Below are 72,089 nucleotides of genomic sequence, written 5' to 3' on the forward strand. Positions count from 1 at the left end.
TGGGTTTCCAGGCCAGTGCTACCAAAGATGTGGCTAAAACAGCTGGAAGGTGGACAGAAAAGCAGATTGTCTCACAGACCCAGAAATGATCACCACAAAGGACAGGATCTCTGAACCAAGGAAGATCTGCTAAATTTGTTAGAATCGATGAAGAATGACCTTCCATCTCATGACAGCTGCAAGTACAAAACTACAGAATCACATATGAACTGGGCAGAGGGTAGTTCAGGAGGTGGGAAATGAGGTCTTTGTCTTTCTACCCTGTAAAACAAGGTAGGCAGAGCCTGATTTTGCCCTGGATGCTGTCTCAAAGAGCTCTCTGTCATGGACTAGTCAATGGGTCTTGGTCCTGTTGTTAAAAAGGATTTATCCCAAGGTGTGGGGATGGTAACTAAATCGATTAAGGTGGAGTCTGTCACATTTCCTCAGTCAGAGAATAACAAAGTGCCACACACAAAATAGAGAGCCACAAGGGGGTGTTCAAGGGTACCCAGCAGATTCCTCCACTTGGACAAAGGAGAAAATGAAGACAGGATGGCAGCTGTGAGCCCTGTCAGGGTTCCAAGTCTGCTCTAACCTTCCCAGAAATTAAGACCAGAGAAACATCGTCCACTATACCATGCTGTGGAACATCTTCGAAGCACTTCGGGGCTACTACTCTCCAGCATATCCACTGTAGCAGGGTTCCAGGTTCAATTTAGTCATCTCCCTCCACATATTCTTAAGAAAAACCTAAAAACCAAGGCACACAGACACAAATCTGGCAGACAAGCCACTGACACAGAAACAATGGTTCATCTTAACAACCGGCCTTTCAGTCCTTTAGTTGGGAGTCCTGAGGATCTTGGGGTTCCAGTCAATGCATTAAGATGTTATGTCCAAGTCATAGAGACCTGAATGACCAACAAGGAGCCTATTGCAATGCAAACACATGGAGGTCTTTATTATGAGCTCTGTAATAAGGATTCTCTCCAGTCAGCCTCACATGAGATCGAAACTGAGAGACTAAGTCTAGGGGTACTGGGTATTTATTTCAGTTACAGAAAGATTGAGACATTAACACGCAGGTCAGCAACTTAATATTTTAAAAGCTGCATGACTGGCATAATCTGCAGGAACCATCCAAGGGGGTAAAATCATCTGACAACCATGATGAGTAGACTAACTTTTTCTCTGTAAGGTGTGTTAGTTATCAATATGTAGCTTAACCCTGCAGTTGTACCTTGACTGGCTGTTGACAAGCAAGGTTTGTCATAGGATGTTTGCTCAAATGGACTTTGTGCACTCTGAGAAACAGAACTGATTGGGCTTTACAAACTCATCTTTGTGCCTGAGTTCCTGATTATTGAAAGATGCTCCTGTTCAACCACAAGCCATGCATGGCAGTAGAAAGGGTACTTGATCCAAAGACCTGCCTCACTATCTGTTACTGCACTGTCTGAAACTGTTTTCTGGAGCAGGTACCCCACAGCTCTGGAATCTCAAAATATTATGGTTTCAAAGGTAACTTCAATATTACAGCTTCTTGTTCCAGTATTTGGGATCCACACATGATCCTCTGTGCTCCTCAAAAGAGATTGGGTCACTTCACCAGCTCTTCCATCTATTCCACTCTAGGTTCTGCTTGACTCCACTTTACTGCTGCTGCTGTTCTCTCTGCTCATCCCATGGGAATGACATCTTCAATATGCTGGGTTCTTCCCCTGAGACTAGGATTCACTTTTTTCCTCTCATACATTCCCTTCACTGGGCTAAGCCTTAGCTGCTGTGCATGACAGGTTCATTTATGCCTTTGAAACCAATACGACCTGGGTGATTCTCACAAATGATTGACTCCAGGTGCACAACAAGGAACAACCTTGGCAACCTCTGGTGTATAACTTCTTTGTCCTCTCAGAAAACACTTCCAAGAAGATGTCACCTCAGTGGTGCTGGTTTCTTCTTCATCATCATCACTAATTTTTTAACTACAGCCAACCAGCATCAATTGTCTCAGTCGTCCCTTCTATTCTTCCCTCTAAAGCAGAGCCACATGGACAAAGCTGCTGAGTTCCTCTGCTTGCTGGGGATGGAACATGACTCCTTCTATTACTTCATCACCAGCTTTCTATTTTTCAACAACTTCACAGGCTAAGCTCAGCTGTCCTTGAACTTACTCTGTAGATGAACCTTCAACTCAGATCTACATGGCTCTGTCTCCTGAATGCTAGGTAATACGTGTCTAACACTTTGTGTGTATCTAAGCTTTTCTTTACATAAAACTTGTTCTGTACCAGGATGATTGATTCAGAGATCTGCTTGATGTTCATCTCCTGGGATTTAAGGCATGTACTACCATGCCTGGACCTAAGTATTTTATTTTAGATCTTAAAATGAAAGCCCAGAATAGTAATCACAGTCCATCGATGGTCAGTTTCACACCCACTGGTGACCCTTTTGTCCTCATGAAAACAATGACCAGGTGACAATTGAAAGATATAAAAATTTATAAAACGTATGAAAAGTTTTTTATGACCGTCTAGAGCTGAGCCAAGAATGTAGGCCAACTGGTTCACTAGCTCCAGGTTCCAGGGACTGGCTGACCACAAAGAAAGGGGAACTAAAAATACAGGTCAGGATCAGCTGGGTCGATCTGGGAACTGGCTGACCACAAAGTAGATGGTTGAGCAAGATTCAATTCCTGAGAAAAAAAAGGAGAAGATGTTTCCCACATGACCGACTGAATGATGGGCTGGGACTGTCCACTATTTTTATGATATTTTTCCTTGGTTTCCCCCTAACACCCCTGGTTTGTGGTTTTTCCTTTAAATACCCTTCTCCCCGTGGCCTCAAGTTCGACACTCCTTGCTCTGAGTCTCGACCTCAGCTGAATGATTCCCGAAATAAAGCCTCTTGCTGTCTTGCCAGTTATTGGAGACTAGAGTGAGGGTCTCCCTTCCTGGGGTGATTTTCAATAACAATGCCCAACATGATACAGTTCTCCTTCCTACAAGTCTGGGGGCGTGTCCATAGGCCCGCCTGACACGGTACCTGGAAGCTCTGGTCATCTCCCTGGTCTGCAGCGGCCCAGGGGCAGGCAATCGGATTGCCTTGCACGGTCTGTGACGTAAGAAGGAGGCTGCCACTACCACCTGGACAGAGGTGATTTTCCGGGACTGTGATGGCAGCAGCAGTGGTCTCCTGGTGCAGTCACTCTGCTCCAATCGGGATTTCCATACATCGTGCTTGTGCTCCGGGCCAGAGCCTTCATGGGAAATGTAGTCTCCGACCGGCCGCCATCTTTCTTTTTCCTCACGGTATCATAGGATATGTAGTTCGAAGAGCAGCCACCATATTGGATTGAGTTTGCTGGGCATGAGCATTTAGTTCTCGAACCACCATCTTGGCACGAGTCCTTATGGGAAATGTAGTCTCCGGCTGCTATCTCTGAGTAGCCCTGGCACTCTCTGAACTCATTCTGTAGCCCAGGCTGGCCTTGAACTCAGCAATCTGCCTGCCTCTACCTCCTAAGTGCTGGGATTAAAGACGTGTGCCATCAATTATTGATCATTATTGGCTATTGATTGGTATTGATTAGCATTGTCTGCTGATTATCAATTATTGATTATCACAATTAATGATCACTTTTGGTTATTGACTAGTATTGATTATTGGCCATTGATTAGTATTGATTAACATGATTATTGATCATTATTCCATCACTGTCATCTCCCTGCCACTGCCTCCCGAGGGCTGGGATTAAAAGTATGTGCCACCACTGCCCGGCTATACCTGTCTTCTTTGTTTGGTTTGTTTGTTTGTTTGTTTGTTTGTTTTAAGACAGAATTTCTATGTGTAGCCCTGGCTGTCCTGGAACTCACTCTGTAGACCAGGCTGGCCTTGAACTCAGAAATCTCCCTGCCTCTGCCTCCCAAGTGCTGGGATTGTTTAGAAAACAAGAGTCTAGGTTTGTGGCTTCATGCTGGGCTCAGGGAAACTGCAGCTTCCTTCCACCAGATGACAGGTATCAACCAACCCTGAAGAAAAGCCAGATACATAAGGGAAACAAAGTTGAGCACTATTGTTTGCCAGTACACCTTCATTAGTAGAAAATTGGAGAAAAACAACATTTGTATTAGTACAGGTTCTGTAGATAAACATATCTCAAATCATAGAGAGAATGAATCTCTCTATTTACATAGAAAGGGGATTTAATAGAATGCCACAATAAAGCCTGTTGGGCAAGGGATGTTAGAAAACCCAAGGGCTGGTTGATTTCATGTTGCAGGATATTACAGCAAGAAGCCAAGTTTATGATATTCACAGAGCCCAGCAGATAATCAAAGGATAATCAACAGATAATAACTTGCCAAGAGCCACAGAGCCTGCTGCCAGCAAAGAACATTTATGCTACCCTATGCTGGGTCTCACTGTCACCTATTACTGCACCTAATTTTCCTCTGAGACAAAATGCCCTCAGTATTTTTCTGCTCTAGACATGTCTGGTTTACTTATTTCCGAACCTAAAAATATGCTTACTAAAGATTCTATGTAAAGTTTTTACTTGACAAAGAAAATTCTGAAACAGGAATCCCAGACAAGTAGTAGACACAAATTCATGGCTTACTAAAATTTGCCCTTTTATTACTTATGTATAGACTATGCACATGAGATCATTGTTTGTGATTAATATCATGTATGAAATTGCAAATGGATTACAAGCAAAGTAAATTGGATATGCTGGCCTAAGTTTATTTTATTCATAATTAATTAAACTTAAAAATTAACACAAAAAGACAAGAGTATATTTAATCCATGTACCCAGTCAGAGAAAAGTAATATAAAATAATAATACTAGTCTGAATCTTTCTTTAAAATAGGTAACATGAACATATATATTTAAATATTATTGTCTATTTTTAAGGACATGATATATGTAATCATACAATTCTGGTCACAACGGTATCTAATTGAACCCTATCCCAATTCTAGTACACAACATGGTCTTTATCCCATAAGGTTCTAAATTATTTTTAAAGGGTTGACTGCTCCTAGACTAGCAGATGCTATTCATAATGGACATTGTCCTCAGTCATATTAGAACAACATATCTGTCCTTTTAAATATAAAAAACACATATTTGAATTTTTATACAGACATAAACATGTTAATGATTTGAGAGATATTTATATCCAGTAAAGCCTATTTAAAAACAAATAAATATAAAATGATTGAAAGATCTACCTCAGGGCTTGTGTTTTATTTTCTAAATGAAACAACTAACATTTTCATATTTTCAGCTCTGTTGAATTAAAATAATCACAGCAGTGTTTTTTTAAATATTGCTAACCCTCTAAGAGAAAAAGAGAGAGAAAGAGAGAGAGAGAGAGAGAGAGAGAGAGAGAGAGAGAGAACATGGCTGGTCAGTATTTGTAAAGTATGGAAATGGAATGACTATTTAGGTAATGTGAATTTGTCTCCTGACAAACTGAGTAAAATATTTTTGATATGACTGAGTGCAGGATATCTACAGTCTCATAAGGAACAATTTGTCAGTTTTCTGCAAGTAAAACGAATAATTTCACTGCTATCCTAGGCTGGACTATGATAATTTTGAATTGTGGAGCCATTGAGAACTTAGAAAGAGGGGATATAAATTGCTTATTCCCCTCTCCTAAAGAAATATTCTCACAAAAGATTGTAAATTTATTTGTTTAACCTATTGTATCCTATGGTATTAACATATATAAAATGATAGAATGATCTAAAGATCGGAATGGCTTTAATAAAGAAGGAAGTATATATAGATTAGGATGAAATGTCCAAAGTGAGAAGAAAAAATACAAAGCATTTGGAAATTCTGAAGGAATAAGTTAGGTACTGAAGGCACTTAGATTATGAGATTTATGGGAAATACATATGGGATTAAAGTCTCTGTCTTCAGAACCACTTTTATGAGAAACTGGCTGTGATCTAAGTCTAATTATATCCTGTGTGCAGTCTACACTGAGGAGAGTCAAAATACAGGGATTATTCCCTCAGCGCTTCCAAGGGAAGTCACACTCAGTCCAAGCAAAGCTATCAAGTAATGTTCACTAAAAAAAAAGGACAAAGGAAAGCTTGAAGATACAGACCTTCTGAAGGTCAAGTGATAACCTAGATATGAAATTTTGATAAGCCTTAACAGAAGGTAAACAGAAGTTGATTTTGCTAAATGTGGAATTTTAAGCAGGCATATATAACTATGATCACTTTCAAAATGCAGTGTGTCTTTTTAGCAAGTGAAGGAACAAGAGTCCTCAAAATTTTTGTTTGAAAAATTTTGTTTGAATTTAGAAAATAAATTCTCAATCTTGATTCTCTTTGTCATATATAGATGTATCTCAATATAACAGATGAAGGAAAACCCCTTTGGTTACTTCAGCATGCCAGGGTCTACATACAGCTGAGAAAAACTGAACAGCCTTATTAAACACTGAGGAAAAATCTAAAAGCTATATTTACCATATATAGAACACCATCTCACTATCAAAGAGAACTTCTCATTAATAGACTATGTCCTTCATTACAGTAACCATGCATGCTCCCTGATTTAAATGTGATGTAGGAGTAGCAGGTACCTGCTCTTCATGCAGGGTTAGAATGAAGCAAACAGCTGGCTCAAGTTATATCCTTTTGTGAAGGGCTATGAAATATTATCCAACTCATAATAGATGCACATTTCAACTTACAAAACATAACCCATGTAAAAAATGAAACTAGGAGTATTTCCTCAAAAATTAATTCTTCATATATTACACAAGATTCTAATAGAAGAGAATCAGTGGTTGAATCTAAACTTATAATGGATTATCCAAAATTCCTCAATATTTTTTCACCAAACTACTGACCTTAAAAGAAGGTCAAAAATATCAGTCTTCTAACACCCAATACAAAGCATGACATTGGTTTTTAGGTGGTACTTTTGCCTATTTTCTTCCTATAATAAGCATAATACTGCCCTAATTATGTTCTTAACTACATTCTGAATAGAAATTATAATGGTCCTAACAGTCTGGCTTTTGTGTATTTTGGATGTTACCCGAATCGAATAACAGAATCCTTCCCTGTGTGCTGCCTTCCATGAATGTCTTATTTGGAGAATCTTTGTCATCTCTATTGTTTTATTTTGTTCCTTTAGAAGGACTCTTCTCTGAGGCACCATAACTGCTGCTCTTTCTATATCACCCCTTTGGTCAGTTTAACAATGTAGAAGGATCCATTGCATAAACACCAAAAAGTATAGATATCCTCTCAAAGGTGACTGCAGTGCCAGCCCACTCATATTCATCTTGTCACAGCCTCACCAGTGATGGATTCATGGAAAGACAGGAGAATTTGTGAGAAACCTGAAGAATGGGAAAGGCTAAACACAGGAATATAAGACACATTGACATTTTTCCTACTGGGCCACTAAGGTTGGGAGCTTTGGTGTGGGTCTTCTTTATTCTTGGGTGGTTGTTAGCCACCAAACGGTAAGGACAAAGGGAACAGCCACAGCAATCTGGCTTGAGATGGCTGTATTATAAAATTAACTCCGGAGACCAGCACAGTGAGTCAATTCTACTTTATAGTCCCAGAAATAAGGTATATGAGGGCCTTTATGGGTACAGGTGGAAAGGATTAATTGGTCATAATAGTATATCTAAGTATCATGTGGGCAGGGAAGCCAGAATGGAACCTGTGTGCTGAGTTTAAGTAGCTCCACACAGGGACAGTCTTTTGATAAGGACAGCCACCTGTGTTCAGGGATATTGTCTAGATAAATTGAGGCAGAGAAATTGAAGCCCTTCTGATAAAGGGAGTCCTCCATTTTGAGCTGAGTTCCACTCAGATTTGGGGGACTGCAACCTTCACACAGGTTTGCAACAACCTTGATTCCTGAAACCATGGATCTTGGCTCTGAGAGAAACTGTACCAAATACTGGAAGCTGATTCAAAATACATACAGCCTAGGACCCTGCCCAGCTCTCCAGGTGGCTGCCCCATAATTGGCTGTGTCAAGGTGCCTTCTAAAGTTCATTCTATTTTTCTATCAGTTCAGCACCTTCAGGGTAATAAGGAATATGGTAATTAATACCATTATAATTTATGATTATTGGTCCACTGTCTCACTTCTCTGATGTGAAATGAGCTTCTTGATCAGAATCAATACTGTGTGGAATGTGATTATGGTGAATGAGGCACTCAGCATGTCCATGGATTGTGGATTTGGCAGAAGCAATGTGTGCATGAAAGTCAAAATCATAAGCAGAAAACCTGTGTATTCCAGGAAAAAGAAAGCTTTGTCCTATGCCCAAGAGAAATAAGCCAATGAGAGAGGACACTCTCCTGTTGTAGTGGTCCTATATTGCAAATTACAATTGAATGTTAACTAGTCCTATATTGAAATTTACAACTTAATGTTGACTAGTCCTAGATTGTAATTTTCAATTTAATGTTAACTAGGCCTAGATTGAAATCTACAATTCCAAGTTGATTAACCCTATGTTCAATTTACAATTCCCTGTTGACAAATCCTAGATTGCAATTTCCAATTCTTTGTTAACTAGTCCTATATTAAAATTTACAATTTCATGTTAACTAGTCCTACATTGTACCTTACAATTTAATGTTAACTAATCATATATTTAAATTTACAATTCAATATTAACTAGTCCTAGATTCCAATTTCTAATTCCATGATAATTAGTCCTAGATTGCAATTTTCATTTTTATGTTAACTAGTTCTATATTGAAAATTTCATTTATTATTAAGTAGTCCTATATTGAAATCTGCATTTTAATATTAACTATTCCGGTATTGAAATTTCAAATTTAATATTAATTAGTCTTATATTGAAATTTTCAATTTAACATTAAGACAGAGAGAGAGAGAAAAAGAGATAAAGAGAGAGACAGAGATAAAGAGAGAGAGAGAGAGAGAGAGAGAGAGAGAGAGAGAGAGAGAGAGACATTGATGTGCAGGGGGCTAGCATTATTAAGCAAATCATTCCATGAGGCCCTAATGTACAGAGTCCTTCTCAAACCCAGTAACTTACTTGGCAGACCCAATAACAGTCTGGGACCTGGGCCTGAGGAGCTCATCCTGAGGCCCCAATGGATTGAAGATAAAATAGAGCTCCTTTTCTAAAGGCAGGAATATCCTTGGGAGAGCTGCTGATGTGTTGGGAGCTGCAGTGATTCGCCATTCCAAGATGGTGCGGACATCCTGTCCTCCCACTTGTAAACAACTGACTGCACAGGTGCAAAAGGCAAAAGGTGCGCCAAAGTCACTGCCCATCCCGGGGCATAATATGGGGTGATGAGTGAACAGCCAATCAGAAGTGAACACGCCACTCTAGGGTATATATAGCAGTGCCTTTCCCGGGCTTGGGGTCTTTTCCGCTTCTGCTGTTACAAGAAGTAAAGCCTTGTCTGTAGTGATACCCCATTACTGCCTCCATGTCCTTTTTCGCGGGTGAAGGGGACACAAAAGAGGTGCGCGAAACACTGATGGTCTGGGGCAGGGCCTTCATGACATTTTATGTCCCCAGAACCCAACCCTTTCTACCATATGGGGCTGTGGTTATCAGTCCTAAGGCCCCATAGGCTTGGGCAGGAATGTTCTTGAGATAAGGTGCATTCTCCTTCTGCAGCATTGTTTATGAGACTCCTCCCAAGTTTGTCCTGTTGTATGAGAGTTTCTGCTGGGTTCTTAGAGGTCTCCCATTTCTTTCCATTTTCCTCTGTAAGTAGTATACAAAATGCTATTCTTTTTCTTTGGTTTTTCAGGACAGGGCTTCTCTGTGTAGCCCTGACTGTCCTGGGACTCACTCTGTAGACCAGACTGGCCTTGAGTTACAGAGAGCATGCTTAAGACACAGAAGTTGTGTCTGGGGTCACAGGGAGTGTGTCCTGAGTCACAGGGAGTGAGCTTATATGCTAGCACATATTCTTTCATGATAATGTAGAGTAGAGAATTGTGAAAAAGCTTGGCTGTATTAAATACACTCACAGGGTGTCTGTCTTCGTGTTTCCATTGCTATGAAGAGAAATCATGTACAAGTCAACTCCTATAAAAGCAGCAGTTTTTATTGGGATGGGCTTACCGTTTCAGAGATTTAGACCTTTTTCAACATAGCAGGAAGCAAGGCAGGCATGAAAGGAAACATGATGCTGGCGAAGAAGCTGAGAGTTCTGCTTCTTGATCCAAAGGCAGCCAGGAAGAGACTGTCTGCCAGGGAGCTAGTAGGAGGGTCCATTTTGCACTGGGAGGAACTTCAAAGCCTTCAGTGATGCACTTCCTCCAAGGTCACATCTCATAATAACTTCCTCCCACTCCCTGAGCCAAGCATATTTATACTACCACATTCCACTGCCTGGCCCCCATATGATTGTGCAAACACATGAGTGTGTGGGGACCATATTTAAAAATAGCATAATACAAAATATGTGAGGTTCAAATTAAACAGTGCCATCATTTATAGAAGTATTATAAATGTTAAAAGTCCAAAGTTCAAAGTCTCTTCTGAGATCATTCTAATCATGTAACTATAATCCCCTGTACTTTGAAAATATAGCACATAATACCCATTCAAATTCACAGAACATAGGTCACATTTTTTAATCACCATTGTGAGGAAATACTGGGCCAAAAAAGACCAAAAGCCAGCAAGGAAATTTCCAAACTCTGCATCTCCATGTCTGATGTCAAAGTATTCTTCAGATCTCCAACTCCTTCCTGCCCTGCTCATTGCAGCACAATTCTTTCTCTTTGGCTGATTATATTTCCTGAAAGTTGTTTTCTTGAGAAGGCATTCCATAGCTCCGGAATCTAAAACTCTTGGGGTCTCCAAAGTAACTTCAAAATTAGAGTTTCTTGTTCCAATATCTGGGATCCACACATGATCATCTGCACTCCTCAAAAGAAGCTGGGTCTCTCTCCAGGTCTTCCCTTATAGGACATTAGGTTCTGCTTGACTCCACTCAACTGCTGCTCTGTTCTGTCTGCTCATCCCATGGGACTGACAACTTCAATATGCTCAGTTCTTCTGTGACCAACAGTCTTCACTGTGTTCCTCTCATGATCCCTTCATGGTGCCAAGCCTCAGCTGCACAGCATGAAACATCGATGCCTTAAAACCAGTACCACCTGGGTGAGTCTTACACAGGACTGAGTCAAGCTGAAAGTTTGAAACTATAACTTAAGAAATTAGTGAAGTTTTCTATAGACAAACCCAGGCAATGTTTTCCCTTCTGTCCTGGTACCTATAATACAGCATTAATTCCCTTTTAGTGACCATTGGTTAATTGTTTTACTTCTTGGAATGTGCTCTGAGCCAGAGAAATTCTGGTTACTATCTCTCTTGGGGCAATTAACTGATAACACTTGGGAGACTGACAGAGTTCTCATTGCAGTTTTGACCATGCCTGAGGGACTTAGTAGCACTCCTGTTATAAAAGAGCTTAATAGTCATTGATATAATTTTAGGAATTCTTATAGAATCATCATTAAGACTTAAGAAGTCATCTATTTGTCTATATAGTATCACTACAAGAGAGTACATCTTCGTAGATCTGCAGAAATCTGCTCCAAAGGGGTGTGCTATTGCTTAGTGATTGTTACATATGTTTAGTAATAATAGGAGAAGCATATTAATAACAGGAATCTTTCCTAAAATTATGTCCGCCACAGCCTTGCTAATGGGGCACACTCATCACAGATTATATAATAATCTGAGGCAATCATTTCAGGACGATCATCTGCTAATTATTAGCTTGTCCCATTATGGCTTCTGACATTGTACCAGGATGACTTTAACCAGAAACCTGCTTGACTATCATCTCCTGAGATTTAAGGCATGTACCACCATGTCTGGACCTAAGTATATCCTTTTAGATCTTTTTTTTTTTTTTTTTTTGGTTTTTCAAGACAGGGTTTCTCTGTGTAGCCCTGGCTGTCCTGGAACACACTCTGTAGACCAGGCTGGCCTTGAACTCAGAAATCCTCCTGCATCTGCCTCCAAAGTGCTTGGATTAAAGGTGTGCACCACCACCGCCTGGCCCTTTTAGATCTTAAATTGAAAACCTAGTATAGTAATCACAATCTGTCCATTGTCAATTTGACACATACTTGTATCTCCTTTTGGCCACATAAAAACAATAACCAGTTAATAATAATACCTAACATTATACAGTTCTTATCCATACAACTTCACATCCACATGTTTAGGTGGATGGAATCTTGACATAATATCACCATTTCTTTAACAACATTGTGTATCTTTGATCACAGGATTTAGCTTCATTCAACTTCCTGGTGAGATTTTCTCTTTCAAGCTAACATTTCATATTTTTCCTTTCTAAGATTACTAAGCATGATCAAAACATTCACCATGAGAGTAAACACAGGGCAAAGGCTATGCTTGGCTTTCCTGAGACTTCCTTTGTCAATGCAATTAATGAAATAAACCTTTTTACCTTCAGATGAGAGCAAAAGACAGCAACATTCTTCAGCAAACATTACAAAAACTATATACAAAATTCAAACCACCCTTAGTACATATGTGTTCTACTAGCATGGCCCATGAAGTTCCACTTAATGCATGTACAAATCCAAAGTTTAAAAACCCACATTGCTTCCAACAAAAGCATGGTCAGGCCTACCAAGAAGAATACGTAAGCCTTGGGTACCAACTTCTGTCTCAGATAGAATTTCCATTGCTAAGAAGATACACTGTGACCAAGGCAACTGTTTTAAAGGCAAAGAGTTAATTCGGTCTGTCTTACAATTTCAAATGTTTAGTTTATGACCAATATAGCAGGAAGAATGCCAGCATGCAGGCAGCCATAATGCTGGAGAAGAAGCTGAGGGTTTTGCATTGTCATGAGAAGGCATCCAGGAATAGACTGTCTTCCAGCTGAGTGGTAGAAGAGTCTGTTTTTTACTGGATGGAGCTCCAAAGACCACCACCCTAGGAGTTTACTTCCTTCAAAACAGTAATATCTACTCCCACAAGGCCAAACATACTAAAATTGTCACTTCTTAGTGACAACCATATTCAAATTACCACAGTTTATTCCTACTATAAATGCTTTCATGCAGTTAAGTGTTTTGACACTCTGTCTTTACAACTGGCAGAAGTGGGTTCAAGCCTAAATAATAATAATAATCAATGCTAATCAATAATCGATAGTAATCGATAATCAACACCAATCAATAATCAATAATTGATACTGATCAATAATTAATGCTAACCAATAATAGATACCAATTGATAATGAACACCAATTGATGCTGATCAATAATCAATGGTAATCAATAAACAATGGCAATTGATAATCAACACCAATCAATAATCAATAATTGATGCTGATCAATAATCATTGGTAATAAATAATCAAGGCTAATCAATAATCAATAAGAAACTCCAGTCAGAGAAATGTTTAATAAGAATTTGTATTCCAACTTGAGTACATTCACAAGATTTCTGTCCAATTTGTGGGCTTTTATGTCTTTGGAGACTACGGTGATAAGCACAGGCTTCTCCACGTTTGTTACACTCATAAGGTTTCTCTAAAAATTGTGTCACTTGAGGTATTTGGAGAGAACATTGTCATGCAAAGACTTTACCTCATTCATGGCATTCATTCAGTTTCTCTACAGTATGTGTTCTTTTATGGATCAGGCGATGCCTGTGACATGCAAGGGCTTAGTACCTTGATGACACTGAGTCACTCTCTTGAATGTGCTCTATTATGTAGTCACAGATAAAAGGGAACTGTCAGTTTTTCCACAGTGATTACATTAATGAGGCTTCTCTCCAGTGTGATTTCTTTGTGTATGTCTGAAGAACTATGACATGCAAAGGCTTTACCACATTGTGAATATTCAAGCAGGTTTCTCTCTGGTATGTGATCTCTCCTGTCACTGCAGATGACTGTGACTTGCAAATGCTTTACAACACTGATTACATTCAAGAGGTTTCTCTCCTGTACCTGTTCTTTTATAGTAATGAAGATGATAAAGTTGTGAAAAGTCTTTACCACATTGATCACATTCATGAGATGTCTTCCAGTATGGGATCTTTTATGTTTTCGAGACTAGTACGACATGCAAAGGCTTTGGCACAATGATTACATTCATAGTTCTGTCCAATATGGGTTCTTTTATGTTTTGGGGAAAAATCCTTATGGAAAGGCTTTTACCACAATGATGGCATTCATAGGTTTCTTTCAAATACGGGTTCTTTTATGGTTTTGGGAACAAAAACTTTGTGAAAAGGCTTTTACTATATGAATTATATTCATAAAGTTTCTCTCCAGTATGTGATCATTTATGTCTTTGGAACCTTTTCACTTATAAATGTTTTTTTTTTCCACATTGATTACATAACTAAGGTTTCTCTCTGGTATGAATTCTTTTATGATATTGGAGATGACCTTGTTGTGTAAAGCCTTTACCACATTGATTACATTGATAAGGTTTCTCTCCAGTATGTGTTCTTTTATGTCTTTGGAGATGACTGTGACTTGTAAAGGATTTATCACATTGATTACATTCATGAGATCTCTCTCCAGTATGTGTTCTCATATGACAATTGAGACTACTGTGACATGAAAAGGCTTTACCACATCGATCACATTCATAAGGTTTCTCTCCAGTATGTGTTCTTTTATGTCTTTGGAGACTACTGTGCCATGAAAAGGCTTTACCACATTGATTACATTCATAAGGTTTCTCTCCTGTATGTGTTCTTTTATGCATTTGGAGATTGCTGTGACTTGAAAAGGCTTTACCACATTGATTACATTCATAAGGTTTCTCTCCTGTATGTGTTCTTTTATGCATTTGGAGATTACTGTGACTTGAAAAGGCTTTACCACAGAGATTACATTCATGGGGTTTCTCTCCAGTATGTGTTCTTTCATGGATTTGGAGATGACTTTGCTGTGTAAAGGCTTTACCACATTGATTACATTCATAAGGTTTCTCTCCTGTATGTGTTCTTTTATGTATTTGGAGATTACTGTGACATGAAAAGGCTTTAACACATTGATTACATTCATAAGGTTTCTCTCCTGTATGTGTTCTCTTATGACATTGGAGACCACTGTGACAGGAAAAGGCTTTACCACATTGATTACATTCATGGGGTTTCTCTCCAGTATGTGTTCTTTCATGGATTTGGAGATGACTTTGTTGTGTAAAGGCTTTACCACATTGATTGCATTCATAAGGTTTCTCTCCAGTATGTGTTCTTTTATGTGTTTGGAGACTACTGTGAAATGAAAAGGCTTTAGCACATTGATTACATTCATAAGGTTTCTCTCCTGTATGTGTTCTCTTAGGATATTGGAGATTACTGTGACTTGAAAAGGCTTTACCATATTGATTACATTCATGTGGTTTCTGTCCAGTATGTGTTCTTTTATGTCTTTGTAGATTAGTGTACCATGAAAAGGCTTTACCACATTGGATACATTCACAAGGTTTCTGTCCAGTATGACTTTTTTCAAGCCTGCAACAATAATGGGCACATGTGAAAGATTTACCACATTCATTAGCCTGATCAATCTTTTTACCAATATGAATACATTTTATAGTTGGTATAATAATAAAGAACACTCAAATCTTATGGTTTTATCACTTTGATGTTCATGGTTGTACTTGCTCACTGTGGGTTGGTTTACCTCTCTGAAAATACCTGTGATGGTAAGAGCATTTATTACATGGTTCACATTTATAGCCTCCTTTTTCTATATGAGATTTCTATATGATGTTTTTAACATGTCATAAGAAATATGGAATAACTCAGAGCACTAAAACACTGATTGCATTCTTAGTTTTTCCTGTAGTGTACATCACACATCAGCAGCACTGTGAACCAGGATGAACAAAAGAATTTACAACCTTCTAGTACCCATAGAGGTTTTCTGCAGTGTGACTTTGGGGATGTTCCCAGTAAAGTCAGAAAACCAATTAACTGCAAACACCTATCATATTCAGAAAGTCTACCAAAGGCAGAATACTACGTATCTTCTCATTGTTCTGAAGTAGATGGAGTTACCTTGTTCCTTTTAGTATCTCTATGCTCACATGGTTTCATCCATTCTGACAACTGATACACCCATTAAAAAAGAAGAACAAATGAAAGGTTTCCACATTGAATTCACATTGACTTTTGTTCATTGTAGACATGATTAATGTTTCTCCAGGACAACATTCTTGACTCTCATAAAATGACCTCACAATAAACTTAAAAGTTTCACTACAAGAATATGAGTATCACCAACTTTATCATAGACTACTTGCTTATTAGAAGGTTATGGGTACATGTTCATCACTATTCAATGTGCAACATCTAAATATTATGAGACTATACAAATTCATAGTTCCACAACATAGTTCTAATGGATATACAAATCAAATAAAGGAATCCCTTAAGGCATTTTTTCCTCCTCTTCTTCCTTACAGAAATGCCTTGCAAACACAAATCAGATAACTGACAATGAGGGACATAGTTTTGGGAGAATATTATAATCATAGCTACAATAATAGGACTGATATTTTACACACTTGCTTTCCTTTAGAGCTTCCTGATCATATTAAAATTTTCTCAGAGGCATATTTGTATTAACTTAAACATTAAAATTACCTTTCATGACTTCTAGAAGTTTGATGTTGTTCTTCAGGATGATGGACTTCCAAATTATAGCCTGAAACCAAGGTACCAAAAAACGAATGATATGGTATTGGAAATAGGCAAAATTCAGATTACTCTGAATTTTCACAGCAATGAACCTGATTTATTCATCCAATATTACTTGTTCTCTATTGAAATAAGAGATGATCGTCAGTAACCAAGAAACATTTTTCCCTTATATTGAGAAGCAAAAGAAAATTCACAGTCTTACCTAAAGCAGTGAGGTTCCAGTAGGTCTCAAGCATCACATCTTTGTAGAGATTTTTCTGGGAAGGATCCAGCAAATTCCACTCTTCCTCAGTGAAGTCCACATGCACATCATCGAAACTCACTGCTTGCTAAAATATCCCATACATGTGTACAACAGAAAGCATGATACTGACATCACTACAAAGTAAATGTATGCTTCCTAGACAATATATTCTTATAATTCATGTGATTCCTCCACTTATTTTCTGACACACAAATTATAATATAATCACCATGTCAGTTTAGAAGAAACTTGAAAGATTGACACTTGGACCCTTGACACAGGGTTCAGCTGTGTCACTCGTTAACTCTTACAATAGGATATAGCCTTGCAACACAAATGGCAACTGAGAGGGATATGCAGGGGGAAACAGATCAACTGTACTGAGCACACATCTGAAAAAGCTGTATGAACAATTACTAACTACAAAGGTGATGAGCAAGCTGCATATATTTGCTCATGTCTTTAATCGCAGAGATACAGGCAGGTGTATGTCGTTGAGCTGGATGCCAGCTAGGTCTATGCAATCAGTTTCAGGACAGCAAGAGTTACATGTTAAGAACCTCACTCTGCCACAAAAATAAACCAGGAAACAAAAATGATAGAATGAACTCACAGTTTTTTACTGAAGTTCCTACAAAGAATTATACATTCACTGCAGTTCTGTATTCATCTTGCATAAACATAAAATGAACCAGTTTAAACAGCAACATTAATTAAATTTTAATAAAAGGGAATGCATGTTTAAAGAGTTAAAAATTGATAGATGAAAATATTAATAAAGTATATGTTTTCTTTTGTTTTTTTTCGAGACAGGGTTTCTCTGTGTTGCCCTGGCTGTCCTGGAGCTCACTCTGTAGACCAGGCTAGCCTCAAACTCAGAAATCTACTTGCCTCTGCCTCCCAAGTGCTGGGATTAAATGTGTGCACCACCACCGCCTGGCAGTATGTCGACCAAAAATAAAGAATGTAGTTCAGGAGATATAGCTCAGGAGTTGAAAGATCTTGCTGGTCTTCCACATAATGGTGGTCAATTTCTAGTATACACATGTGGACCAATACCTCTCCATTTCCTCATGATTAGGAGTTCTGAGGCCATCTGACAACAGTAAAGGTGAGGCACAGATGATATCCATATTCATGCACACAAACATAATACACTTATTTATTCAAAAATTTCACAAGGAATATAAGAGTTAGGCAGAAAATCATACACCTGCAATTCAATGAATCTGAAGTATATGGTAATATTGATGACAGGAGCATAAGCCATCTGGAGAAACAGAATATAATCTATATATTAGGCTGAATTTCAAAATTAAATATGTGGATGAAGATCAGCACAAAATCATGTGCTTATTGAACAAAAACATGTCAGGGGGCTTCTGTGGTTTCTATATCTACAATCAAGACAGAAAGGGCTACACTGAAAAATTTTGGTCTAGAAAAACAAAAACAGAATGAATAAAGTTAAAAATATAAAACCACAAGGTTTGCAAAATAGCATAGCATTGAACAGCAAATGTGTGCACAGTATCTTATATTATTGAGGAACAGAGTCCAAATGGGGAATGTATGGGAGCATGAGAAGAAAGCTGAAAGATCAGATTCAACCACAACACTGGAGACACCCAGAACAAAATTTATCCTGTCTAAAAGAAATGCTGGAGCAGAGACTGAAGGAGTGCACAATGAAAACCCATTCAATTGGAGACAAACATGGACAAGCTTGAATCCATGACATTATTAAGGATACTCTATGATGCTCCCACACAGGAGCCTTGCATAATTGTCCATTGAGATGCTCCACCCAGCAGCTGACTGCAGCAGAAGCAGAGATCCACAGTTAAACATTGCATAGACCTTGGTAACTCTGATGGAAGAGATGGGGAAAGGATTGAGGGTCCTGAAGAGGATAGGAACTCCACAGGAAGAACAACAAACGCAACTAACCTTGATCCTTGGGGACATTCAGAGACTGAGCCACACACAATAACACACACAGGCTGGACAAAGGACCCTGGCCCATGAGTAGCAAATGTGCAGCTCAGTCTTCATGATGGTCCTCCAACAACTGTAGCAGGAGCTGTCCCTAAAGCTGCTGTCTATCATTGTAATCTGTTCCCTTAACTTGGCTGCCACATCTGGCCTCAGCGGAGAAAATCCACCTAACCCAATAGAGACTTGATACACCATCATGGATACCCAGGGGCCCACACCCTCTCAAAGGACAAACAGAAGATACAGGAGGGACTCTGTAGAGGCAGGTGACCTAGAGCAGTGTCTCCACTAAGTTCATAGCCATTTTAATCATAACAACTTGAAACTGAAAAGAATCCAGATGCCCCTTAACTAAAATATGAATATAGAAAATGTGGTTCACTTACAAAATGAAACATTATTCAGCTATAAAATACAAGGACATCAAGAATTTTCAGGCAAATGGATACAGCTAGAAACTACCATCTGGATTCGGGTAACCCAGACCTAAAAGCATATGCATGCATGTACTCACTTACAAGTGAATAGTAATCATAAAATATAGGAAACCTACACTATACTCCATAGACACAAAGAAACTAAACAAGAAAGAAGGCCCAAATGAGCACAGTTGAATATCACTCAGAAGGGGGAGTATAACATCATAGGAGGCAGATGGAAGAGAGATAACTGGATGGGAGAGCAGATAAGAAGGGGAAATCGGGTAGAACCAGCAACAGGTGTGGTGAGAGACAAGAGAGGGCCAGAGGAAGAAAATGAATCAAAATCTGCAGCTGGCTGGGAGAAGGGGGTATATTTATTATGTGCCAGAGACCATGAAATGGATGGTGACAAGGAGACTATGGAGTTGACCTTAGCTGAGATGCATGGCAGTAAGATATGGATGCTGAAGAGGCCACATCTGCAGTCAGGCAGGACCCCCCAGTGGAGAGTTAAAGACACCAACCAATCCAAAAACCTTTATACCCAAAATTTGTTCTTTTCCACAAGAATACAATCTACAACATAGATTCTGTCCAGCAGCAAAATAACCATTTGATGCCATGTTGTTGTTCTAACTTGCTACTCTGCTGCTGTGATTGAATCCTCTAAGCAAAAGCCTCTCAGGTAATAAGTGGTTGTTGTACATGATTCTGTCAGATCACAGCACATCATTTTGAAAGCTTAGATTAGAAACTGAAGGCAAAATGCATGGACAAACACTATCTCCTGGCTTGTTCTCTTGCTTGGTCACTGACTCAAGCTCAGCCTGCTCTCTCATCCAGCCCAGGACCACTTGCTTAGGGATATTGCCACCCTTAGTGGAAGAGTCTTCCTTTTTTTGTTTTTTTTTTAGACAGGGTTTCTCTATGTAGCCCTGGCTATCCTGGAACTCACTCTGTAGACCAGGCTGGCCACAAACTCAGAAATCCACCTGCCTCTGCCTCCCAAGTGCTGGGATTAAAGGTGTGCGCCATCACTGCCTGGCATAGAAGAGTCTTCCTAATCAATCATCAACAATATCTCTCACAGACATAGCAACCAGCCATCCTGATGAGGACTCGCCCTCAATTGAGGTTCCTTCAGATGACTGTAGATCTGAAATGCTGAGAACTGTAAACAAGTATGACACAGATACAATAATAAATGAGGAAGTTGTTACATTCAAAAACAATGAGCTAACCATATCAATACAAAAGCTCCTGCCACCACACGAGGGACCTGGAGTTTTGGCTGAGCAAGGACAAAATAGGGAGGGCACCTGGCTCAGAGCAGGGAAGAATACACTGGAATGGGGACCTCAGAGGATGTGCTGACCTGGAGTGAGGCATCTTTAACTCTGGGTTTCCAGGCCATTGCTACCAAAGACGAGGCTAAAACAGCTGGAAGGTGGACAGAAAAGCAGATTGTCTCACAGGCCCAGAAATGATCACCACAAAAGGACAGGATCTCTGACCCAAGGAAGATCTGCTAAATTTGTTAGAATCGATGAAGAATGACCTTCCATCTCATGACAACTCCAAGTTCAAAACTACAGAGTCACATATGAACTCGGCAGAGAGTAGTTCAGGGGGTGGGAAATGAGGTCTTTGTCTTTCTATCCTGCAAAACAAGGTAGGCAGAGCCTGATTTTGCCCTGGATGCTGTCTCAAAGAGCTCTCTGTCATGGACTAGTCAATGGGTCTAGGTCCTGTTGTTAAGAAGGATTTAACCCAAGGTGTGGGATGAGTAACTAAATCAATTAGGATGGAGTCTGTCTGATTTCCTCAGTGAGAGAATATCAAAGTGCCACACACAAAATAGCCACAATGGGGTGGTAAAGGCTACCCAGCAGATTCCTTCACTTGTAGAGAGGAGAAAATGAAGATAGGAAGGTAGCTGTGAGCCCTGCAGCAGGGTTCCAAGTCTGCTCTAACCTTCCCAGAAATTAAGACCATAGGCACACCATCCCCTACACCAGGTTCTGAAACTTCTTCCAAGCCCTTTGTGGCTTCAACTCTCCAGGGCACCCACTACACTGTGCTTCCACATTCACTTTAGTCATCTCTCTCTACAAATAATCAAGAAAAATCCATAAACCAAGGCAGACAGACACAAAGCTGACAGATAATCCACTGACACAAAGAACAACAATGACACATCAGCCTTCAGTTGGGATTCCTGAGGGTTTCTGTGGTGGCTAGCCCTAGCCTCTTGTTGTCATGGTAACTCCACTCCTGGGAGGGGCTGCGAAGGAGTGAATCTTGTAAACCTTCTGTCCAATCAAATTTGTTAAATAAAGGCTACAGCCAGTGATTGGGCAGTAGAAGAGGAGTGGGAGGAGCCAGAGGAGGAAAAGAAGAGACCAGGGGCCGTTGGAGGAGAAGCGAGGGAGTTGGGAGTTGGCCGAAGCAGAGTGCAGTTGGTGGAGAGAAGACAAAGAAGACCTAGGAAACCGCAAGTTGTTAAGAGCTCTCATAGCCGGGGAATAGTGTAGTTTAATGGTAAATCTGCCCAATCTAGGCATGCAGCATTCATTTGGAAAAAAATCTAGGCATGCAGTATTCATTTGATACTTATTGACTTGTGTCTTTTCTTCTATGGACTACCAATGGGTGAGAGATTTACCGCAACAAATTGGCGCCTAACGTATTATTTAGAACTCAACTAACTTGAGATGAAAGAACAAAAGAAAGGTTACAAAGTACAAAAACTTCCCCAACGGCCAAGGTCAGAAGCAGCACTCAGCTTACAGCTGGGCTTGCTCGCTGCCCTGTGAAAACTGAAAGAAGGGTCTTCCGAAAATTCAACAGTGAAACAAAAGTTATTATAGCCAGACCAGTAGGCCATTTAAATTAAATTAAAAAAAGGTGAATAGACACAGATAAATAGATGTAAAAGGTTTTAAGGTTGCGAGGAGTAAATTGCAGGCTGCTCTGAGTCAAGAGAGCCAAACAGATAAATAAGAAAGGTTATAGTAACAAATTTTAAGGAGGGACTGGTGATCCTAGAACACAACTGCCTGCGAGGTAGTTTTCAGGTAGAAACAGTGAATTGAGGGCTCCAAACCAGATAATTTTTTAATATAAAAAACCATATTTTGATACCTAAAGATGCCAAAAACAATGGATATCTTTTGGGCTTTATATGATGATATTTCAAATGGTTTGACAGAAATCAACTTAGGGAACACTTTATTATTTATCAGTATTGCTATATTTATTTTTTTGATATACTATGTCTTCTCAAAAGACAAAGCTCTAGATAAAAAATTCTTTGCCTTGAAAAAGAGATTACAAAAAACAATAGAACTTTTGGTACAGGATAGAGATGTACCTGTATTTGTAAACAGATAGAAAATAATGAGGAATGGAAGCAGGACTTAGAACAGAAGTTACAGGAGCTAGAAAAGATGATCATCGAACAGAGCATACAACAGCTCACAAATCAGATGGAGAAACAGATAGAAAATAATGAGGAATGGAAGCAGGGCTTAGAACAGAAGTTACAGGAACAAAAAGATGAAAATGAAAGTGGGAGACAGGATATTAAAGGGATAATTGAACAGAAGATAGAGCAGTTAATAGATCAGATGGAGAAACATAGAAAATAATGAATTGAAGACACAAGAAATTATAGATGAGAATAAGAGACAGAAAGATGAAAATGAAACTGGGAGACAGGAGCTAGAAAAGATGATCAAACAGAGAGCATACAACAGCTCACAGATCAGATGGAGAAACAGATAGAAAATAATGAGGAATGGAAACAATTACAATATAAAAAAAACATATGAAGCATGTATACAAACCTTAAGGGAGGAATTTAAATTTTCAGCTGAGAAAAATACTGAGGTTAAGACAGAAGTAAATAGAGAAAGTCAGCCAAGAGTTATTAGAAAACACACCTTGGTCTATCCGGTTACGGAACAACAAAGACCTCCAAACATTGTTTACCCACAGGGTTATGAGAAATTTGAATGGCAACCTGTGGATGTGTTAGATCTGTGAAAATTTAAGGAGAGTGTCACTAATTTTGGTATGCACTCACCATTTGTTAAACAAATTCTGACTTCTTGGGCTATTAAAAATAGAATAATCCCCCAAGACTGGAAAGATATGGCAAGAGCTATGTTAGAACCTGCTTCAAATTTACAATGGGTTGCATGGTGGAGAGATGAGGCAAGGGAGATAGCACGACAAAATAGAGCCAGAGGAAGAGAGATTTCCATAGACCAACTGCTTGGTGAAGGTCGTTTTGCTGAAATAGAGGTGCAGGCTGTATATGATGAAGAAACTCTGGCATTGTGTAGATTGTCAGCCTTAAATGCCTGGGACAAAGTTGCAGAATCCGGGAAGAGACTTGAACCATTTACTCCAGTCATACAAGGGCCAAAAGAAACCTTCCCTGACTTTTTACAAAGGCTAACCTCAGCTGTCGAAAGGAGTATATCAGATTCAGTAGCAAGAAAGGCTATAATTGAGTCTTTAGCCTTTGAAAATGCAACTGCTGAGTGCAAGGAAGTAATCAGACCACTGAGGGCAAGGTCAGCATCAATAGATGAATGGATTAGATACACAGCTGATGCTGGATCTCACTCAGCTGATATGTCAGTAATAGGAAAAACTGCAACTAGAAACCTAGAGATGACCCAAGATTTCACATGTTTTAATTGTGGTAAATGGGGTCATCTCAGAAATGACTATAGGACAAATCAAAATAATACGAAATGGGGGCCTAAGCTTTCTGGAATTTGTCAAAGATGTGGCAAAGGCCGACATCTGACCAGAGAATGTAGAGCAACAACAGACAAATGGGGCAATACCCTGCCAAAAAACATCCAGGGGGGGCTCTTGCAGGCCCCAATGCCAGACAAAAAGAGTTTTCTTTCCCAGGAAAATTAAATGTCACTGCTTCAAAAACAAATTTTGTAAGACCAGATAAGGCTGAGGAAGGTTTTATAGACAATTCAGAAGGCCTCACAGGGAGTCAAAAGCAAATATTTTGGCAAACTTCTATAGAAGATAAAAGACCAAAACTAAGAATACTAGTGAATAATATTGAGATTGAGGGGATGGTTGACACTGCAGCAGATGTCACTGTTATTTCTCCAAATTCTTGTCCTGAAAGTTGGCTACTTCATGAAGTAGACATCCAGTTTCAAGGACTTGGAACTTTATGCAAAATAAAACAAAGCACCAGATGGCTTAAATGCATAGGACCAGAAGGTCAGCTAGGAAAATTGAGGCCATACGTGGCTGATATAGCCATTTACTTATGAGGAAGAGATCTATTACAACAGTGGAAAACCCAGATTAATATCCCCTCAGTGTCAATGTTTAATCGTGAAATTCATCAGGCTCCTAATAAAAATTTAAAATTTGTTAAGAAACGTTATTTAAGGCAGTCTCACACTGTCCAAGCTGTTCATAAACAACATATGGTAGAGGCCGACAATTTAGCTCTACCCCAAAGAGCCATTGCTACCAAGACACCAACAACATTATCACTAAAGTAGTTGTCTAATCAACCCATTTGGATTGAGCAGTGGTCTATGACAAAAGAAAAATTACAGGTATTAGAACGGCTGGTCCAGGAACAACTGGAGGCTCAGCATATTGAAGAGTCTATCAGTCCTTGGAATTCTCCAGTATTTGTCATTAAAAAGAAATCTGGCAAATGGAGGATGTTGACAGATCTCAGAGCAATTAATAAGATTATTCAGCCTATGGGTTCTTTGAAGCCTGGTATCCCATTGCCTTCCTTGTTGCCTAAGGATTGGCCCATTATAGTGATTGATCTGAAAGATTGTTTCTTCACAATTCCTCTACATGAATGTGATAGGGAAAGGTTTGCTTTCTCAGTACCTACCTTTAATAAAGGTTGCCCAGTAAAGAGATATCATTGGAAAGTCTTACCACAAAGAATGGTAAATAGTCCTACCTTGTGTCAATACTTTGTACAAAAGCCATGGGAGATAATTCGCAAAAGGTTTCCCAAATCAATTATTTATCATTATATGGATGATATTTTGTTGGCTGATTCAGATATTAATATCTTGGAAAAAATGTTTGATGAAGTAAAGAAAATTTTGCCTTGCTGGGGATTGCAAATAGCCCCTAAAAATACAAAGAGGAGATTCTATTAATTATCTAGGGTATAAGATAAGTCTACAAACGGTTAAGCCACAAAAGGTACAAATTAGAAGAAACAAATTAAGAACCCTAAATGATTTTCAGAAGCTACTTGGAGATATAAACTGGCTGCGACCAGCAATTGGCTTGACCACTCAAGAACTAAGTAATTTATTTCAAACCTTACAAGGTGATAAAGATTTACATAGTCCTAGGAAATTGACTCCTGATGTTGAGAAGGAGTTAGCCTTGGTAGAAAGAAAACTGCAGGATACACATCTAGATCGTATTGATCCAAAAATGGCCTGCATCTTAGTTATTTTACCTTCTACTCACTCTCCTACTGGAATTCTTATGCAGAGAGAAGATTATATCCTAGAGTGGATATTTTTAGCTCATAAACAGAGTAAAAAGTTAAAAACCTACGTTGAGAAGGTTTCTGAATTAATACTGAAAGGAAAAATGAGACTTAGACAATTAGTTGGAATGGACCTGGCTGAAATTGTACCTTTTACTAATGCAGAAATTACCTCGTTATGGGCACAAGATGAACATTGGCAAAGAGCATGTAGTAACTTTTTGGGAGAGATTACCAACAAATATCCTAAAAGCAAGCGGCTTCAGTTCATAAAAAGAACTAATTGGATTATCCGTCGTATTTTAAAAGGAACTCTGATATCTGGAGCCCCTACATTTTACACTGATGCTAGTAAATCAAGAAAGGCAGGATATAAATCAGAAGACATAAGTAAGGTGGCTGAGAGTCCCTATAAGTCAGTTCAAAAATCTGAATTATACGCAATAATCATGGTATTGTCAGATTTTTAAGAATCCATTAATATAGTAACTGACTCTCAATATGCCAAAAGGGTTGTTTTACACATAGAGACTGCTGAACTTATTCAAGATAATTCTGAATTGACCTCATTATTTTTTCAACTACAACAAATTATTAGAAATAGAAGCAACCCCATATATATAACACACATAAGATCCCATACAGGTCTGCCAGGTCCTCTAGCACAAGGTAATAATGATATCGACCAGCTATTGATAGGAAGCGTGCTAGAGGCTTCAGAATTTCATAAAAAACATCATGTTAATAGCAAAGGTTTAAAGAAAGGGTTCTCTATTACTTGGCAACAAGCCAAGGAAATTGTGAGGCAATGCCCTACTTGCTCATTATATAACCAAACTCCATTGCCTACAGGAACTAACCCTAAGCGTACTCAAAGAAATGACATTTGGCAAATGGATGTCTTTCATTTTACAGAGTTTGGTAAACTGAAATATGTGCACCATACTATAGACACATATTCAGGATTTCAATGGGCAACTGCATTAGCATCAGAAAAGACTGATTCTGTAATTACACATTTGTTAGAAGTCATGGCCATTATGGGAATACCCATACAAATTAAAACAGACAATGGTCCAGCATATACCTCTAATAAGATGGAGAAGTTTTTTACATATTATAATATAAAACATGTTACAGGCATATCACATAACCCTACGGGACCAGCAGTTGTGGAGAGATCCAATCGAACTCTAAAGGAGATGCTTAGTAGGCAAAAGGGATCAATAAGAACCCCCAACGATAGATTACATAGTGCTTTATTAACTCTAAATTTTTAAAATGCTAATGAACAAAACTCCACAGCTGCTGAGAGACATTGGATTGTGGAAAAAACTTCTGAACTACATCAACCTGTTTATATTAGGGATATTATGACGTCAGAATGGAAAGTGGGAAATGTATTATGCTGAGGAAGAGGTTATGTTTATGTTTCCACAGGAAAAGAAAAGCTGTGGGTTCCTTCCAAAATGATAAATATCAGAAATGACAGAGGGAGACCCCCTGAAGCACTAGTCGACACAGAAGAAAAGGGAGACTAACTCAACCAACCAAATCGGTGATGTATATATGGTGTTATGTCTCTTATATGGACTTAACTGGCTGGGACTAAAATGTCAATACAAAGCCAAGAACATTTAATTGGGTAATAATTTCTCATGACTTAATACATGCCATCCTTTATGAGGGCATGTATATAAGTTATATATAGTTTGATTAAGTAACCAAACTAACCTGAAGAGGGCAGTGGCCTTTCTTTATTGATCTTCATTGACAAAGCTGTGTGCCCTACATGTTCCACGTGAATGTTTTTATAAAACTACCTGTTGCTTTTAAGTTTTATATGTTACAGGATGAAAGAAGAGAAACTCAGCCCTAGCATGATTTATTCTCAGGGATTCTGAGTCTCTAGGACCTCCTATTCCAGCTTCGTGCTTGATTCTACTGCAACTGCATCGAAGCCGCTTCCTTTAAGGACTTGCTTCCAGAACTTTTCCAGAACAGCTGGCTTGCCTGTCCAGCCTTTCTGACTGTAACAGTTATGATGTCAGCTTTGCTATGAACTTTCTCAGTACACAGTGACTTCAAGGCAAATGATGCCAGGTAGCTCTCCTTTGACTAAGCCAATTTTCCTGTTTCCCTTTGGGCCCCCAGATGGGAATTCTTCACCCCAATTCAGCTGGAAGCAGACAAAAGGAGATCATCGCCCCAGTTCCTTATGTTGGGGTGGATGGTTCTGGTTACTTTGTAAATTATACATGTGTTGTAATTTAAGGAATACTTTACAAATGTAGCTTCAGACAGGAAGGGAATTAGAGAGCTAAATCTCAGAAATTAAGTGGGATTAATACTTTTATATAGGCATTGTGCCTGTATAACTCATTTAGAAATACAAAAGTTAGACCCAGTTTAAAAAAATAGGTATATCTTACATTGGTAAGAAATCTTTATGATAGTTACAAGGTTGAAATTATAATCTCTTACATTGATATGGAATTTATTTTATACAATTTTAGGGTTTTCACTGGCATCAGTTTCTTATTAATACAAAAGTGGGATTAATATATTACGCTCATGTAGGCATTGTACTTATATATCTTATTTAGAAATACAAGGCTTAGACCCAGTCCTTTTTAATAAAAAAAAATTACTGGAAATTACAGACAACTGTTCAGATTGCCTTACATAGTTGATTTTCAAAAACATCAGAAATCCATAGAATTGACATTACAAACATTCTGATATAAACATTTATTTTATTGGAGACCTATCTGATCCTGACAGCTTCCCAGTCTTGGATTCTAAGAAGAAATTGAGCATCTTTGGAGTTACACCAGTTGTGGTATGACAGCCACTAGGCAAGAATTGCCTCTTTTAATCTACAGACGAAATAGTGTGCAAAAAAGAAACACTTGCAGAATAGTCGACTGATTATATCTGCTAAGACAGAGTAATCAGCCCTTAGTAATTCTGCATTACTAGGTCTGTCAGATGATTTCTGGGCCAGAAGGCTGAAGACCAGATGCTCCAACGTTTTGAAATAAGGAACTGTCTAGATGTTCAGTAGTCTATTTAAATTGGCTGAGTTTTAGAAGCCATGCTTTGTGCTTCCCATATCTTTAATTAACTAGTCATCCTGGATTTCTGATGGGGGTTGAAGATTTATAATCTCACAGCCAACCCAGGCTATTTACTTTGAGAAGATCATTTTCAGATGCTATTCATTTTGAAGACAGGACATAAGCCAGGTTCAGAACTAAGTTTTTTAATTGAGAGAGATGGCAAAGGTTCTATTTAGTTAACAAAAATGATGGACTGGGTGTTAGCTTTATCTTGTACTTTAACAATCACAACATGGTAATATAGTTAGTGTTCAATTAATATGTGAAAAGAAAAAAAAATTATTATTGGACAAAAAGGGGGAAATGTGGTAGATAGCCCTAGCCTCTTGTTGTCATGGTAACTCCACTCCTGGGAGGGGCTGCGAAGGAGGAGTGAATCTTGTAAATCTTCTGTCCAATCAAATTTGTTAAATAAAAGCTACAGCCAGTGATTGGGCAGTAGAAGAGGAGTGGGAGGAGCCAGAGGAGGAAAAGAAGAGACCAGGGGCTGTTGGAGGAGAAGTGAGGAAGTTGGGAGTTGGTCGAAGCAGAAGGCAGTTGGTGGAGAGAGAGAAGAGGAAGAAGACCTAGGAAACCGCAAGTTGTTAAGAGCTCTCATAGCCGGGGAATAGTGTAGTTTAATGGTAAATCTGCCCAATCTAGGCATGCAGCATTCATTTGATACTTATTGACTTGTGTCTTTTCTTCTATGGACTACCAATGGGCGAGAGATTTACCACAACAGGTTTCAGGATTCCAGTCCATGCACCAAGATGTTGTTCCCAAATCACTGGCACCCCAAAGACCACCAAGAACCTATTGCAATGCAAATACACAAAGGTCTGTACTATGAGCTCAGTAACAAGGATTCTCCACAGTCAATCTCACATCAGGTCCAAACAGAGAGACTGAGTCTAGGGTTGCTGGATATGAATTGTAGTTACAGGAAGCTTGGGGCATTAACATACAGGTCAGCAATTTTTTAGAAACAGCATGTCTGGCAAAATTTGCAGGAATCAAACAAAGGGTCAAAACCATCTGACAACTATCATGGGTAGGCTAAGTTTTTTTTTTCTCTTTAAGGTTTATTTGTTATCTATATGTACTGAAACCCTGCTGTTGTACCTTTACTTGCTGTTGATAAGTGGGCCTTGTCATAGGATGTCTGCTCAAGTGGACTTTGTGCAATCTCAAAAAATGTGCATGCCTCCTAAAGATACTGCAGACCATCCCCACTTGCCTTGCCTTTCCTGCCTCACCCCTGTATCATAGTCCCCACTTGCACAGACAGTTCCTGTTCACCTACATGCCATGCCTGAAAAGACACAAGATAATCTTTCTATATACCTACCACAATATTTGTTATCCTGAGTGCAATTTTCACAATTTTACTGTACTAAACAACAGAAGCAGGCTAACCGTGCTAATGACAAAGTCTCCTTGTAGATTACTAAGATCATCTCTTCCTGCAAACCTCTTCTCCCAGCTTTCAACATTAGCAAGCAATGTTCCCTCTTGAACATAACAAACAGGTCAGTAAAAGAGGCCACACTCAGCCAATGCTCTCTGCAAATCCATACATTAAACAGTAACCAAGGAGCCAAACTCCCACCAAAACAAGACAAATCCAAAAATCATTACCTAAATCAATAATCACTTCAAACCCAGAGGCCTAGACAGCACCATAGGAATATAATAAATAACAATCAGGAACATTTGTCACCAAGAAATCCAAGCTATCCTATGACAGCAGGTCCTGAGAAATTAAAAAATGCAACAGATATGGTACAAAAGAGGTTGTTTCGAGGAAGGGATAGAGATGCACAAGAGGACCTGCAGACAGGCAGACAGACAGGGAGCAGAGAGAGAGACCTGAGAGTAGACAAAGAGAATAGAGAAGGGCATGTGCAGAGAACAGAGACAGGGAACAAACAGAGAGAGCTGTGTAGCTGGTGGTCCATGTATATAAAGCACACCTGACAACAGCAGCAGGTAATGGAGGCAGGGAATGACTTAAGCAGTTGCTAAGTCCCTGAGAGCAGAGCATTGAAATTGTCTGTGCACTGACAACTACAGAGACAAGGTTCACCCAGGGAACAGGAAAGGAAGAGAGAGTCTCAAACATTAAAGATGCATAAAACAAAACAGATACATTGGTCAAAAAATGTGGATACTAAAAGTTTTCTGGCAGTAAACAACCAGGAATTCTGCAACATATGAGAAGAGAAAACTACAGATTACTGGAATAGAGGAAGAAGAATATCAGACCAAAGATCTAGAAAATATTTTCAATGAAATCATAAAGGAAACTTTTCTTAAACCAAAGATGCCTGTTAATGTACAAGAAGCATGCAAAACACCCAACAGATTGGAGAAAAAAAAAGTCCCTTTACCACATAATAATCAAACACTAAATGTAAAAAATAAAGCAATATAAAAAACTGCAAGAGAAAAAGATTAACAAAAACTAAACAAAACAAAAACAAGTAATGTATGAAAGCAGATCTGTTAGATTTATGCCTGTCTTCATTCAAAACAGGGGTTTTTTTTTTTTGTTTTATTTTTTGAAACAGGGTTTCTCTGTGTAGCCCTGGCTGTCCTGGAACTCACTCTGTAGACCAGGCTGGCCTCAAACTCAGAAATCTGCCTGCCTCTGATTCCCAAGTGCTGGGATTAAAGGTGTGAACCACCACTTCCCAGCTATGCCTGTCTTCCTAATGTATAAAAGACAAAAGGGTTTGGACACATGTGCTGCAGAGTCAGAGAAACCACCCTTGTTTCTAAAAAAAAGCAACTGGTCCAGCTGGGCAATGGTGGCACATGCCTTTAATGCCAGCACTTCAGACAGAGAGACAAGCAGATTTCTGAGTTCGAGGCCAGCCTGGTCTATAGAGTGAGTTCTAGGACAGCCGGGACTACACAGAGAAACACTCTCTCCAAAAAACCAAAAAAAAAAAAAAAAAGGAAAGAAAGAAACTGGTCCAAATGTTTTATGCAGATTCAGAATCAGCCATGATAGTGACATTACTCAGAAGTCACCTCCTGATCTAACACGTGAGGGGCATCACCAGGGACCTCACAGATGGTCACATCTGGCTGATGCTTCCCATGCAGCCCCAGAGAGGACCCAGCACCCCAGCTCCCACTACTCAGCCACCTGCCCCTACCCATTGTGGGCAGTGATCCTGTGCTCACCATGATGAGATTTCAGAGCTTCCCTGAGGTCTTCACACAGCATCCACAGCAGAGCTCAGAGCAGGACACAGATGACCATTCAAGCCTGCACAGGGACAGTGAACTTGCAAAATGGCACCCGGAAGAACATGCCTCCTTGTCTGATTGGCAGGTCTGCCTGGAAGCCTCAATTGGCCAGTCTTACCACTCCTCAAGGTTAAAGTGTGCTTCCAGACCAGGGTCAGACCTTTTCCAGAGCTCAGGAGGGGTTTGTACTCCATTAGCATTTGTTTCTGTCTTCAAAGAGGAATCTCACCCCACCCAGCCCTGGGGGAGAACCCAGGATTCCAGCTCTGGCTGTTCAGGTGCCTGCTCCTCCCCTGTGAGAGCAATGATCCTGCACTTACCAGGACCTGACTCCAGACCTTACCTGAGCTTTCCTCACAGCACTTGCCTTCTTCTTCCTGTAATCAAGGTGAATAGCTTCCATAGCCCATTACTCAAGGTGCAGTGGAGGTATCAATCTGAACCACAAGAGGAAGGATACCCTGGTTATTTCTTAGCATTCTGTCTAAACTCCACACCAGTTACATGGCAACAACCAGGTATGCTCCTCCCCACAGTTACCTGGCAATAGCTGGGTAGGACTGACCCCCTGTAAAAGTGGCTGCTTGCTACTTCCTCTCTTTTGATCTCTTGATCTCTCTTACTCTGGCCCTCTTAGGCTCCTCCCTTACCCCCTCCCTCTCTCCACATGCTCATGCCTGGCCTCTACTTCTCTACTCTCTTCCCCTCTCTGTTTTTTCCTGCCTCTACTACCCTCTTAACCCCCCTCCCCATGTCCTGAATAAACTATATTCTATACTATAATGTCTTTTTTTTGGTTTTTCAAGACAGGGTTTCTCTGTGTAGTCCTGGCTGTCCTGGAACTCACTTTGTAGACCAGGCTGGCCTCGAACTCAGAAATCCACCTGCCTCTGCCTCCCAAGTGCTGAGATTAAAGGTGTGCACCACCACCGCCCTGGCTCCTATATTGTCTTGTGGCTGGTTGCTACTGGGGAAGAGCTGTCTCAGCATGAGGCATGGTCCCTCCAGGGCAAAAATATCTCAGCAGAAGGCATGAGCCTGCTGAGCCATCCCCTTCCCCCACAGCTTCCCAAACAGCAATAGAATCCATTCCATCTGTCCTTAAAGAGAGGTAACTATGGGGACGAGCATACCTGGCTGTCACCAGATAACTGAGGGGTGGAGTTTTAGACAGAATGCTAACATCATTAACATTAAAGAGAAATTTTGGTAAACAAGAGTCTAGTTTTGTGGCTTCCTGCTGGGCTCAGGGAAACTGCAGCTTCCTTTCACCAGATGACAGGTATCAATCAACCCTGGAGAAAATCCAGAATCCTAAGGGAAATACAGTTGGGCATTATTGGTAGTCAGCACATCTTCATCAGTGGCAAAGTGAAGAAAAACAACAGTTGGATTAGTACAGGTTCTCTAGACAAACAAAGCTCAAATCATAGAGAGAATGAATATTTGTATACAAAAATGTTATTTAATAGAATGTCCCAATAAAGGCTTTTAGACAAAGTAAATTAGAAAAATCAAGGGATGGTTGATTTGATGCAGCAGGATATTACACCTGACTTTCAGTGTATACCACAATTCTGAAGAATTAAGTACTTACTAATACCAGTTTTAAAAAGCAAATAAACAAACAAAACACTTTTGTTTTGTCAAAAATAGAGCAAGTACAAAAAACAAAACACCACCCTGTTCAATGTCTTATATATATGTAGGTTGTCAAAAGAATCTGTTGCCCAGATTAAAGGTGGATCTGAACATCTCAAAAGAGCAAGATTAATAGAGGGTTTCTCACTTCAAAAGTTGTAATTAAGAAATATGTCCCAGTCTATGGCCATACCACCCTGAATTCGCCCGATCTCGTCTGATCTCGGAAGCTAAGCAGGGTCGGGCCTGGTTAGTACTTGGATGGGAGACCGCCTGGGAATACCGGGTGCTGTAGGCTTTAAAAAAAAAAAAAGAAAGAAATATGTCCCATAGCAAGCAGGATTTGATTTAGGATTAGGGGATTAGACAGTCATGGTTAGGATTAGGATAAGGGATTTTAGAATTAGGTTTAGGAGGTTAGGAAAATCAAAGGTGAGGGTTAGGATATGGTTAGGCTCAGGGTTAAGGTTAAGGTGACCACCATTATTCTTGATGCTCCCACTGTGTCAATATTATCCCTATTACACAAAGAAGAAATATCAGGCCTACAAGGTATTCATTTTATATCTTAATGGTTTGTTTTATTCTTATTCTGAGAGCTTCTCTCTTACTTATAGAAAGGCTTCTCAAAAGAACCTAAAAGTTTTTCCAGCCATTTGCCTCCAAAACTAGCATACTAACAAAAGAAGCAAAGACTTTGATATTCAAATAACCCTACAGATAATCAAAGGATAAGTTGCCAAGAGCTACACAGCCTGCTGCCAGCAAAGGACATTTATGCTACCCTATGCAGGGTCTCACTGTCAGCTATTGCTGCAGTTAATTTTCCTCTGAGATAAAATGCTCTTCAGTACTCTTCTGCTCTAGACATGTCTGGTTTACTTTCTTCCCTACCTGAAAATATACTTATTAAAGATTTCTATGTGAAGTTTTCACTTGACAATGAAAATTCTGAAACAGGAATCCCAGACAACCAATAGACACAAATTCATGGCTTATTAAAATTGACTTTTTATTAATTACATGTAGAATATACACATGAGACATGGTTTGTTATTTACATCATGTACTTAATAGCAAATGAATTACAAGTAAATTAAATTTGTTAACTTGACCCTAATTCATTTTGTTCCTAATGAAAATAAACTTAAAAATTGATATGAAAGGACAAAAATATATTTAATTCTTATATCTACACAGGTAGAATAAATATAAACTGATAATATGGGTCTGAATCTTTTCTTGAAATAGTAACATGAGGATGTATAATTAAATTTTATGGTCTAGTTTCAAAAATATGATACATGTAAACATACAGTTCTGGGTACAGTGCTATCTCTTTGAACCCTATCCTATTTCTAGTACACAACGTGGTCTCTATCTCTTAACATTCTAAGTTACTTTGAAAGAGTTTACTACTCCGGGACCAGAAGATGTTATTAAGATTGGACACTGTCAGCCGGGCAGTGGTGGCACATGCCTTTAATCCCAGCACTTGGGAGGCAGAGGCAGGCGGATTTCTGAGTTCGAGGCCAGCCTGGTCTACAGAGTGAGTTCCAGGACAGCCAGGGCTACACATAGAAACCCTGTCTCAAAAAAAACAAAAAACAAACAAAAAAAAAAAGGTTGGACATTGTCCTCACTCAATAAGCACCGAATCAACAGGCAAAACACTCAGAGACTAGAAAACTGGAGCAACAAAGATGTCAGAATCACAGAGCCAATCAGAATTAACTGTAACCAGATATTACAGAAATGTTCTCATTTACATAGAAAGAACTGACTCATGGGAAGTGATAAACAAAGTTGCTCACCACAACCATGAAATGCCTCTTCACAGCTAGGCATAGTGATGAGAAAGATTGCCTTCAAAACTTTGGGTAAAAATGTAGATTGGTCCCTGTGTCCTCAATGTTAGTTTTGTTCATATAGTAAGTCTGTGATATTCATGTGCACCAGTCCTCACTGGATCTTCCCTGTGAGGAGCTGCTTCAATGTTGAATGGTGCCTGCAAAGTCTCAAGCACCACTTCTTGGTAGTTTGTGAGCTGCCTGCCTTCCCCTAACAGAGCCATGACTGCAGAACTATTGTGCAGACTTGCTGCCACACAGAATCAGGCTGTTTAACGTTCACCAATGAGGCATGTCCAGTCCACATGGCAGGTGCATAAAAGGACGGCCGTTAAGGGGCTGGAGGAGAGGGGCTTCTAGAGAGAGAGGATGGTAAAGGATCCTGAATAAACTGCGTTGAAGAACTTGTTCATGTCTGCTGGTTGGATAGAGAAGCAACACTTTCTTTTTTTTAGAGACTTATTTTTTTCACTTTTATGAGGATACTATAACTGTTTTCATACACACCAGGACAGATCCCATTACAGATGGTGGTAAGCCACCCTAAGGTTGCAGGAAATCAAACACAGTACCTCTGAACAAGGAGTCAGTCAGCAGTCTCAACAGCTGATTCATCTCTCCAACACACAAGACATCCTATCTTAAAAAATGCAAAGTAGGAAGAGAAATAGCACTTCTTGCCAAAAGCTACATACTAACTAAAAATCACTATGAAGTCCTTAAACATGTTATTCATTCTAGGCTTAAATGACACTGTTAATATATAACTGACTTGAAGTTATTTTATAAGTGAGACTGATCTCAGCTATTGAAGAGGTAGACTATCAGAGAGAGAAGGACACTGTAGTACCCACCCTGGATATCTATGTAGGATAGCAGTAGTTGTACTTTCTAAGTTAGATACACATAGCTCTCCAAATCTATTTTTACTTTACTTATTTTTCAATTGTTTACATATTTTATGTATGTGAGTACACGGTAGCTGTCTCAGACACACCAGAAGAGGACATCAGATCTCATTAAAAATGGTTGTGAGCCACCATGTGACTTCTGGGACTCAGGACCTCTGCAAGAGCAGTCACCAAGCCATCTCTTTAGCCCTATTTTATTTTATTTAGGATTTATTACATATACAGCATCCTGTCTGCATGCATGCATGCAGGCCAGAAGAGGGTGCCAGGTCTCACTGTAGATGGTTGTGAGCTGCCATGTGCTTCCTGGGTATTGAACTCAGGACCTCTGGTACAGCTGCCAGTACTCTTAACTGCTGAGCTATCTCTCCAGCACCATTACTGCTGTTCTAGTCTGCCTGGTGTCTCCAGTTTATTTTTTCATAAATGTTGGCATGATAAAGTTTGATCTTACATTTTTGCACTCAGAATGGACACACATCTGCAATAACATGGTCATTTTGGTGTCAATTACTGAAAATTGCATTTGGTAATGGAAGGTTTGTTTCTCTGTGTGTTTAGCCTGGAACTCTGTATGTAAACTAGGATGTTCTACTTCCTGACATTTACCTGCTTCTGCCCTCCTGCTTGGGCTCTTGAACTAACAGTGGGCCACCACCATGACAGGCACTTTCTTCATGTTCTACAACCACAAACAATTAAGTGCCTACTGTGACATTTTATAAAACATGCTATTAGCTTAGATGATTCACGACATCTGACATGACTTATAGGTTAAGAATTTTTACCTGGGTATTTCGAGGCTTTCTTCCATTGGACTAGACAGAAGACACCGACCTGAATTGTTTAATGGCATTCCGTGCCTTCAGCATTTTCATGAGGCTGAAATTCCTTTGAACTTTTTCCAGATTGAGGGTTGCACACAGTTCTCACTAGAAATCAAGTGTCCATTTCCTTAAAACTGAGGCCGGGTTTCTTTTGAGAGAGGAGTGCTTGTGGTGAGGGTGATTCAGGTCTCCTCCAACTCTTGGACTTGAAGGCAACAGTGGGAAGACACAGGTCAGGTGCACTAACTTCTTACTTCCACAAGGTGGCACCCCATACTTGGTATCCATATTTCCATTTCTTAAGGAAAAGTATATAACTACCTATGGCCAGCAGGGGTCGGAACAACACCATTCTTCTGTTTCTCTATTTGTTGAGTGTGAGCACTGAACCTCCTATGTGGAGCTCACCCTTATAGACAGCATTCTGCTGTGGTCAGAATGGAGAAATATGATTGATATTTTAAGACCTGTCACTACTAGGAATTAAAAGTTGACATTGGGCCATAGTCTATCGTACAATACTCTACTGAAGGCTTTTGTTGATACTTATAAAGTATAAGAATAAAAAAAGGCACAGTAACCCATTTTTATCTGCAGATAGTATAGTAAGATTGAAGAAAACCCCAAGGATATCATCAAGAAAGCTATTATCAGCATTACGGAAATATTTCAAGGTGATTGCCCATTAATTTTATATATAAATTTTATAAAAAATTAAAGAAAAGCATATGCTAATGAATACTGATTACTGAACAAAAAGACTGCATGTATTTATTTTTTACTTTTAAGTTTGTCTCACTCAGTGTATGTGTATGTATGTATTCCTCCATTTTATACAGATGTATAAATATATGAATGTCTCTATGACATGAACAAAGTAAAACTGTCCTGAGAGATGAAAAGAAATGGTGAGAAGAGGTGAGAAAAGGATGGATAATGCTTTGAGAGGCAGAAATAGGCCTGATATACAGTAAATACATATATGAAAATTACACATGTGTGTGCATGCTCTCTCTCTGTCTCTCTCTCTGTCTCTCTCTGTCTCTCTCTGTCTCTCTGTCTCTCTCTCTCTCTGTCTCTCTCTCTCTCTCTCTCTCTCTCTCTCTCTCTCTCTCTCTCACACACACACACACACACTTGTGCAATAGCAGCAAGGTACTCAGCAGGTAAAAGAACTTGCTGGACTAGTATGATTACCTGAGTTCAACCCCTGGAACCCATGGTAGAAACAAAGAACTGAAAATTGTGGCACATATTGCACAGACACATGCACATACACTGACAAAACTTTGGAAATTAATAAGCATTTTAACTTTGAAGCACAAGCTTCAGGAGTTGGAGGTGATCCCCTCTCCCTCGCCCGACATTAACCTGCCTTGAAAGACCCCAGATCACAGATTGAGCTAAACTAATGTATCTTATTAAAGTGTGACACATTTAATAAAAAAAATTAATGTGCAAGTATGCATGACACAAGCCACAATAAATATTAGGTTAAAAATATCAAGTTGCTGGTTCTTTAGCTTAGTTGAAAGAAAGAAATAAGGAAAGAAAGAGAGAAAGAAAGAAGGAAAGAAAGAAAGAAAGAAAGAAAGAACAAAAGAAAGAAAGAAAGAAAGAAAGAAAGAAAGAAAGAAAGAAGACAAACAGAGAGAAAAAACTAAAAAAATTATGACGGGAAATACAAGCCATTCAAATTAAGTCACAGAATGAAAGCAAATGGGCTCGGGGTGCCACACTTGCAGGAAGAAAACACTTTGGACCCTTTGCTCTAATGAGGTTGACTGAGTTTGTCCCTGCAGGTCCTCCACAGGCACTTTTCTCCTGCTGGCTCAGCTTGGGCATAGTTGTCCCTCCTCTTGTAACCAGGCAAGGCAGGCAGTGGGAGAGCCAGGTCTCCAGCCAGCAGGATAAGCTGCTGTGCATCAGAGCCAGGGAGCATTGTTGCAGCCTGAGCAGGAGTTCCTGAGTCCGCACAGCCACTGCCACAAGGTTTCCACTATGCTCCTGCTTTTCTCGCCTGTGAAGCCCCTGCTGCACTTTGTTTGCTGTTTGCTACTGTACTGAACTGCTGACAAAAAAATCAAGATCATTCCCTGAACAGGTCCTCTTTCCCTATATCCTAGTAAATTTTGTCTTCCACTACCTCTGCTGGGTGGCGGGCTGGAGGAGAGGTTGAATGCTTATTAAAAGTAGGTTGCAAAAAAATTGCACACACACTGCTGTTGTGGAAATAATGAAAAAGCACGCAGGCTCTTTTGTACAAAGTATTTCATCAGAGGTCTTGGGCTCCTCAGGCCTCCTCAAAAAAGCTCTGAAGTCAATTTTAAGGAGGATCTAATAATTCTGTGTGTGGTAAAGGAAGCGAGGCACTTGGCTCAACTAAAAGCCATTATATGTGGTTTTAAATATGTTTCTTCAAGAAAGAGAAACTTTCTCTTTGAACTCTGAAGCATCCTGAACTAAAAATAACAAATGAAGCTTAAAAATGGTGTGCTTTCACATCTTCTGAGCCTTCTGTCTCCTTCTTCAGTTGTATGATGTTTGGAAAACTGGGAACTTTTCTGAGGGTATAGAAATGCCAAGGCCTGAGAGGCAGGGGAAGGATTGGTTTGTTGTTGGTAGTTGTTTTCTCACATGGGTTGGTTGTGGTTATGGGTTTGTAGATTTGTTTTATATGTATGAGTGCTTTGCCTACATGTATGTATGTGTACCATGTGACTATGAAGATCAGAAGAAGGTGTTAGATATACTGGAACTGGAGTTACAAATGGTTGTGAGTCACTATGTGGATCCTGAAAACTGAATCTAGGTCTTTTGGAAGAGCAGCCAGTTCTGTTCACCACTGAAGCCACCTCTCTAGCCCCCAAAATATGTTTTTAAAAGAGACTCAATGCAAGAACAAGTAAGGACACAAAAACAAACATAAAGCTTCTGATTCCTTGAGCCAATAGTATTTAATTTGGAATTAGAAACAATTTACTAATTTACTTTCTGTTTTAGAAAGCAAAAGGCAGATATTTATTCAGCAAAAATAGGATTTCAAAAAAGTTAAAACTCTTCATACTGTTTATATTTTTGCTGCCATTCAGGCTGTCCTCATGTCTTCTTTACCTGTTTCTTGTTTAATGTCTCATACTAGTCTGCCCTGACTTATGTGTGACTTTTTGTTCTGTAGTCTGTATTAGGTACCTTCTGCCCTGAGCCAGATGGCTGAGGAGGTACTGCCATCAGGTCTCCCAGCTGGACAACAGTCCTAAAGCTTTAAAATATAAAAACTGAGCAGTTTGAGAGGAAGTAATGAGGGATTAGTAATCAAAGTTTTGATTGCTGCTAATATCAGTAACAGCAGGGGTTGGAATAGAGTATTGCTTCTCTCCATGGATACTAGGTAAGGAACTTATCTCAGAAATGCTGCTGACTATAAATGTGTATTCCACAGTTTAATGCTCCATACTGACTATTTCCCTCTAAGGATTTCATTGATAAGAACTGTTTAAAGTTCATTAGTAAGTGACTTAACAGACATTTCCTATAAATCTACAATTTACTTGTCATTATTAACAGACTGTGAGGTCACATAGATAATGGCAGTACTGTAAAAGATGCTTGTCAGATTTGCTGTTATTTCCTTTGGGGATGAAGAGGCTCAATAAGGAGGTAGCTGTAGTAACTTGCTTGCTATGTAATTTCTACAAGTGAGGCTGGGTTTCATGCTAACAGCACCACAAGAGAGTTGAAACAATGATAAATATTCCTTCCCTGTGGGGTTTTGTAAGCTGCTTAGGTTGATCTTGAATTGGCATACCATCACCCCACCAGTGACCTGTGTGGTTGGGATTAGAGGATACACTACTTTGATGTTTCCCTTCCAATGATTTCTGTTGATAGATATTCACATGGTAAGTTTTCCAAAATAAGACTGTGGCTAATAACAAAATTATACCATGTTATAAACCCAGTGACATTATCAGATGCCTAGACAATTGAATCAATGTTTTTCTTTTATTTATTTATCTATTTCTTTCTTTCTTTATTTATTTTTATTTCTTTAAAATACATTTCAGATTTTATCCCACCTTATTCCCCCCACTACCGAGGAACCCCCTATCATATCTCCCCTCCTGCCTCCACAAGGGTGTGCCCCCACCTATCTTCAACTTCCCCCTCCCCACCCTCGAATTCCTCACCGATCAGCCTTCATGGAACCAGGGATCTCCTCTCCCACCTATGCCTGACAAGGCCATCCTCCCCTAGGTATTCAGCTAAAGTGATGGGTGCCTCCCTTTGTGCTCCCAGGCTGGTGGTTTAGACTCTGGGGAGCTCTGGTTGGCTGGCACTGTTGCTCTCCTCATGGGGCCACAAACACTTTCAGCTCCTTCAGTCCTGTAACTTCTTCAATGGGAACCCATGATCAGATCAATGGGTAGCTGTGAGCATCCGCCTCTGGATATGTCAGACTCTGGCAGACCTTCCAGGAGACAGCTGCATCAGGCTCCTGTCAGAATGCACTTCCTAACATCCATATTGATGTCTATCTTTGGTGACTGCACATGGGATGGATATCAAGGTAGAGTGGTCTCCCAATGGCCCCACCTTGACTTTCCCACACTTTGTCACCTTATTTGCTCTCTTGAGCATTCTGTCACTCCTTCCAAGAAGGACCGAGGCATCCACACTTGGTCTTCCTTCTTCATGAGCTTTATGTGGTCAGTTAGTTGAATCTTGGCTATTTCAAGCTTTTGGGCTAACATTGCTTATCAGTGAGTAAATACCATGTCAATGTTTTTCTAACATTAGAAGATATACAACTAATTTAGTAAAGTTTAAATAGAGTGTTCAACTTCTTACACTATTATGTAGAATTAGGGCTCATTATGTAACTCCAGGTTGGTCTCAAACTCATGATGCCCCTGCTTCAGGTGTGTGCTACAACAGTGTTCAGATTCCCAAGATTTAAATATTTAAAATATCTGAAGGGGATTGGAGAGATGGCTCAGCAGTTAGAGCACTTGCAGAGGCACTGAGATCAGCTCAAACACCCACATGGTAGCTGACAATTGTCTGTAACTCCAGTGCCAGGGAATCTAATGCCCTCTTTTGACCTCTGTCAGTACCAGGCACATGCAAAGCACAAAACAAACATGCTAGGGGGAAAAAGCAATAGGAGGAGCTCACAACGACCTGCCCCTATTTGAGGATCTATAGATAGTTGCTAGTTGCTGAGAGAGGAACGCTTTTTTTTCAGCCCTATAGTCATTGGTAAATTGCCCATTCCTCAGTAATCAGCCCCAAAGGCACAAGAAGATAAGGCAGTTGGGGAGATGGCTCAGCAGTTAGAGCACTTGCTGCTCCTCCAGAAGTCCCAAGGGTTCAGCACTCACATTGGACAGCTCACAATTGCCTGTCACTCCAATTCAAGGGAACTAATGCTCTTGTCTCCTGCATCTGCACATACATCATGTGTGTGTATTGTATATGTGTGTGTGCATATACATATTTTATATATTATCTAAGCTCACTTGCCCATACATACATACATACATACATACATACAGATAAAGTAAGTAAATCTTTGAAAGAGCAGTATGAAAGTAGAAGAGAAACCAGTTGAGAAAAGGAAAGGGTCAGCGGGAGAGGGGAAAGAGAGGGTGATGAATGACAAATATGAACAAAAAACATTATATTAACACATAAAAATTCACAATGAAACCAGTCATCATGCATAACTAATACATGCCAATGAAACATTTAAAAAGTCCATTTACTGGCCAGTTAGCATTATTTAGGGTTTTATGATACATACACAAAACATTACTTCTCCTATAAATGCTGGTTTTGTTCTGCTGGTTTTGTTTAGGTGTGTGAACGTGTAAACATTTATCTACACATATACATGTGGCCAGAGGTCAACCTTGGTGTTGTTCCCCAGGGGCCACCATCCACTCTATCTATCTATTGATCTATCTATCTATCTATCTATCCATCCATCCATCCATCCATCCATCCATCTATCTATCTATCTATTTGAAAGGGTCTCTCAGTGGCTTCCCTCCCCACTTTCTTTCTTTCTTTCTTTCTTTCTTTCTTTCTTTCTTTCTTTCTTTCTTTCTGTCTGTCTGTCTGTCTGTCTGTCTGTCTTTCCTTCCTGTATTTATTAATGGGAGAAGGTCTCTCAGTGGCCTGGAACTCATCATGTAGGACAGGCTGGCTGCTTAGTGAGCCCCAGGGAACTGCTTGTCTTAGTCTCCACACTTCTATGATTACAGGTGTGTGCTTGCTACTGTGCCCAGCTTTTCTGTTTTGTTTTGTTTTGTTTTGTTTTGTTTTGTTTTGTTTTGTTTTGTTTTGTTTTAAGACACCCAACTTGGGTCCTCTGGAAGTGCAGCAAGTACTCCTAATTACAGGGTCATCTCTCCTCATTACCAGTCTTCTGCCTTTTCCCACATAGACACTGTATGCTCTTCACATGTGTCCTGGGGATACTACTCAGGTCCTCGTACTTGCAGGGCAAACACTTTACCAACTGAGCTATCACTCCTCTCCATAAAAGTTGTTTTTGCATTTGTTTTAAATCACATAAAAATAAAAAGGGAAAAACCAGGGCTTGCACTAAGAATGTAGCTCACTAGAAGCAAACGTGTCTAAAGTCCTCAGGTTGATCTCTAGAACAAAGAGTAAATAAAAATTAATTTAAACAGAAGAGAAAGTAAAGGGTAGAAATGGACATTTATTTATACTCACATGTATGTGGATGATTGAACACAAGATTGTGTATGGCCTGAAAAGTGCTAAGTGCTATCTATCTATCTATCTATCTATCTATCTATCCATCTATCTGCCTATCAATCAATCAATCAATCAATCAATCAGTTTCTAAGACAGGGTCTCACTATGTAGCTTTGGCTGTCCTGGGGCTGAGTATGTCGGCTAGACTGACTTTGCCTCCTTAGTGCTGGAATTGAAGGTATGTGCCACTATGTCAGGCTCATTTTATTATTTAAAAGTTGGTTTATTTACTTTTTTATGTGTGGGGGTGTTTTGCCTGCACATATATCTATCTGTTCAGCATGTGTAAGCAGTGCCTCAGAGGTCAGAAAAGGGCATTGATTGGATCATTTGAAACTGGAGGTACAGATGATTATTATCTGCCATGTGGGTGTTGGGAACTGAACCTGGGTCTACGGCAGGAGTGACAAGTACTATTAAGGGTTAAGTCAAGACTTTATTACTTTTAGTTTATGAGAGTATTTTCTTACATGCATATCTGTACCATCTGTGTGCCTGGTGCTCATGGAGACTAGAAGAGGATTTAAGATTGCAAGAACTGGAGTTACAGACTGTTGTGAGCACATCTTATGGAATAAAAAGACAATGAAACTGTCTCTAAGATGAAGGTCCATAGCACAAAAATCCCTACATGACAACACTGGCAATTTAACAGCTTGCTTTATAGTCTAGAACAGAAAGAAGGGAGTGAGCAATGGAGAACAGAAGTAGACATCAAGATATCATCACATCGGGAGCTGAAATCCATAAAAGAGAAAGAGAAGAATACAAAAAAAAAATTAATGAAATGTAGAGTTGGTCCTTTGAATCTTTTATTAGACAAAATGGAAACACATATTAAAATATAGAGAATATCCAAATTCATAAAATCTAAAATGATAATGGTCACAAAATAACAGACAATGGAGAAATCCAGAAAATGGTAAAGACATAGTTTTAAAATGCCTGCACAATACCAAATTTTAAATTCTAAAAGAAAAGGCTAATCTCCTCAATAGGTTCCACTTACCAAAGTTAAATCAAACTAAGGTAAATAACATAAATAGACCTAAACACCTGGAAAAACAGAAGTCAGTACAAGTCTGCCAAGAAATAGAGGCCAGGTCCATGAGTTTCAGAGTAGAATCCTACCAGACTTCCAAAGATGAGTTCATGAGAATATTCCTCAAAGTATTCAACAATATAGAAAAAGAAGAAACCTTAGCTGATTTTATTTTGTGAGCACATGGTTACTCAAATATCCAATCAATATAAAGACTCAGCTACAAAAAGAATTACAGACCATTTTCCCTTAAAACTACAGATGCAAAAATATTTAATAAAATAAAATACATTAAACAAAATAGAAAACACTTCAAAAGATCATCCTTCATGATCAATGAGGCAGGCTCCATTAAAGAGATCCAGGAATGGTTTAATATAATGTGCTTAATGTGTAAGAAAATAAAACAAGTGGTCATCTCATTAGATGATGAATGATTCTGTGACAATATTTAATCCCACTTTATGATAAAGTTCTTGGATTGATTAAGGATACAAGTGACATACCTAAACATAATAATGTCACTTTACTTCAAACCTATAGCCAACATTAAATTAAATGAAGACATTCATATTAATTCCACTAATTCACACACAAGATGAGGTGATCCATTCTCGCCATATCTATTTAAAATACTATCTAAAAGTTTAGCAAGAGCAATAAAACTGAAGAAGATAAAAGTAGTATAGATTATAAAGGAGGAAGTAAAATTATCTTTTTTATTTTTTTTTGGTTTTATGAGACAGGGTTTCTCTATATAACCCTAGCTGTCTTGGAACTCACTCTGTAGACCAGGCTGGCCTCGAACTCAGAAATCCACCTGCCTCTGCCTCCCAAGAGCTGTGATTAAAAGTGAGCGCCACCACTGCCCGGCCAAAATTGTCTTTATTTGCAGATGATACAAGTGGACCAAAACTTCCCAAATATAATTCCTAGACCTGATAAGCCCTTTCACCAACGTTGTTGGATACATGATCAACTAAAAATACAAAGAAAATACAGTGGCATTACAAATAAGTTTGTAAGTGGAAACAAAATAGACTGACATCATAAAGTTTGAATTGATTGTTGACTCTTGTCACATTTATTTTCTCATAATAAATAACCTTGAGGTACTCAGTGTACATGTGTTGGGTAAGATCTTACCAAATTCTTTGTAGTCATAGATTACTTTTGGTATTCTTGAGGGTTCTCAAAGATGACTGTGATACACAAAGGTTTTAATAGATTGATTTCATGCTGAAGAGTTTACTCTTATATAAAGATACCAGAAAGTACAAAACTTTAATGCATTGACTACGTTTATGGGGTTTCTCTACATTATGGCTTTATCTCATGGTTTCTAGGATGACTGCCACATGCAAAGGCCTTACCACATTGCTTATGCATAGTGTTTCTCTCCAGGATGTATTATTCTATGTTCATAGATGACTGTGTTGTGAAAAGTTTTTATCTCATTGATAAAATTTGTAAGATATGTCTTCAATATGTGTTCTGCTATGTATTCAAATATGTCTGTAATATACAAATGTTGGGAAGAAGCCAAAGAAACTTGCCCTAAGGACTGCCTTTTTGTTACCAGCCTCCATTTAATCATAAATTCAAACTAAGTTTTAGGTCATAGGGGACCTGTGTACTTAACAATATCTGACTAGCTTTCATCATTCATGGTTTGTTACCTAAAACATAGTATCTGTTCCTAACCATAATTTCTGTTATTCATATTTTATTTCTCAAAATATAATGTTCCTAACAACAAAAGAACAAATGGCTGTGATAGTTTTGACCATACAACCTACATTCTGTATCATTTGACATAGAGTAAAACAGAAAAAAAAAAAAAAACATGATTGGGAGAAAAATGTAGCTGTAATTTGGCAGAGGACTTTGTGGTTTTGACTTTTGGATGTTATATAACTTTCTGGTTCAGGGTGGGGCTGAGGTTGGGTATTGCAGTTGAGCTTCTGAGTATAGTTGTGTGGCTCTGATTTATCAGTAGAGACTTGATTACAATAAATTCTTATCATTTGCCTTGTCCTGTGTTTGAGTTGAGTTAGATCTCAGTAGACCCCATGATGTAAAGGCTTTAGCACAGTATGTAAGCACTGTATGAATAGTTTCATAATGATGAAGACTACAGAGGTGTGCAAAGGCTTCATTATACTAAACATGTCCATTAGGACTATGTGGGTGTGTTCTGAGACACAGGGTGCATATTTAGCACTAGAAGGCAAATCCAGAGTCACAGGGGACATGATTAAGACTGAGGGGATGTGTCCTGAGTCACAGGGGCATGCTTAAGACTCAGGGGGCGTGTTTAAGACCAAAGAGGTGTGTCCTGAGTCACAGGTGGCATGCTTAAACTCTAGCATGTATTCTTTCATGATAATGAAGACTAGAGAATTGTACAACCGCTTGACCTTATTAAATACATTCACAGGGTGTCTGTCTTAGTGTTTCCATTGCTATGAAGAGAAATCATGAACAAGGCAACTCATATAAAAGCAACAGTTTAATTGGGACTGGGTTACACTTTCAAAGAATTAGTCCTTTTTCATCATAGCAGGAAGCATGGCAGGCATGAAAGAAAACATGATGTTGGTGAAGAAGCTGAGAGTTCTGCATTTTGATCCAAAGGCAGGCAGGAAGAGACTGTCTGCCAGGGAGCTAGTAGGAAGGCCCATTCTGCACTGGGTGGAACTTCAAATCCTTCAGTGATGGACTTCCTCCAAGGCCACATCTCATAATAACTTCCTCTCAATCCCTGAGCCAAGCATATTTATACTACCACATTCCACTGCCTGGCTCCATTATGATTATGCAAACACATGAGTGTATGGAGACCACATTTTAAAATAGCATAATACAAAATATGTGAGGTTCAAATTAAAATGTCGTCATCATCTATAGAAGTCTCATAAATGTTAAAAGTCCAAAATTCAAAGTCTCTTCTGAGATTCATGCAATCCTGTAACTATAATTCCATATACTTTCAAAAATATAGCATAAAATATCAAACCAAATTCACAGTATATACTTCACCATTCCTAAATGCCATTGTGAGGAAATACTGGGCCAAAAAAAGACCAAAAGCCAGCAAGGCAATCTCCAAACTCTGCATCTCCATGTCTGATGTCAAAGCATTCTTCAGATCTCCAACTCCTCTCTGCCCTGCTCACTGCAGCACAATTCTTTCTCTTTGGCTGATTTTATTTCCTGAAAGTTTTCCTGAGAAGGTATTCCATAGCGCAGGAATCTAAAACTCTTTGTGTTTACAAAGTAACTTCAAAATTACAGCTTCTTGTTCCAGTATCTGGGATGTCCAGATGATCTGTGCTCCTCAAAAAAAATTGGGTCTCTCTCCAGCTCTTCCCTCTGTACTACAATAGGTTCTGGCTGACTCCACTCAACTGCTACTGCTGTTCTTTCTGCTCATCCCATGGGACTGACATCTTCAGTATATTGGGTTTTCTATGATAAACAGTCTTCAGTGAGTTCCTCTCATAGGCTCCCTTCATGGTGCCAAGCCTCAGCTGCACTGCATGAAACACTCATGCCTTAAAACCAGTGCCACCTGGGTGAGTCTTACACAGGACCGAGTCAAGCTGCACCACAATGGACAACCTTGGCTACCTTTGGAATACAACCTCTTCTTCCTCCCAGAAAGCACTTACCAGAAGGTTTCACCTCAGTGATGCTGGTTGCTTCTTCATCCCCACTAATTTTCTAACTACAGCCAACCATCATCAATTGTCTCAATCATTCCTTCTCTTCTTTCCTTTAAAAGCAGAGCCACATGGACAAAGCTGCTGAGTTCCTCTGCTTGCTGGGGCTGGAACATGGCCCCTTCTATTACATCATCACCAGCTTTCTATTTTTCAACAACTTTACTGGCTAAGCTCAGCTGTACTTGAACTTGCTCTGTAGATTAATCTTGAACTCAGATCTGCATGGCTCTGTCTTCTGAATGTTGGGTAATACATGTGTAACACTTTGCCCATAGCTAAGCTTTTCATTACCTAAAACGTGTTCTGTACCAGGATGACTTGAATCAGAAATCAGCTTGATTCCGATCTCCTGGGATTTAAGGTATGTATGTGCCACCATGCCTGGACCTAAGTGTATCCTTTTAGATTTTAAATTGAAAACCCAGTATAGTAATCACAATCTGTTCATTGTCAATTGGACACATACTTGTATCTCCTTACGTCCACATAAAAACAATAATTAGTTAATAATAATGCCTAACATTATACAGTTCTCACCCATACAACTTCACATCCATATGTTTAGGTGGATGGAATCTTGCCATAATATCACCATTTCTTTAATAACATTGTGTATCTTTGATCACAAGATTTAGCTTCATTCAACTTCCTGGTGAGATTTTCTCTTTGAAGCTAACATTTCATATTTTTCCTTTCTAAGATTTCTAATTTTGATCAAAACAAGCACCATGAGAGTAAACACAGGCCAAAGGCTATCCTTGGCTTTCCTGAGACTGCTTTGTCAATGCAATTAACAAAATAAACCTCTTTACCTTCAGATGGGAGTAAAACACAGCACTATTCTTCAACAAAGCATTATAAAAACTATATACAAAGTTGAAATTACCCTTAGTACGTATGTGTTCTACTAGCATGGCCCCTGAAGTTCTACTTAATGCATGTACAAACCCAACATCAAACCCACATTGCTTCACACACAAGCCTGGGGTACCAACTTCTGCCTTAGATAAAATTTCCATTGCTAAGAAGAGACACTGTGACCAAGGCAACTCTGTTAAAGGCAAATAGTTAACTTAGTCTGTCTTACACTTTCAAGTGTTTAGTTCATGACCAACATAGCAGGAAGAATGAAAGCATACAGGCAGCCATGATGCTGGAGAAGGAGCTGAGAGTTTTGCATTTTCTTGAGAAGGTAGTCAGGAAGAGACTGTCTTCCAGCCAGGTGGTAGGAGAGTCTGTTTTTTTATGGGCCAGAGCTCCAAAGACCACCACCCTAGGAGTTCACTTCCTTCAAAACAGTAACATCTACTCTCACAAGGCCAAACACACTAACATTGTTACTTCTTAGAGACAAGCATATTCAAATCACCACCGTTCATTCTTTCTATACATTCTTTCATGCATTTAAATATGATTAGGACATGCAGATGCTTTACCACTGATTACTTTCAGAAGGTTTCTCTCTAGTACGTGTTGATTTTTGTATTCAGAGAATAATGTGGCATGTAAATGATTTTCCAACTTGAGTACATTCACAAGATTTCTGTCCAATTTGTGGTCTTTTATGTCTTTGGAGACTAGTGATAGGCATAGGCTTCACATATGTTCCATTCATAAGGTTTCTCTAAAAAGTGTGTTACTTGAAGGGTTTGGAGAGCACATTGTCATGCAAAGACTTTACCTCCTTCATGGCATTCATGCAGTTTCTCTACAGTATGTGTTCTTTTATGGATCGGGCACTGCCTGTGACATGCAAGGGCTTAGCACCTTGATGACACTGAGTCACTCTCTTGAATGTGTTCCATTATGTAGTCACAGATAAAAGTGAATTGTCAGTTTTTCCACAGTGATTATATTAATGAGGCTTCTCTCCAGTGTGATTTCTTTGTGTGTGTGTAAAGAACTATGACATGCAAAGACTTCATCACATTGTGAATATTCAACCAGGTTTTCCTCTGGTATGTGATCTCTCCTGTCACTGCAAATGACTGTGACTTGCAAATGCTTTACAACACTGATTACATTCATGAGGCTTCTCTCCTGTCCTTGTTCTTTTATAATAATGGAGATGCTAATGTTGTGAAAAGTCTTTACCACGTTGATCACATTCATGAAGTTTCTTGCAATGTGGGATCTTTTATGTTTCTGAGTCTAGTGGGACATGCAAAGACTTTAGCACAATGATTACATTCATAGTTCTGTCCAATATGGGTTCTTTTATGTTTTTTTAGGAAAAATCTTTATGGAAAGGCTTTTACCACAATGATCACATTCATAGATTTCTTTCCAATATGGGTTCTTTTATGGTTTTGGAGACAAAAACTTTGTGTAAAGGCTTTAAATATATTAATTACATTCACACAGTATCGCTCCAGTATGTGATCATTTATTTCTTTGGAACGTTTTTACTTATAAATGGTTTTTTCCACATTGATTACATAATTAAGGTTTCTCTCTGGCATGTGATCTTTTATGTATTTGGAGATTACTGTGACATGAAAAGGTTTTGCCACATTGATTACATTCATATGGTTTCTCTCCAGTATGTGTCCTTTTATGGATTTGGAGATGATTTTGTTGTGTAAAGCCTTTACCACATTGATTACACTCATAAGGTTTCTCTTCAGTATGTGTTCTTTTATGAGATCGGAGATGACTGGGCCTTGCAAATGCTTTACCACATTGATTACATTCATAAGGCTTCTCTCCAGTATGTGTTCTTTTATGTCTTTGGAGACTACTGTGATCTGAAAAGGCTTTACCACATTGATTACATTCATGAGGTTTCTCTCCAGTATGTGTTCTTTTATGTATTTGGAGATTACTTTGTTGTGTAAAGCCTTTACCACATTGATTACATTCATAAGGTTTCTCTCCTGTATGTGTTCTTTTATGTATTTGGAGACTACTGTGATGTGAAAAGGCTTTACCACATTGATTACATTCATAAGTTTTCTCTCCAGTATGTGTTCTTTTATGATATTGGAGATTACTGTGCCATGAAAAGGCTTTGCCACATTAATTACATTCATATGGTTTCTCTCCAGTATGTGTTCTTTTATGTCTTTGGATACTACTGTGATCTGAAAAGGCTTTACCACATTGATTACATTCATAAGGTTTCTCTCCAGTATGTGTTCTTTTATGATATTGGAGACCACTGTGACATGAAAAGGCTTTACCACATTGATTACATTCATGAGGTTTCTCTCCAGTATGTGTTCTTTTATGTCTTTGGAGACTACTGTGATCTGAAAAGGCTTTACCACATTGATTACATTCATGAGGTTTCTCTCAAGTATGTGTTCTTTTATGTCTTTGGAGACTACTGTGATCTGAAAAGGCTTTACCACATTGATTACATTCATGAGATTTCTCTCCAGTATGTGTTCTCTTATGTTTTTTGAGACTACTGTGATCTGAAAAGGCTTTACCACATTGATTACATTCATGAGGTTTCTCTCCAGTATGTGTTCTTTTATGTATTTGGAGATTACTTTGTTGTGTAAAGCCTTTACCACATTGATTACATTCATAAGGTTTCTCTCCTGTATGTGTTCTTTTATGTATTTGGAGACTACTGTGATATGAAAAGGCTTTACCACATTGATTACATTCATATGGTTTCTCTCCAGTATGTGTCCTTTTATGGATTTGGAGATGATTTTGTTGTGTAAAGCCTTTACCACATTGATTACATTCATAAGGTTTCTCTCCAGTATGTGTTCTTTTATGAGATCGGAGATGACTGTGCCTTGCAAATGCTTTACCACATTGATTACATTCATAAGGTTTCTCTCCAGTATGTGTTCTTTTATGTCTTTGGAGACTACTGTGATCTGAAAAGGTTTTACCACATTGATTACGTTCATGAGGTTTCTCTCCAGTATGTGTTCTTTTATGTCTTTGGAGACTACTGTGATCTGAAAAGGCTTTACCACATTGATTACATTCATGAGGTTTCTCTCCAGTATGTGTTCTTTTATGTTTTCGGAGATTACTTTGTTGTGTAAAGCCTTTACCACATTGATTATATTCATAATGTTTCTCTCCAGTATGTGTAATTTTTTGAGAATGGAGATGACTTTGACATGAAAAGGCTTTACCACATTGATTAAATTCATGTAGTTTCTCTCCAGTATGACTTCTTTCTTGCCTGCAACAATAATAGGCACATGTGAAAACTTTACCACATTCATAGCCTGATCAATCATTTTACAAATATGTATAAATTTTACAGTTGGTCTAATAAAAAGAACACAGAGATCTTAAGGTTTTATCACTTTAATGTTCATGGTTGTACTTGCTCACTGTGTGTTGCTTTACGTCTTTGAAAATACCTGTGATGGTAAGACCATTTATTGCATGGCTCACATTTACAGAATCCTTTTTCTATATGAGATTTCTATATGATGTTTTTAACATGTCCTAAGAAATATGGGATAACTCAGAGCATTAAAACACTCATTGAATTCTTAGTTTTTCCTGTAGTGTGCATCACACAACAGCAGCACTGTGAACCAGGATGAACAAAAGAATGTACAAACTTCCAGTACCCATAGAGATTTTCTGCAGTGTGACTTTGGAGATGTTCCCAGTAATGTCACAAAATCAATCAACTGCAAACACCTATCATATTCAGAAAGTCTACCAAAGGCAGAATACTACATGTCTTGTCATTGTTCTGAAGTAGATAGAGGTATGTTGTTTCTTTTAGTATCTCTATGCTCACATGGTTTAATCCATGCTGACAATTGATACATCCATTAAAAAAGAATAACAAATGAAAGGTTTCCACATTGAATTCACCTGCATTGATTTTTTGTTCACTGCAGACATGATTAATATTTCTCCACAACATTCTTGACTCTCATAAACTGACAAAACACTAAACTTAACAATTTCACTGCAAGTATATGAGTATCACCAACTTTATCATGGACAATTTGCTTATTAGAAGGTTATGGATACATGTTTATCACTATCCAATGTGCAACATCTAAATATTATGAGACTATACAAATTGGTAGTTCCACAACATAGCTCTAATGGAGATACAAATCAAATAAACTGATCGCTTAAGACATTGTTTCTTTCTCTTCTTTCTTACAGAATTGCCTTGCAAACACCAATCACATAACTGACATTGAGGTACATAAAAGGACTGATATTTTACACACTTGCTTTCCATTAGAGCTTCCAGATCATATTAAACTTTCCTCACAGGCATATTTGTATCAGCTTAAACATTAAAATTACCTTTCATGACTTCTAGAAGTTTGATATTGTTCTTCAGTATGATGCCCTTCCAAATTATAGCCTAAAACACGGTACCAGAAAATGAAAGATATGGGATTAGAATTAGGCAATATTCAAGTTATTCTGAATTTTCACGGCAATGAACCTGATTTATTCAACTCAATATTACTTGTTCTCTATTGAAATAACATATGATCATCAGTAACCCAAAAACATTTTTCCCTTATACTGAGAAGCAAAAATAAATTCACAGTCTTACCTATAGCAGTGAGGTTCCAGTAGGTCTCAAGCATCACATCTTTGTAGAGATTCTTCTGGGAAGGATCCAGCAAATTCCACTCTTCTGCAGTGAAGTTCACATGCACATCTTCGTAAGTCACTGCTTCCTAAAATATCCCATACATGTGAACAACACAAAGCCTGATACTGACATCACTACAAAGTAAAGGTATGCTTCCTATAAAATATAATCTTATAATTCACATGATTTATCAACTTATTTGCTGAAACATGAATTATAATATGATCACCATGTCAGTTTAGAAGAAACTTGAAATATTGACACTTGAACCCTTCACACAGGGTTCATCTGTGTCATTCCTGAACCCTTTGAATAGATTATAGCCTTGCAACACAAATGGCAATTGAGAGGGATATGCAGGGGGAAACAGATCAACTGTACTGAGCACACATCTGAAAAGCTGTATGAACAACTACTAACTATAAAGGTGATGGGCAAGCTGCTTGTATTTGCTCATGTATTTAATTGCAGAGGGACAGGCAGGTGTATGTCATTGAGTTGAATGTAGCACGATACATGCAATGAGTTTTAGGACATCAAAAGTCACATGTTAATAACCTTACTGTGCTACAAAAATAAATCAGGAAACAAAAAATGATAGAATGAACTCACAGATTTTTACTGAACTTTCTGCAAAGCATTATACATTCAGTGCAGTCCTGTATTCGTCTTGCATAAACATGAAGTGAAACAGTTTAAACAGCAACATTAATAAATCTTAATAAAAGGGAATGCATGTTTAAACAGTTAAAAATGCACAGATGAAATTATTAGTAATGAATATGTTGATCAGAAATAAAGATTGTATTTCAGGTGTTCAACTACTGAGTATTTCAGGTCAGTAGTTGAAACATCTTGCTGGTCTTCCACATAATGGTGGACAATTTCTAGCATACACATGTGGACCAACACCTGTCCATTTCTTCAAGATCAGGAGTTCTGAGGCCATTTTCTGACAACAGTAAAGATGAGTCACACATGATATTCATATTCATGCACACAGTTGTGGGGAGCTGACAGAAGGCGGCTATCATCCTCACAGCCATCTTGGGCCATATACCCTGAAAAGAAACTTGATCACATCAGCCTACAACAGCTGACCACACTCTGACAACATCAAGTTTTAGGTACCCAGGATCTTCACATTGTTGTGTGAGACTTAAAGCTGTGATTTAGAGCCAAGACTAAAGGGTGTGACTTAGAGATCAGATTTAGAGACAAGACCTAAGGGCATGACTTAAAGGCATGACATAGAGGTGAGGCTTAGAAGTGAGACATATAAAAAGTGAGAGGCAGACAAAAAAGAATAACAGAAAATCAGACACTTCAGAGAGAACAACTTGGAGTTAATTATTAGGCATTAGGCACTTAGCACTTAGAGAATGAACTTGGAACTTGGAGGCACTAGGATCTGGGAACTAGGGACTAGGAACTCAAGACTTGGAAATTGGACTAGGAAGAGAGACTGAAAAATAAACAGGATTGAATCACACTCTGGTCTCCATTCTTCAAGTTTGTCCTCATTCTCTTGCTTGCTGAACCCCGACCCGGAAACTGGAGCAGCTTGGGGCAGTGTGGGCTCTAATAGTTTAGCCCCCAAGGTTTTTGGCAGTGCGGGTTTCAACATTGACAGAGTGGTCCGTGATATTTTGGCCCCCAAACGTAGGGCAGCTTGGGCCACAACACACAGGCATGATACATTATTTATTCAAAAATTTCACAACAAACATAAGAGTTAGGCAGAAAATCACACACCTGCAATTCAATGAATCTGAAGCATCAGATAATATTGATGACATGGGCATAAGCCATCCGGAGAAACAGAATACAAACTATATATTTGGCCAAATTTCAAAATTAAAGATATGGATGAAGAGCAGCACAGAAGCATGTGCTTATTGAACAAAAACATGTCAGGGGGCTTATGTGGTTTCTATATCTACTATCAGCACAGGAATTGCTTCACAGAAAAATTTAGTCTAGAAAACCAAACACAGAATGAATAAAGTTAAAAATATAAATCCATCAGGTTTGCCAACTAGCATAGCATTGAATCGCAAATATTTATACTGTACCTTATGTGAATTACAGACTGAGACCAAATGGGGAATGTATGGGAGTATGAGAAGAAAGCTGATCAAATTCAACCACAACACAGTAGACATACAGAACAAAATCTGTCCTGTCTAAAAGAAATGCAGGGGTAAAGCTGGAGCAGAGACTGAGGGAATGGCCAATGAAAACTTGCCCAGCTGGAGACCATCCTTATAGACAAACACCAATCCATGACATTATTAGGGATACTCTGTGATGCTCCCACACAGGAGCCTTGCATCATTATCCATTAAGAGGCTCCACCAAGCAGCTGACTTGAAACAGATGCAGAGAACCACAGTCAAACATTGAATGGCCCTTGGGGACTGTTATGTTAGTTGGGGGAAGGATTGATGTCCTGAAGAGGATAGGAATCCATGAGAAGGTCAACAGAATCAACTAACCTGGACCCTTGGGGACACTGAGAGCCTAATCTACAAACAAAATTATACACACAGTCTAGACTAAGGCCCCAGAACATATGTAGCAAATGTGTAGCTCAGTCTTCGTGAGGGTCCCCCAACAACTGTAGCAGGGGCTGTCCCTAAACCTGCTGTCTATCTGTGGAATCTGCTCCCTGAACTGGGCTGCCATGTCTGGCTTCAATGGAAAGGATAAACTTAAGCCAGCAGAGACTTGATGCACCGCTGTGTGGAGATACCCAGGGGTCCACACCTTCTCAAAGGAAAAACAGAGGATATTGGATAGAGGGACTCTGTGCAGGCGGTGGACTTAGAGTAGGGAATCCACTAGGTTCATAGCCATTTTATTTATAACAGCTTGAAACTGGAAAAATCCCAGATGTCACTCAACCAAAATATGAATATAGAAAATGTGGTTCGTTTACAAAAGGAAAAACTATTCAGCTATAAAATACAAGGACATCATGAATTTTGAAGGCAAATGGATACAACTAAAAACTATTATCCTGAGTGAGGTAACCCAGATCTAAAAGCACATGCATGTATGTACTCACTTACAAGTGAATAATAATCATAAAATACAGGAAACCCACACTACACTCCATAGACACAAAGAAACTACACGAGAAGGAAGGCCCAAATGAGCATGGTTGAATCTCACTCAGAATGGGGAGTAAAGCAATCATAGGAGGCAGATGGAAGAGAGAGAACTGCATGGGAGAACAGATAAGAAAGGGGAAATCAGGGAGAACCAGCAACAGGTGTTTCGAGAGACAAAAGAGGGCCAGAGTGGGTACATTTAGGATATGCCAGAGACAATAAATATGTACCAAGGAGTCTAAGGTTGATCTTAGCTGAGATGCATAACAGTGAGATATGGACTCTGAAGAGACCACACCCTGCATCAGGCAGGACTCTTAATGGAGAGTTAAAAACCCAACCAGTCCAAAAATCTTTCTACCCAAAATTTGTCCTGTCCACAAGAATACAATCTACAACAAAGATTCTGCACAGCAGCAAAATAACGTTGTTGCTGTTGTTCTAACTTGCTACTCCACTGCTGTGATTGAATCCTCTAAGCAAAAGCATCTCAGGTAATAACTGGTTGTGGTACATGGTTCTGTCAGATCACAGTCTATCATTTTGGGAGCTTAGATTAGAAACTGAAAGCAAAAAGCATGGACAATTAACTCAGCCATTCTGGATATCTGACGGGGCTGATAACTTATAGACTCATAGCCAATCCTGGCTATTTACCTTGAGAGAAAAGTTTTGAGTGGATGGTTTTCAGCTGACATTCATTCTAAAGCAAAGGAAAAATCCAGGTTCAGAACTAAGAGTTTTAGTTTGGATAGATGAGAGAGGTTCTGGTTAGTCAACAAAATGATGGACTGGGTATTAGGACTATCTTGTACCTCACTGGTACAAATTGGCATAATTATGCTCTAATTGTATTTTGAGAGAAAAGTTTTATTTTAACAGGAATGGTGATATGTAAAAGGAACTTAGGTGGGAAGGAGTACTGAGAGGAAGAGAAGGAGTAAGGAGAGAAGGAGAAGAGGGAGAGGAGAAGCTATGTGATGAGAGAGAAAAAGAGAGAAAAAGGGGGGGACATGGAGGCAAATGTTCACGTGTCTCCACCAGTCAAAGATAGTTTATATATCTAGGTTGGGTATTGGGTTACACTTCTGATTCAGCATTAACAATCTTATAATGCCGTTAATTAATATTTTTTTAAAAAAAGTTGTGCCCTTCCCCCAGGCCTGAGAAGGCCTGCAAGTCTTTTACCACAATAGATCAAGCAATTCTAAGACTTAGGAGAGGCATTGCATTACCAGCCTTGGCGCCTTGGAGCCTGCTACCTGAGCTAAGAAGAATGAACTGCCTGCTGAGCTAGCCTTGACACCTTCCAGACTGCTATCTCCTTGCCCAGCCCCTGGCTGAACTGAGAAGAGACTCTGGAGGGTGGGGCTTCCCCTTTATATGTGAAAGCAAATTATTAAATTTCAAGCAACTTTGTCTTGGCTTCATCTCTTCTCACCCTCCGCCCCCTTTCATTCCCACCCCCCCTTTCATTCCCACCCCCCCTTTCAGGTGAACCCACTTGACTTGTGGCAGCAGGCGGCTACAAAAAGTGTATAAAAGCAAAAAGAAAAAAAGGGCATGGGATAGGGGTTTTTATGGGGGTGGTGGGTGGGGAAACGGGATGGCATCTGAAATGTAAATAAAATGTACCATAAAAAAAGCATGGACAAACACAGTCTCCTGGCTTGCTCTCTTGCTTGGTCACTGTCTCAAGCTTAGCCTGCTCTCTCATCCAGCCCAGGACCACTTGCTTAGGGATATTGCGACCCTCAGTGGAAGAGCTTTCCTAATCAATCATCAACACTATCTCTCACAGACATAGCAACCAGCCATTCTGATGAGGGCACGCCCTCTACTGAGGCTCCTTCAGATGACTGTAGCTCTGAAATGCTGAGAACTGAAAACAACTATGACACAGACAAAATAATAAATGAGGAAGTTGTTACAGCACAAACCAATGATTTAACCATATCAATTATAGGAGCTCCTGCCACCACAAGAGGGAGTTGGAGTTGTGGCTGAGAAGGACAAAATAGGGAGAGCACCTGGCTCAGAGCAGAGAAGAATATACTGGAATGGAGAGCTCAGAGGCTGTGCTGACCTGGGGTGAGCATCTTTAACTCTGGGTTGCCAGGCCAGTGCTTCCAAAGAGGAGGCTAAAACAGCTGGAAGGTGGACAGAAAAGCAGATTGTGCCGCACAACTGGAAATGGCCATCAACAAAGGACAAGAACTCTGGTCCAAGGAAGATATGCTACATTTGTGAGTATCAATGAAGAACGACCTTCCATCTCATGACAGCTCCAAGTTCAAAAGTACAGAGTCACACATGAACTGGGCAGAGGGTAGTTCAGGAGGTGGAAAATGAGGTCTTTGTCTTTCTACCCTGTAAAATAAGGTAGGTAGAGCCTGATTTTGCCCTGGATGCTGTCTGGAAGAGCTCTCTGTCATGGACTAGTCAGTTGGTCTAGGTCCTGTTGTTAAGAAGAATTTAACCCAAGGTGTGGGGCTAGTAACTAAATCGATTAGGATGGAGTCTGTCTCATTTCCTCAGTGAGAGAATGACAAAGTGCCACACACAATGCAGACAGCCACAAGGGGGCGGTAAAGGCTACCCAGCAGATTCCTCCACTCAGACAGAGGAGAAAATGAAGACAGGATGGCAGCCATGAGCCCTGTTGCAGGGCTCCAAGTCTTCTCTAACCTTCCCAGAAATTAAGACCAGAGAAACACCATCCACTCTACCAGGCTCTGGAACATCTCTGAAGCACTTTGGGGCCGTGACTCTCCAGCATATCCACTGTAGCAGGGTTCCAGGTTCAATTTAGTCACCTCCCTCCACAATACTCAAGAAAAACCTGAAAACCAAGGCACACAGACACAAATCTGGCAGACAAGCCACTGACATATAAACAATGGTTCATCTTAACAACCGGCCTTTCAATCCTTTAGTTGGGAGTGCTGAGGGTTTTGGGGTTTCAGTCAATGCACTAAAATGTTATGTCCACATGACAGAGGCCCCAACGACCAACAAGGAGCCTATTGTAATGCAAAGACATGGAGGTCTTTATTATGAGCTCTGTAATAAGGATTCTCACCAGTCAGCCTCACGTGAGATCGAATCTGAGAGACCAAGTCTAGGGGTGCTGGATATTTATTGCAGTTACAGCAAGATTGGGACATTAACACACAGGTCAGCAACTTAATATTTTAAAAGCTGCATGTCTGGCATAATCTGCAGGAACCAACCAAGGGGATAAAACCATCTGACAACCATGATGGGTAGGCTAAATTTTTTTCTGTATGTTGTATTAGTTATCTATATGAAGCTTAACCCTGCAGTTGTACCTTGACTGGCTGTTGACAAGGAGGGCTTGTCATAAGATATTTGCTCAAGTGGACTTCATGCACTCTCTAAAACAGAATTGATTGGGCTTTACAAACTAATCTTTGTGCCTGAGGTCCTTATTACTGAAACATGCTCCTGTTCAAGCACAAGCCATTCATGGCAGTAGAAAAGGTTCTTTGTCCAAAGACCTGCCTCACTATCTGTTATTGCACTGTCTGAAACTGTTTTCCTGAGCAGGTACCCCACAGCTCAGGAATCTCAAAATATTAGGGTTTCAAAGGTAACTTCAATATTACCGTTTCTTTTTGTTGTTGGTGGTGGTTTTTTTCAAGACAGGGTTCCTCTGTATAGCCTTGGCTGTCCTGAAACTCACTCTGTAGACCAGGCTGGCCTCAAACTCAGAAATCCGCCTGCCTCTGCCTCCCAAGTGCTGGGATTAAAGGCGTGCACCACCACCGCTCTGCAATATTACAGTCTCTTATTCTAGTATCTGGAATCCACACAAGAGATTGGGTCACTTCTCCAGCTCTTCCCTCTGTAGCACTCTAGGTTCTGCTTGACTCCACTTTACTCCTGCTGCTGTTCTTTCTACCCATCCCATGGGACTGACAACTTCAATATGCTGGGTTCTTCCCCTGCAACTGAGATACACTGTTTTCCTCTTATACATTCCCTTCACTGTGCTAAGCCTTATCTGCTCTGCATGACAGATTCATTTATGCCTTTAAAACCAATACCACCTAGGTGATTCTCACACATGATCAACTCCAGGTGCACAACAAGGGACAACCTTGGCTATCTCTGGAACACAGCTTCTTTGTCCTCTCAGAAAACACTTACCAGATGTCACCTCAGTGGTGCTGGTTTATTCTTCATCACCACTAATTTTTTAACTACAGCCAACCAGCATCAATTGTCTCAGTCATCCCTTCTATTCTTTCCTCCCAGAGCCACATGGACAAAGCTGCTGAGTTCCTCTGCTTGCTGGGGCCAGAACATGGCCCCTTCTATTACATCATAACCAGCTTTATATTTTTCAACAACTTCAGTGCCTAAGATTGCTGTGCTTGAACTTGCTCTGTAGATGAACCTTGAACTCAGATCTACCTGGCTCTGTCTCCTGAATGCTGGGTAATACATGTGTAACACTTTGAGTGTATCTAAGCTTTTCTTTACCTAAAACTTGTTCTGTACCAGGATGATTGAATCAGAGATCTGCTTGACACTCATCTCCTGGGATTTAAGTCATGTACCACTGTGCCTGTACTTAAGTATTTTATTTTAGATCTTAAAGTGAAATCCCAGAATAGTAATCACAGTCCACTGATGGTCAGTTTCACACATACTGGTGACCCTTGTGTCCTCATGAAAACAATGACCAGCTGAAAATTGAAAGATATGAAAATTTATAAGGGGTATGGGAAGTTTTTATGACCCCCTAGAGCTGAGCCAAGAATGCAGGCCAGCGGGTTCACTAGCTCCAGGTTCCAGGAACCAGCTGACCACAAAGAAAGCAGAAGTTTAAAATACAGGTTAGCTGGGTCATTCCAGGAACTGGCTGACCACAAAGTAGATAGTTGAGCAAGATTACATTCTTGAGAAAAATATGTACAAGATGTTTCCCACATGACTGACTGAATAATGGGTTGGGACTTTTCACTATTTTTATGATGTTCTTTCTTGGTTTCCCATTCACACCCCTGGTTTTTGTTTTTTTCATTTAAATTCCCTTCTCCCCCTGGCCTCGATATCAACACCCCTCATTATGAGTCTTGACCTCAGCCTGGCTGATTCCTGAAATAAAGCCTCTTTCTGTTTGCTGGCCTCCATTTCCCAAGACTAGAGTGAGGGTCTCCCCTTCTGGGGGTCTTTCAATAATAACGCCCAACATGATACAGTTCTCCTTTATACAAGTCTGGGGTGTGTCCATAGGTCTGCCAGCCAGTAACTGGAGGCAGCTCCAGTCATGCCCCTGCCTAAGATTCACAGTTGCCTCCACATGCTCACTGGTAGTCTGGAACCTCTGCTTCCACCCACCTGACACTGTACCTGGAAGCTCCAGTCATCTCCCTGTTCTTTGGCAGTGGTGATTGGATCACGTCGCATGGTTTGTGATGTCAGAAGGAGCCCGCTGATGCCACCGAGACCCTGTGCTCCTCCGGGATCACCACAGCAGTGGCAGTGAAGGTCTCCGGGCTGGTGGGGAAGGCAATCAGCTCCAAGGGGATCTCTAAACACGTGGTGAGTGCGCCGGCCCCAAGCCTTTATGGGAAATGTAGTCTCTGGCCGGACGCCATGTTGCTTTTTCCTCGCGCCATTATGGGATATGTAGTTTGAAGGCCGGCCACCATCTTGGATTGAGTTTGCTACACATATGCAGTTAGTTCTCCAACAGCCATTTTGGCACTAGTTCTTATGGGAAATGTAGTCTCAGGTCAGCAGCCATCTCTGTGTAGCCCTAGCTGTCCTGGAACACATTGTGTAGACCAGGCAGGCCTTGAACTCAGAAATCCGCCTGCCTCTGCCTCCCAAGTAATGACATTAAAGGCATGCGCCATCAATTATTAATCATTATTGGCTATTGATTAGAATTGATTATTGATTATTGGTTAGCATTGACTGAAGAAGTGTAGGTTACCCTAAAACTAATTATGAGCCCAGGCTGACATCAAGCTCACTGACCTCGAGCTCTCCCGTGTTCTCCACCCAAGCATTGGAATTCATGCACCACCACACATGGCCCCAAAAAGGAATCTGTTTTTGTTTTTGTTTTTTGAGACAGGGTTTTTTGTTGTTGTTGTTTTGCTTTTTTGTTTTTCGAGACAGGGTTTCTCTGTATAGCCTTGGCTGTCCTGGAGCTCACTTTGTAGACCAGGCTGGCCTGGAACTCAGAAATCCACCTGCCTCTGCTTCCCAAGTGCTGGGATTAAAGGCACTGCCAGGCCGAAATAAGTACTTACTAATACCAGTTTTAAAACACAAAGAAACAAACAATTCACCTTTGTTTTATAAAAAAAAAAAAAAAGTAGGGCAAGTACAAAAAACAAAACACTGCCCTAGCCGGACAATGGTGGCCCACGCCTTTAATCCCAGCACTTGGGAGGCAGAGGAAGGGGGTTTTTTTAGTTCAAGACCAGCCTGGTCTACAGAGTGAGTTCCAAGACAGCCAGGACTATACAGAGAGACCCTATCTCAGAAAAAAAAACACACCACCCTGTTCAAACTCCTTTATATATGTAGGTTGTCAAAAGAATCTATAACTCAGATTAAAGGTGGATGTGCACATCTCAAAAGAGCAAGATTAATAAAGGGTTTCTTACTTCAAAAGTTGTAATTAAGAAATATGCCCCACAGCAAGCAGGGTTTGAGTTAGGGTTAGGGGATTAAACAGTCATTGTTAGGGTTAGGATAAGTGTTTTTAGAATTAGGTTTAGGAGGTTAGGAAATTAAGAGGTGAGGGTTAGAATAGGATTAGGCTCAGGGTTAAGGTTAAGGTGGCCACCATTATTTTTAATGGTCCCACTGTGTCAATATTATCCCTATTACACAAAGAAGAAATATCAGGCCAAAAAGTATTCATTTTTTATCTTAATAGTTATTTTATTCTCATTTTTATAGCTTCTCTCATATTTATAGAAAGACTTCTCAAAAGACTCTAAAAGTTTTTCCAGCCATTTGCCTCCAAAACTAGCAAAGGAAGCAAAGACTTTGATATTCACAGAACCCCACAGATAATCAAAAGATAAGTTGCCAAGAGCCACACAGCCTGCTGCCAGCAGAGAACATTTATGCTACCCTATGCTGGGTCTCACTGTCAGCTATTCCTGCAGTTAATTTTCCTCTGAGATAAAATGCCCTTCAGTATTCTTCTGCTCTATACTGGTTTACTTTCTGCCCAACATAAAACTGTGCTTACTAAAGATTTCTATGTGAAGTTTTCACTTGACAATGAAAATTTGGAAACAGGAATCCCAGAGAAGCAATAGACACAAATTCATGGCTTATTAAAATTGACTTTTTATTAATTATATATAGAATATACACATGAGACATGGTTTGTTATTCACATCATATACTTAATAGCCAATGAATTGCAAGTAAATTAAACTTGTTAACTTGAACCTAGTTCATTTTGTTCCTGATGAAAATAACAATTGATATGAAAGGACAAAAATATATTTAATCAATATATCCACACAGGTACAATAAATATAAAATGATAATATGGGTCTGAATCTTTCCTTGGAATAGGTAACATGTTTTAAAGAGTTTACTACTCCTAGATCAGAAGATGTTATTAATACTGGACATTGTCCTCACTCATACAATACTAACACATCTATGACTTTAATTATGATATATACATATTTTAAATTTTATGCAGGCATAAACATGTTAATAACTTAAAAGATATTTATATCTGGTAAATCTTCTTTAAAAACAGATAAATATCCAAAGATAGGCAGATCCAGCACAGGGCTTATCTTATCTTCTAAATTAAACCACAGCCATTTTCATATCTTTAGCTCGGTTAAATTAAAATAATCACACCAGGGCTTTTTAAATGTTACCAAACCTCTATCAAAAAACCTCTATCAAGAAAAATGACATGGCTGGCCAGTATCTGTACAACTTGGAAAGGTAATAACTACTTAGGTAATATAACGTTGTCTCCAGATGTACTGAGGAAAGTATTTTTAATGTGACTGATTGCAGGATGTCTACAGTCTCAGAAGAAACACTCTGTCAATTTTTTGTATGTAAAATGAATTATTTCAGTGTTATCCTAGAGTGAACTATGATAATTTTGAAATGTGGTGCCACTGAGAACTTAGAAAGAAGGAATATAAATTGCTTATTTCTCAGCCCTGAATAAATATTCTCACAATAGATTGTGAATTTTTTGTTAAGCCTATTGTAGGCTATGGTATTAACATTTATAAAATGTTAGAATGATCTAAAGATGTAAATGGTTTTGATAAGGGAGTTATATATAGATTACGATGGAAATTTCCCAAGTGAGAAGAAAAGAAAGCATACAAAGCCATTGGAAGTTCTGAAGGAATAAATGAGGTATTTAAGGCACTTAGGTCATAAAATTTTGGAAAATACCTAATGGGATTAAAGTATCTGTCTTCAGATCAACATTTATGACAAACTGGCTATAATCTAAGTTTTATCCTATCCTGTGTCCAGTGTACATTGAGGAGAGTCAAAATACAGGGATGATTCCCTCAGAGCTTCTATGGGAAGTCACACTCAGTCCAAGCAAGGATATCAAGTAACATTCACTAAGAGGAAAAATAGTACAAAGAAAAGCTTGAATATACAGAGATTCATCAGAAGATCAAGTTATAACCTAGACAAGAAATTTTAATGGACCTTAACAGAAGGTCAACAGAAGTTGATTTTGCTAAATGTGTAATCTTAAGCAGGCATATGTAAAGTGTGATCACTTTCAGAATGCAGTGTGTCTCTTTAGCAAGTGAAGGGACAAGAGTCCTCAAAAATTATGTTTGATCTTGTGAAATGTTATTTAGAAAATAAATTCCCACTCTTGATTCTCTTTGTTATATATAGATGTATCACAAAATCCCAGATGAAAGAAAAGCCCTTTGCTTTCTTCAGCATGACATGGTGTGCATACAGCTGAGGAAAACTGAACAGCCTCATTAAATACTGAGGCCAAACCTAAAAGCTGTATTTACTAACTATAGAACAGCATCTCACTATCAAAGAGGAATTCTCACTAATAGACTGTGTCCTTCACTACAGTAACCATACATGCTCCCTGATTTAAATGTGATGTAGGAGCAGCAGGTACATGCTCTTCAAGCATGATTCTGATGAAGCAAACAGCTGGCTCAAGTTATATCCTTTTGTAAAGGGCTATGAAATATTGTCCAACTCATAATAGATGCACATTTCAACTTATAAAACATATCCCATGTTAAAAATGATGCTAGGAGTATTTCCTCAAAATTTAATTCTTCATATATTACACAAGATTGTAATAGAAGAGAATCCGTGGTTGAATATAAACTTGTAATGGGTTGTCCAAAATTCCTCAATATTATTTCACCAAACTACTGGCCTTATGTAGCCGCCTGTGTCCATGAATCAACTGGGTTCACCGGAAAGTGGGGATGGGAATGAAAGGGGACGGAGGGCAAGAAGAGATGAAGCCAAGACAAAGTTCTCTGATCAAGGCTCTAAGCTTTAATGTTCAGCTCTCAATTTAAAGGGGAAAGCCCAACCCCAAACCCCTCCTGGTTTCAGCTGGAGATGAATGAGCTAATCCATAATCCATTTTTGGTCATGGCCAGAGATGTCTCAAGGCAAGCCCAGGGGCAGTTCTGCTTCTGTGTTATGTGAAGCTAAGGTGGGTAACTCCACCTAGATCCTATCATTTGGTCTGTTGTGGTAAACAAGGTCTCTCAGGCCTGCTCAGGGCTGGGAGAAGGGCACAGCCTTACAAGAAGGCCAAAAATATCAGTCTTCTAACACCCAATACAAAGCATGACATTGTTTTTTAGTTGGGACTCTTGCCTATTTTCTTCCTATAATAAGCTTAATGCTACCTTAATTATGTTCTTAACTACATCCTGAATAGAAATTATGATGGTCCTATCAGTCTGGCTTTTGTGTATTGTGGATGTTACCTGACTCACCTAACAGAATCCTTCCATGTGTGCTGCCTTCCATGACTGTCTTATTTGGAGAATCCTTGTCACCTCTTTTGTTTTATTTTGTCTCCTTAGAAGGACTCTTCTCTGAGGCACCATAACTGCTGCTCTTTCTATATCACCCCTTTGGTCAGTTTAACAATCTAGAAGAATCCATTGTACAAACACCAAAAAGGATAGATATCCTCTCAAAGGTGACTGCAGTTCCAGCCCACTCATATTAATATTGTCACAGCATCACCAGTGATGGATTCATGGAAAGACAGGAGAACTTGTGAGAAACCTGAAGAATGGGAAAGGCTAAACACAGGAATATAAGACACATTGACATACAACCATTTCTTCAAATGAGATAAGGAAGGTAGCTCAGGTATTTGTGGTGGCCATGCAAACCAGAGGATCTGAATTGCAAACCAGAGGATTTGAATTACATAAAATGGACCCTTGAAAAACACCTGGCCAGGCAGTGGTGGCTCACGCCTTTTAGCACTTGGGAGGCAGAGGCAGGCAGATTTCTGAGATCGAGGTCATCTTGGTCTACAGAGTGAGTCCCAGGACAGCCAGGGCTACACAGAGAAACCCTGTCTCGAAAAAACAAAAAAAAAGGAAAAGAAAATAAAAAGAAAAAAGAAAAGAAAAACACCCAAGATGCTGATTGGAACTAATATTCTGTGTGAGTTATGGATTACATGCAGATCCATTGAGAAAGCTTAGGAATGAGGGAATCTGTCGTACATATCATCCTCTGTTACTTTGATATATCTATTCCTTTAACAAACCTGGATCTATCATATTGTGTGTACAAAGACTATAAAAATCCCCAGCACAGCTGCCATCAAGTAGACACATGCACCCCACTCAGACAGACACACACATAAAAACCACACCCACACAGACAAACACCCTGACACACACACACACACAGACACACACAAACACACACACCCCACTCAGACAGACAGACACACACATAAAGAAACACACCCACACAGACATAAACCCTGACACACACACAGACACACAGACACACACACACACAAACGCACAGAACATTCAGACAGACACACACACATAAACACACATGCACACACAAACACACATACCCTGACACACACACACTGACACAAAGACACAGCTCAACATGCACACACACACACAAACACACACACACACAAATGCACACAATACTCAGATACACACACATAAACACATAGAGTGAACACAGACACACAAATAAAAGTTCCTACAACAGGAGGAACTTCACTGTATTCTGTATTTATATAATTTCCACGGAAACTGGCGTGAGATGTTCTCTCATTTATGTAAGTTGAAGTTTAAAGAGAAGGACCAATTTTGTTTACATCAGGAGAAATACAGAAATTTTATGCTAAATCCACAAAGTTTAGGATATTTGAAAACTACAATCATTATACAATATTCTTCTGCAGTGAAGTTCACGTGCACATCATCGAAACTCACTGTTTTCTAAAATATCACATACATGTGTACAACACAAAGCCTGATACTTACATAACTACAAAGTAAATGTATGCTTCCTAGACAATGTAATCATATAATTCAGGTGATTCCTCCACTTATTTGCTGACATAAATTATAATAATCACCATGTCAGTTTAGAAGGAACTTGAAATATAAGGCTCAACTATCTCACTTCTGGTCTTCTTTGAATAGGATATAGCCTTGCAACACAAATGACAATTGAGAAAGATATGCAGGGGAAACCGATCAACTGTACTGAGCACACATCTGAAAAGCTGTATGAACGATTACTAACTACAAAGGTGATGGACAAGCTGCCTGTATTTGTTCATGTCTTTAATCACAGAGGTACAGGCAGGTGTATGTCATTGATGGATGCCAGCACGGTCTATGCAATGAGTTTCAGGACAGCAAAAGTTACATGTTAACAACCTCACTCTGCTACAAAAATAAACCAGGAAACCAAAATGATAGAATGAACTCACAGTTCTTTACTGAAATTCCTACAAAGAATTAGACATTCGCTGTAGTTATGTATTCATCTTGCATAAACAAAAAGTGAACCAGTTTAAACAGCAACATTAATTAAATTTTACTAATAGGGAATGCATGGTTAAACAGTTATAAATGGACAGATGAAAATATTAGTAATATATATGTTTTTGTTGTTGTTGTTTTTTCAAGACAGGGTTTCTTTGTATAGCCCTGGCTGTCCTGAAACTCACTCTGAATACCAGGCTGGCCTTGAACTCAGAAATATGCCTGCCTCTGCCTCCCAAGTGCTGATATTAAAGGTGTTCTCCACCAACGCCCAGCAGTAATGTATATGCTGATCAGAAATAAAGAATGTAGTTCAGGAGATATAGCAAAAGAGTTGAAAGACCATGCTCGTCTTCCACATAATGGTGGTAAATTTCTAGCATACACATGTGGACCAACACCTCTATTTCCTCATGATTAGGAGTTCTGAGGCCATCTTCTGACATCAGTAAAGATGAAGCACACATGATATTCATATCATGCACCCAGCCATAATACACTTATTTATTCAAAAATTTCACAACAAACATAAGAGTTAGGCAGAAAATCATACACCTACAGGCAAGGGACCTAGAGTAGGAACTTCACAAAATTCATAGCCATCTTATTTATAACAGCTTGAAACTAGAAGAATCCAGATGTCCCTCAACCAAAATATGGATATAGAAAATGTGGTTATTTTTAAAATTAAATACTATTTTGCTATTAAATACAAGGACATCATGAATTTGGTAGGTAAATGAATACAACTAGAAGCTATAATCCCAAGTGAGGTAACCCAAACCTAAAAGCACATGCATGTATGTACTCACTTACAAGTGAATAATAATCATAAAATACAGGAAACCCACACTACACTCCATAGACACAAAGAAACTAAACAACAAGGAAGGCCCAAATGAGCATGGTTGACTCTCACTCAGAAGTGGGAATAAAACAGTCATAAGAGGCAGATGGAAGAGAGAGAACTGGATGGGAGAGCAGATAAGAAAGGGATAGGAGGGTCAGGGACAGGTGTGATGAGAGAAAAGAGAGGGCCAGAGGGACAGAATATTGAGTTGAAATCTGCAGCTGGCAAGGGTTGAAGGGTGGAGGCATCTATAGGATGTGTCAGAGACCACAAATTGGAGGGCACCAAGGAGTCTATGGAGGTGATTTTAGCTGAGATGCATAGCAGTGTGATGTGAACCCTGAAGAGGCCACATCCTGCAGCCAGGCAGGATCCCCAGTGCAGAGTTAAGGACACCAACCAAACCAAAAACTATTCCACCTAAAATTGGTCTTGTCTACAAGAAATGCAGGCACAAAGATAGAACAGAGACTGAGGGATTGACAAAATGTACCCTGTCGAACTTGAGACCCATCCCAAAGGCAAGCACTAGTCCCTGACATTAGTAAAGATACTTTGTTATACTTGCAGACAGAAGTTTAGCATAATTGTCCTCTGAGAGTCTCAATCCAGCACCTGACTGAAACAGATGCAGAGACCCACAGCCTAACACTGGAGAAGGCTCAGGGAGTCTTTGGAAGACTTGGGGAAATGATTGATGGCCTCCAAAGGAACAGGAGGTGCATACGAAGACCATCAGAGTTAACTAACCTGGACCCTAGGAGACTCTCAGAGACTCAGTCACCCACCAAAGAGTATACACAGGATGGACAGGGGTCCCCAGCATATATGTACTACGTGCGCTTCTCAGTCTTCATGTGGGTTCCCTGAACAACTGGAGTGGGGGATGTCCCTTAAGGTGTTGCCTGTCTGTCCACACTGTTCCTCATACTTGGCTGGTCTGTCTGAACTCAGTAGGAGAGGATGTGCTTAACCCTGCAGAGACTTGACATGCCATGACTTTGGGATACTCAAGTGGTCACCACACTCCCTGGGGATAAAAGAGGAGTCAGGTATGAGGTATTGTGGAAGATGGAATGGGGAGGGGGTAGTAACTGAGATATAATGGAATATATAAATAAATGGGAAAAGAGAACAATACATATAAATAAAATAAAAATATAGAAATCAGCATATTAGTTTTAAATTTAGCCCTACTCAATACGACCTTCCATCTTATGACAGCTCCAAGTTCAAAACTACAGTCACATATGAACTGGATAGATGGTAGTTCAGGAGGTGGGAAATGAGGTCTTTGTCTTTCCACCCTGTAAAACAAGTTAGGCAGAGCCTGATTTTCCCCTGGATGCTGTCTCGAAGAGCTCTCTGTCATGGATTAGTCAATAGGGCTAGAAGGATTTAACCCAAGGTGTGGGGCTAGTAACTAAATCGATTAGGATGGAATCT

At 39.4% G+C, this 72,089-nt stretch overlaps 1 protein-coding gene and 1 non-coding gene across 2 annotated transcripts; one reads left to right on the forward strand and one right to left on the reverse strand.

Moving 5' to 3' along the window:
- Positions 1–2,828: 2,828 nt before the first annotated feature.
- Positions 2,829–54,821, reverse strand: LOC143437247 (uncharacterized). The gene is given in 5 exon segments (XM_076922083.1): positions 2,829–3,244; positions 14,464–15,465; positions 51,554–53,214; positions 54,318–54,378; positions 54,577–54,821. Coding segments are annotated over 5 exon segments (3,174 nt in total). The 5' UTR covers positions 54,611–54,821.
- LOC143437406 (5S ribosomal RNA) lies at positions 34,091–34,209 on the forward strand. Its single transcript, XR_013106897.1, has one exon. It is a non-coding gene; the product is annotated as a 5S ribosomal RNA (ribosomal RNA).
- Positions 54,822–72,089: the final 17,268 nt, after the last annotated feature.

Source organism: Arvicanthis niloticus, chromosome Y (genome assembly GCF_011762505.2).
Source record: "Arvicanthis niloticus isolate mArvNil1 chromosome Y, mArvNil1.pat.X, whole genome shotgun sequence".
Lineage (NCBI taxonomy): Eukaryota > Metazoa > Chordata > Mammalia > Rodentia > Muridae > Arvicanthis > Arvicanthis niloticus.